This window comes from Gossypium arboreum, chromosome 1 (genome assembly GCF_025698485.1).
Source record: "Gossypium arboreum isolate Shixiya-1 chromosome 1, ASM2569848v2, whole genome shotgun sequence".
Lineage (NCBI taxonomy): Eukaryota > Viridiplantae > Streptophyta > Magnoliopsida > Malvales > Malvaceae > Gossypium > Gossypium arboreum.
Genome location: NC_069070.1, coordinates 78,087,569 through 78,159,657, shown reverse-complemented (window position 1 = coordinate 78,159,657; position 72,089 = coordinate 78,087,569). Strand labels below are relative to the sequence as shown.

The following is a 72,089-nucleotide window of genomic DNA, read 5'->3' as shown; positions in this document are numbered from 1 at the left end:
AAAGCACGTGGGTGTGTGCATTGTCTCCACACAGGCATGTGAGGCTTAACCTAAAAAATTTTTCTAAAATTTTCTTAGGTTCTCGGGTTAGTCCTGGACCATTCTCAATGTATGTTTTGGGTTTCGTAGGCCCATAATAGAGACACTAAGATGTTATTTGATTGGTTTTAATTTGGAACGAAATTTTATAACCCGTATTTTCTGAAAATGTCCAAGTATGTGTCTAGTAACACCTCGTACCTAGTCCCAGTCTCGGGTACAGGTAAGGGGTGTTACACTACCATAAAGTGCCTCAAACAAAGCTATATGAATACTCTTTGGGTAACTATTGTTGTACTCGAATTCAACCAACAGCAAATGATGATCCCAATTGCCACCAAAATCGATAGCACAACTCTGAAGTATATCCTCGAGAATCTGTATCACTTTCTCAAACTAACCATCTGACTATGGATGATATGCTGTACTGAAATGAAGCTTCGAAACCAAATCCTCATGCAACGTCTTTTAGAATCTCTTTGTAAACCATGGATCTCGATCCAATATGATAGAAATAGGAACTCCATGCAATCTGACAATCTCACTGATGTAAAACTCAGCCAACTGTTACAAACTGAAGGTCATATGCACAGGTAAGAAATGCGCACACTTCGTAAACCAATCCACTATTGCCCAAACTGAACCTTTCCGAGATGGAGTCAACAGCAAACCCGAAACAAAATCCATTGTGACCTACTCCCATTTCCACTCTAGAATCTTGATCAGTTGAAGTAACGCAGATAGACATTGATGCTCAGCTTTAACCCTCTAGAAGACTAAACATCTAGCAACAAGATCAAATATGTCCTTCTTCAACCTTGGCCACCAATACAAAACCCGAAGATCGTGATACATCTTGTTCCCACCAGGATGCATAGCACATGGGTTGCTATGAGCCTCGATAAGAATCAAGTGTCTTAGATCCACGTCTATTGGAACACATATCCAACCTTGGAAACAAAGAACACCATCAGAATTGAGATAAAAATCTCCAAAAACACCTAACTCAATCTGATGGATACAACACGCCAAACTCTCATCCAACGATTGTCTCTCTTGAATCTACTACGCAAGGGTCAGCTTCACCTGAAGCTTAGTCAACAAACCATCATCCTCGAAAATTGACAACTTCGCAAACATTGCCCTTAAGTCAACTAAATACTTGTGACTCAAGGAATCAACAACAACATTCGCCTTTCTCGGATGAAAGTCATAGTCCTTTAGTAACTCAATCCAATGCCTTTGTCTCAAGTTCAACTCCTTTCAGGTAAGGAGATACTTAAGACTCTAGTGATCGGTGTAAATCACATAGCTCTCACCATATAGGTACTGAAGCCAAATCTTGAGTGCAAAAACTGCAGTAGCCAACTCCAAATCATAGGTCGAATAATTACACTCAAGTGATCTCAACTGTCTTAACACATAAGCAACTCTCTTTCTCTCCTACATCAACACATAACCCAATCCTATGTAAGAAGCATCACTAAAAACAACATACTGCTTACCAGATTCTGGTTGTGTCAATTAAGTGCTTCAGCCAAAACCCAATATAAGTGCTTCAGCCAAAACCGACTTCAGCTTCTCAAAACTCTTTTACCTCTTATCAGTCCACTTAAAGGTAGAGTTCTTTTGAAGAAACTTCATCAACAGAGTAGCAATACTCGAAAAACCCTTGATGAAATGATAATAGTAACCAGTTAAGCCCAAGAAACTCCTGACCTCAGACACAATCCTCGACGACTTTCAGTCTAAAATCGCCTCAATCTTCTTCGGATCAACCCAAATACCCTCGAGTGAAACGACATGACAAAGAAAAACCACCTCTCGAAGCTCGAACTTACACTTGCTCAACTTAGCATACAACTATTTCTCCCGCAAAACTTGAAGAACCATTCTCAAATGCTCGTTGTGCTCATCCTCCAATCGAGAATACACTAATATGTCATCTATGAAAACCACAACGTACCAATCTAGATAGGAATGAATACACGGTTCATCATGTCTATAAATGCAACAGGTGCATTCATTAACCCAAATGGCATGACAAGAAACTCGAAATGCCCATAACGAGTCCTAAAAGTTGTCTTCATAACATCCGCATCCTTTACCTTCAACTGATAGTACCCAAACCTTAAATCAATCTTTGAGAAAATTAAAGCTCCCCAAAACTGGTCAAATAGATTATCGATCCTTAGAAGTAGATACTTAGTCTTCATAGTCAACTTATTCAGCTGGCGATAATCAATGCACAGCCTTAAAGTCTCATCCTTCTTCTTCATAAATAGAATCGGCGCTCCCCACGGTGACACACTTGGTCGAATGAAACCCCAGTCTAACAACTCTTGCAATTGAAGCTTCAACTCTTTCAATTCCTTAGGTGTCATGTTGTAGGGCGCAATTGACATCGGAGCTATACTAGGATAGAGCTTAATATCAAACTCAACTTCTCTATCCGAAGGTAAACTAGACAACTTCTCAGCAAAAATATTCAAAAAATCACAAACAGCTCGAATCTCATCCAACCTTAACTCATTATTATCAGCATTTAGGACATAGGCTGGATAAGCTCTGCAACCTTTCTAGACCAACTTCTTGGCTCTACGCGAAGTAATCACATTAGAAAGTAACTTGAACTTCTCTCCAACAACAACAACTTTGGAACCATCCATGCATCACAAAGTCACCAACTTTACCTCACAATCAACCTTCGCCCGATACTCGGTCAATCAATCCATCCCAAGGATAACATCAAACCCCTAGAAAAATAATTCTAAAAGATCTATAGGAAACACTTATCCTTGAACCATCAAAGGACAACGATGGTAAATCTGATCCACCACTACACTATCACCAAGAAGGCTCTTAACTGTAACACTCAAACTGGATGTCTTTACAGGAATCCCTAACTCTCTAACTACATCACTCAGAATAAACAATCTCGTAGCACCCTTATCAACTAAAGCTAGAAGAGGAAAAGACTGTAGTATGAAAGTACCTACAATGACATCCATGGCCTCTTTATACGGGGCTCTCTAATTGTGTAAATTATGGCTGGACCTCTATTACCATCCCAAGCAACTCCACGTTGACCAACTCTTCTACCACCATCACCTCTGCCATGGTCCTTCCCTTGAGTCAGAGCAGGTGCAATAGCAAGAGTAGATTGGTCTCGAACCACAACTAGTCTTATTGGGCAATCATTAACATGGTGCTCCATCAATCTGAAAACAAGACAAGTGCCAGTCATCCTCCAACACTCACCATGATGACGATGAACACAATGTTCACATAACGGCCTTGTAACAACCCCCTGATCATCTGTACTAGCCTCAACTCTTGCGGCCTGCCTATCCTGACCTCAGCCTACAGCACCACTTCATCCTGACCTGTTAAAACGACCTCTCTTGCCCTTTTGGCCAAATCCGCTAATAGATTTAGACGTCCTCTTAACAGCACCACCAGTAACAGCTTTGGGTTCCTGCTCCAAAGTCTACTCTAAAGCACAGGCCTTCTCAACCAACTCATCAAAGACCTTGGTAAACTATGCTACCAGATACAACTTAATCTTACGGTTCAGTACAAACCTGAACCTCTTACAATGAATCGCCTCATAAGCCACCAAGTCAGGTGCATACTAGCTCAAACATACAAACTCAGCTTTGTACTCGTCCACAAACAAAATACCCTGGACTAAATCCATGAACTTGCGTCTCCTTGCCTCCAGACACTGCTCTTCCATAAACTTCCTTCAGAAAGACTCCAGGAAAAAGTCTCAAGTCACTCTTTCGAGTGCAGTACCACGCTCAACAGTCATCCACCAATGAGAAGCCTCATCTACAAGCAACGATACGATACATCCGAGCTTATCCTTGTCAGAATAGCCCATCTAACAGGGGATACAAAAACAACTTCTTCTAACCAATACTCAGCACGAATAGGGTCTCCACTCCTAACTCCTCGAAATTCCTTACCATCTAGAGCTCGCAAATGATCTAATGGTAATCCCTGACGAATAGGAGTAGCATTGACACCAGCAATAAGCTGCAATTCCTCAACCATCTCTAACATAAAATAATCAACTCAACCAATTTGAGCATCATCACACGGCTGGGACGGCACATCATTATCTAGACTACCATGCTCACGTCTCAGAGGCATGATGAAAATCGTATACTAAAGAAAAAGTAGATAAAACGTACCAGGAGTGAGTAGCAGTAAGTGATCCAAAACTTAACTAGGTATAATTTCCTATAGGGCATTGTGTTCCCAAATCCTACCCCATAGATCAGTTTATACCCCATAAAACATTCAATTTCAAACAATATTTACAAATAAGCTAGACTTCAATATTACATAATCCAAGATCTCTAATGTTTAGCAAACCTAGGCTAACCTAAAGTTAAACCTGACTCTGATACCACTAAATGTGACTCCCCAAACTCGACCAGGATAGATCAGCCTAAATTTGAATTGTTACATTAGCCACTAATGCGACTTTCCAGCTAAAAATCACTTGATGTACACCTGAACCTTATAACTTCTCATTTTTGACTAATTAACTATCATTTATTAATGCGGAAGTAATTCGTGAACCATTTTTTAAAACTTTTTTCTAAGAATTTAAACTAAGGGTATTTTGGTCATTTACCACCTAAGGTTAAACTACCCCGATTTTATTTCTAAATAGTTACCAACCTTATTTTAGTCAAATTGTGCAAGCCTTAAAAATTTCAGCTTAATTCAAATTCATTTACCATGTCTAATTCAAGTTTTATTACTAGGAACTAAATCGTAACTTTTACAAACTTTTAGTACATTTTCCAAATATTAACAGTTACAAGTCTAATCCTAAAATATTACAAAGTTTCCTTATCATTAAAGGCTTTGATAAATTTAGTCAAGTTTTAGGAATAAATTATAAATTAAACAAATTAGAATACTAGATTACAAAAACCAAAAATCAAACCCCCAAAAACCCACACGGCCGTGTCCCCAGCTTGTGTGTTGTTTAAAAACCCAATTTTACATATTTTACTTACCCATTAAACTTAAAATAGCTACAATTAATTACCATAAGCATCCACACATCTCCAATTTAATTTATTTACAACAAATATGCAACAATTAGTCAAAATTTAACACCTAATTACACGCTTATCTGTTAGGATCGACCCGATTAAGCAACGAATAAGAAAAATAGTGGAATAAATTAAGAAATTGAACACATAAATTTAACGTGGAAAAACCCCTCCAAAGAGGATAAAAAACCACGGACAAAGATAATTTTACTATAATGGAAAAAGAATGAAGAGTACAAAAGATGGAGATAAAGACTAAACCCCAAAAACCCGAAAATAAAGAACCCTCAAAACGTAAACACAAAATTCTCTAAATGTGTTATGAGTTCTAATCTCTAATGGGTGTATTTTTCTAAGGTTGTAAAAGAGCATATTTATAGGCAAAATTCATAGGTCAAATAATAATAAAATAATCTAAGCTAATCAGTGTTTGATTGAAACAAGTAAATAGAGTTTAATTGAAAGATTATTTTTCAAATTTGATCGAAAATATGAGTCATATTTAACAAATCTCCACCTTGACTCATATTTCCACAATGCCATCTTTGGCAAAGCTCGCCACGAGCCTATTTTGAACTATGCAAGGAATTAACTAAGTTGAATTTGTGCTTAGAAACTGGAAGGCTTCTAGCCTTCGACTTGTACACTGTCAAATCAAAACTAACAGGGGTCTGATTTTCACGAACACAGTGCCCTAACTTTTCAAAACCTACATCCAAAAGAGAACCTCTCTTCAACGAAATGGTCATACCTTTTTCCCTCCTATGACCAAGTTGTCTCTGCTCCAAATGAGTTGACTTTAACTCCGTAACAGATGAGGGACGTCCAATTTCACCGATCACTGTAGAACCTTCCAGAATATAAAGACTTCCGGTTCTTTTACTTTTTCACAAAACGAGAGCTCCACGAGATACTTTAATGCCACTCGAATTGATGTTAATTCTGCATCCTTTCAAGTCTAAAATACTCAAGGAGATGAGATTCTTTTGTAAATCAAGTACATACCTGACATCTGAGAGTGTCATAATCGTCCCATTGTGCATTTTAATTTTAACGGTCCCATTATGCATCTTAATTTTAATGGTACCAATACTAATTACCTTACTAGATGAATCGTTTCCCATGCGCACAACTCCACCTTCAACCGAACTATATGTGGAGAACCATTCTCTATTGGGACACATGTAGAAAGAACATCCTAAATTTAGGATCCACTCAGACACGAGCTTGGAGTTATCACCTGTTGACACTAGCAAGAAATCATCACCATTTTCATCGGCCAAATTAGGACCAGCTACATCTTCCTCGTTACTTTCAGCAGCTCTTTTATTTCGCAGTTTATAACAATCTGCTTTGATGTGACCTAAATTTTTACAATAATGACACATTTTGTCTCGGTTCTTTTATGCTACCAAAACGGAAGCTTGCCTATCTGTCTTGCTATCCAAATAAAGCTCATTGTCGATTTGTCTCTACTCAACAAATGACTCTTTATATCTTCAAACGAGAGTTTGTCTCTGCCATAAATCAGGGTCTCCCTGAAAGACTTGTATGAAGGAGGTAAAGAGCATAATAATAGCATAGCTTGATCTTCATCATCAATATGAACCTCAACGTTCTTTAAATCATTTAAAAGAGTAATGAATTGAATGATGTGATCTCTAAGAAGCTCACATTCGTTCATGCGAAACGTAAATAGACGTTGTTTCAACACTAAATGGTTAGCCAGAGACTTAGTCGCGTAAAGAGTTTCTAAACCTTTTCCACAAAGTAGATGAGGTCTTCTCCATCAATACCTCCTGCAATACCGTATTCGCGAGGCACAACTGGATTGCAGACAAAGCTTTTTCATCAAGTTCTTCCCATTCTGTTTTATTTAGATTTCAAGCTTTTTCCTAGTAACAACCTTTTTCAAACCGGATTGAACTAGAATTGCCATCATCCGAAGTTGCCATAGATTGAAATTTGTCTCACCATCGAACTTCTCATTTTCAAACCTTGTTGTTGCCATCTTTGAATGAGCTGATCTATGAAAATTGAACTAGCTCTGATATCACTTGTTAGGATCGACCCGATTAAGCAACGAACAAGAAAAATAGTGGAATAAATTAAGAAATTGAACACATAAATTTAACATGGAAAAACCCCTCCAAAGAGGATAAAAAATCACAGGCAAAGATAATTTTACTATAATGGCAAAAGAACGAAGAGTACAAAAGATGGAGATAAAGACTAAACCTTAAAAACCCGAAAATAAAGAACCCTCAAAACGTAAACACAAAATTCTCTAAATGTGTTATGAGTTCTAATCTCTAATGGGTGTATTTTTCTAAGGTTGTAAAAGAGCATATTTATAGGCTAAATTAATAGGTCAAATAATAATAAAATGATCTAAACTAATCAGTGTTTGATTGAAACAAGTAAACAGAGTTTAACTGAAAAATTATTTTTCAAATTTGACCGAAAATAGGAGTCATATTTAACATTATCAAACGCCAAATAATTCACACAAGTTACATACCCTAGTCGCAAGCAATCCATTCCATGGTAAGCTTCTATTAATTATTGTTAGTATAAAATACATGCTTCATACACCGTGTTATCAACCACCGTATGAACACTCATTAACATACCATAAATAAAATATCAATTAGACATAAAATTATGTATTAAAGCAATTATAAAATCACCAAAATTAAAGTCCAAAATTTAATGTCCAATGTCCATTACAAGTAAAATAACACTAGTCCCAAAAGCATCACAATGTCCCTAATAGTCTCTAAAGTAAATTTCTTAAGCCACTACTGAGCCTTATTCTTAGATCGCCCTTGTACTCGCTTCTCGACTCCTTACGCCCAGAAATTCTCTCCACGAAATGTGAGGGTGTGAGCTTAAAAAGCTCAGCGAATGGTAGTAAAAATATCAAGTAATTTGCACCCAATCATGCATAAATCAAAGCAATTAAGCATTAAATTTTCAGTCACAACATGTTAATGTTTCACTGTAACATCATATGCTATTTCAAGAATTAATAATCAATTTTTCATGGCATGTAAAATCATCTTTTAACACACAAACATTCAATTATAATGGCACAATCAATCAATTATATTGGCATAATACATTCATGGCATAATCTATTTTTTCACAAATCCTATGGCATGTCGACTATATCCAATGGATTCACCATGCAATGTTACCAATATAATCATACATACAAGGCATAAAATTATGATGTTTAATCACTTAATTTAGGATGTTAAAATGCATGTAAAAGCATGTTGCTAAGTAATTTTAACATCAATAAAATTAAGCATAGCAAATATAATATTCCTAATATTCATATACCAATTAGAACACATTACCAAATGCTCAATAAATCAGAAATTCATGCTTCAATTATCAGTTTATTCCATACAATTTAATCATGCTAAAAGCATAATACACAACTTACCAAACCAATTGCCATTTTGCTCTTTTATAAAATAAAACCTATTTTTGCAAATTCAACCATCCAATATGCAATTAAGTTATTAATAACACCAATTAAACCTTTAATTTAACACATAATCAGACCAATTTACCAAATTTCCTTTAATATCACTCACCTCCACACTTAGCTTTTTAAGGAAAAATGTGTTTAAACAAGCAGGTTTGAGCTTCAATTCTAATTTGCACATTCCTCCTCTTGATGTGGAGCTTTAACAGAGACAAAATATGCATTACAAACTAATAATAGCAATAAGAAACATGAAATTTGATAAAGTATACGAATCTAAATCATTGCTCTAAACTACCTTACCGATGTTGCACATCAAAGCCAAAATATAGAATTCCTCAATTAAACTCCCTTTTTAGCACCTCAAACCACTTCTAGTTTTCATTCCTAGTCCAATAACATGTATTCTAAGTGTTAATTTCATCATTTAATCCGTTTCATAATTTTCTGAAAAAATCATCCATGTGCTTGATCAAATTCGAATTTCTCAAAATTGATCCATAAAACGTGTTTGATCTTTTAGTTTAAGATTAAAAACCTCTTATTAGACCTATTTTTATCTTAGAAATCTGTTAATATTTGGATTCCAACTCAAAATTAAAGATCCACCATTGTTCATCCTAATGTTCAAGAAAGAAGAAATTAAAGTTGAAAATCCATTATAATCACTTTAATTAACAAAAAATGATTGAAATCAACTTAAAAACAATTTTAGAGATGAGGATTACCTTCAACTGAACTCAAATCATTGATTTGGAAGTTTGAAAAAAAATGCTTAAAGAAATTCGGATGACTTTTTGCCCAACTTTGAAAATTATTTTGAGAGATTTTAGAGAGAATTTCGGGATAGAAAATGTTTAGATCTATTCTCTAATATTTGGTTTATGAAAACAAGCAAAAAGAAAAAAGATAGAAAAAGCTCTCAATTCAGGTGAAAAACGAGTGAAAAGTAAGGTAGTTGCAGAGTTTTTAAAACTGAAATCCCCCACCTGATTTTTAAAATTTAGGGAATTTGCCATCATGTCACTCCCCCTTTTCCCTTGTTTTACAATTTGCTACTTTTCCTCCAAAATTTCAAAAATATGGTTTATTTGCTATAAAAGCTCTTAAACATTTCCCTTGTTTTTCAAATTAGTCTCATTTAATTAATATTTTAAGTCACCAAATTAAACCCTATTTTAAATTATTTTAAATTCCAATTTAACCTAAAATATTTTTTCCCCAATAATTATTTAAAACCATAAATTAAATTTTCTAAAAATATTTTTATTTTTGGAATATTATATACTGATTTTTAGATGAAATTAAGCTAACTAATTAATAATATAAACCACTAATTAATCCAATTAATTCCCAATTTTCACTCGAAACCTGGTAAACTTACCCGAAACTACTAGACCTATTTTGGGGCCTTACACGATGCCTTTCTGAGTCCTATTTTTCTATGCTACCTAAGAGGGTAAGAAAGGGGGAGTGAGCTTACAATGGCTTAGTGTGAGACTAAATTCTAATTTATTACATATAATTGACTACAATAACGTATATAAAAGTTTAGTAGAAATTAAAGCATTCATCATGAAAGACATAATAAATCAATGAATAACAATTTTATATAATGCAATTAATGTTTTAAAGTTGCCATTCGTCCATCCTATCTGCCCTCGAGTGTTGCTCGACACTCCAAAAACAAACTACAATAGTTGTGCATCCCGATTTAATTTCCAGGGATGATGGTCATTCTCTTGTTGCCTGTGACAGTGACTTTTACTACTATAACATACCATCCCAATTGCCTTGTTTTGATGGCTTTTTAAACTATCATCCCGATTTGGCTCGATTTTGATGGTGTTTTCATATACCATCTTGTCTTTTTCAGTTCAGATGACATTGCTACCTACTTTGTGAAGTACTAACTTTTGGTGTGCACTTAATTTGCCACTTTCCTACGGAACTCCTTCATCTTCCATACCCGATTTCATGTATTTATGCACATAAACTTAGCATGTTGTATGCCTTTTATCATCATTCTATGCTATCTTCAATATTTCTTACAGACATTATAAGGCATGTATTTAAGCATTATCGCATAATTACATATGATTGGTGCAAGTAAACAAATAAAACACAATGTCACATGCACAGGATTTTATGTGAATTATCAATTTAATTATTTAACACATTTACAGGTTCACATGATCATATAGGCTCGCATGTACCTAAGGTTTGCATGGCATATAGGCTCACATGCACCTAGGGATTGTATATAGGCTTGCAAGTTTCTAGGGTTCTCACATAGGCTCGCATGTTCCTAGGGTTCGCATATCATAATTATACAAGTTGGCTCACACAAACAAGGGGTTCACATGTCATAACAACTAGGGTTCGCATTTATGTTCTAAGGGCTCGAGCATTCAATTTTATATGATTCTACATATGGGGTTGCTTAATAGGGGCTCACATGTACATGCTTGCATGTAAAAAGGGGTTCACATACATGGGATGTAACATCCCAAATTAGGGCCTAGTCAAAATAGTGGTTTTGAGATCACAAATCCGAGATAGAAATAAATATCTTATGGATGTTACGAGGTCATGATATATATGCATGCCTGCGTGAAAATATCGATGAGAAATTTTACCAATAAGGTGTCCAATTGAGTTATTAAGACTAAATTGCAATAAGTGAAAAATATGTGTTCTAGTTAATTTAAGGGCTTAATTGTGATGAGATTTGAAATTTGAAGTCCTTATTTGGAAATTAGACCATTATATGTCATTATGAACAAAAATGGACATAGGAGGGATAAAATATCAAAGTTATAATGGATGGGCATTTTGGTCTATTGGTTAATAAAAGAATTAAAAGGGAAAAATAGTCAAAATTTGTGTCCATCTTCATCCTCCTTGGCCGAATTTCACAAGAAGCCATAGCTAGGGTTTCTTTCATCTTTCAAGCTCAAAGTAAGTGCATCCTAGCCCCGTTTTTAATGTTCTTTATATTTTTGAAATCCTCGTAGCTAGATTTAGCTATTCTACCCCTAATTTGAGCTAGGGTTCATGTTCAAAACATACCCATGAATGAAATGCTTGTTCTTTGATGTCTAATGGAAGAATATGGAGGTTTGAGGCGTGATAAACAACTTTTACTAGGTGGTTTTTGGTGAAATTGATAAAAAGGACCTAATTATAAAAGTTGTAGAAACTATGTGTAAATGTGTGAATAAATGAAAAATGTAGGTTGGTATAAGAGGGAAAATGATTTGGCTAGGCTTGAATAATGAGAAAATTAGTACTTTTCATTTTACAAGCCTAGGGGCAATTTTGAAGTTTTTTAAAATTTTAGGGGCAAAATTGTAATTTTTCCATTAGTGGTTTTTGGACTGAAATGAATAATGCGTGTATTAAATAAGTTAAATATTCTATTATAGATCAAGAGGGACAAAGGATAGACCTTGACCAAGGAAAAGGCAAGGTTGAGGACTAAATCGCAAATTTGCCATATTTTGCTCCGAAGTAAGTTGTGTGTAAGTAATTCAACAACTTCAATATTACTTATTTAATATTTGACATTATATGATGCATGTATGTATGCCTTAATGAAATTGACTTGTGATGATCCAATGGAAGTTTAGTGATAGCCCCGTGTCTCAAAAGCCCAGGTGACCTAAAGGAATACTTAGGACTTGGATGTCATAACACCATGCTAAATGTGCCTATGTAAGACCATGTCTGGGACATGGCATCAGTGATGATATGTGTGCTAGTGTAAGACCATGTCTGGGACATGGCATCGGCAATGATATATGTGCCAGTGTAAGACCATGTCTGGGACATGGCATTGGCGATGATATAAGTGCCAATGTAAGATCATTTCTGGGACATGGCATTGGGGATGATATGTGAGCCGGTGTAAGAATATGTCTGGGACATGGCATCGGCGATGATATGTATGCCGGTGTAAGACCATGTTTGGGACATGGCATCGGTGATGATATGTGTGCCAGTGTAAGACCATGTCTAGAAGATGGCATCGGCGATGAGATGTAGATTCATGTAAGACCATGTCGGAGACATGGAATTGGTACTTTATTTGGTGTATGACAATCCCGAGTGTTCTTTAGTATTTCGGTGGTTCAATGGGCTATTCAAGATGTTGGGTTAAGAAGTGTAGTGATATGAGTAAGAATGTACGGTACGAGTATGTACATGAACCTCATGAGTATTGAACTCGATTCATGATGGGAATTTTAACATGAGTAGAAAGGAGTAAGATAAGCTTGATGTTTAATGATATTTAATGTCAATTTTGACTACGTTCATGTATGTAGTATGATATTGTGGTGATAATTGATAATATGTTTAATCCATGAATATCTTAACATATGTTGTTTATTATTTACATGCAACTTACTAATCCTTGTGCTTACCCTTCTCTCCTTTCCCTTTTCTTTTAGCATTGTCAAGCTAGCTCGGAGATCGTGGACGTTGGAGCTTGAGTCACACTATCAACAAATCTTTTGGGGTATAATTAGTTTATTACATTCAAGTATGGCATGTATAGGGGACTTAGTATTTTGTTATATGTCACATATTTGTTAGCCAAAGTGATGTCTCCTTTTAGTATATTATTTCATTGTGTATATGGCCATGAAATTTGGCTTATATTGTAACACCCCCACGCCCGAGACCGTCGCCGGAGTCGAGTATGAGGTGTTACTAAGCTTAGTTTAACATTTTTAGAACTTTGGATTATTTGTTTCTACATTCACAGCTTTTAAGCTACTTGCGTCACATTCACAAGAAAAATCATATCTCAAGTTACGAAACTCAAAATTAAGATCCGTAAATTTTCCATAAATTTAGACTCATATATCTATCTACTAATTTTTTTATAGAATTTTTGGTTGGGCCAATTAGTACAGTTTATTAGTTAAAGTTACCCCTGTTTCAGGACTTGACTGGTCTGACCTCTGTTTACTACGAACCACATTTCTCTCTGTAAAAAATACATATGACTATGAGGTTTATTTATCCTGAAACTAGACTCAATAAGGATTCTGAGAATATAAAATACACTACCTAATTATATCTTTACAATTTATGATGAATTTCTAAAGTTGTAACAGGGGATTCAGAAACTGCTATGACCCTGTTTCACTAAAATTCAAATATCTTGTAACATATAATTCCTTTACCTGTTTCATTTGTTTCATGTGAAACTAGACATAATAAGCTTCAATTTGATATGTAGTCCATCACCAAGTTCAATTTCTATGATTTTTAGTAAATTTTTAAACTCGCATCAGTGTTGCTGCAGTATTCTGTTTATGGCAAATTTCATCCCTTTTATGAGTTTTTATGCACTAAGTATCTTAATAATTTTCCTTAACATCAAATATAATCTAAACTAACTATTTTCATAATTTATCATTATCAAGCATTTCCTCAACCATTCCATCACCATACCATAAGATCATTTACACAAAAAAGGTATATTGCTATACATGCCATACTTAAATTTACAAGCCATTACCAAAAGTCTTCCGGATAGTGTGACTGAGCCTTCGACCTATCCCGACTCCTGATGTAACACCCCGTACCCGAGCCCGTTACCGGAATCGAACACAAGGTGCACACAGACTTAACTTAATTGTTTCACAGTCGATAAAAAAAATTTTCCAGACTAGCTGGTTACTGCATCACTGTCGCCTTAAAAATCATATCTTGAGTTTTAAAGCTCGAAAATCAGTTTCGTAAATTTTCCCTGAAACTAGACTCATAAGTCCATCAACATATTTTTTTCTAGAATTTTTGGTTGGGCCAATTAGTACATTTTATTAGTTAAAGTCTCCCCTAATCCAGGGTTCGACTACACTGACCTTCACGCATTAGGAATTGGATATCTCCCTGTACAGGGCTTCAATACTGATGACGTTTGTTTCTATAGAAACTAGACTCAGAGAGGAATCTATACATATATAGCATGACTCCTAATTATCTCTGGTTAATTTAAAATAAATTTCCAAAGTCGGAACAGGGGATCCAGAAACCGTTCTGGCCCTGTTTCACGAGAACTTTAATATCTCTTAACATATAACTCATATGACCGTTTCGTTTCTTCCATATGAAAGTAGATTCATCAAGGTTCATTTACATAATTTATTCACTATTTAATACCATTCCTACTATTTTTAGTGATTTTTCACATCTACATCACTGCTGCTGTCAGCATCTGCCTTTAAGGTAGGCTTTACCTATTTCATGATTTCCATGATTCAATTGGCCCCTTTTTCATACCTAGCACAAAGTGTGATCATGATTAACCATTCCAATGGCTAATCGTTTCAAAACAATTCCATACCTCATAATGATCATCATACAAATGATTATAGTACTATGCTAAAAACGTATATAAGCCATTTTCGCATGGCTATCCAAGTTTACACAAAACCGAAAGGTACATGACCTACAACAAAAGGGTAGTCCTATACATGCCATTTCAAAGTTCAACCAAAATTGTACCAAAATGGGGGCTTTGATAGTGTGGATGACTTGACTTGATGATCCCAAATCCGATAGCTAACGAGCAAAATCTATAAAACAGAGCCAAAGCAGCGGGTAAGCATTTTAATGCTTAGTAAGTCTCAAATAATGAAATCAGCTTTGACTAAAGTATTACATTTACATAACTAAATGAATCACTTTATTAATACACATTCTCATAATCATACTTACTTCACATTACCGACCCTTATGTTTATACACAAAAGAACCACTTAGCCAAAGGCCGGTAGCTCGTTTATCAACTGAGCGAATACTTACTTGTAAGGGCTCAACTAATTCAAGCACATACGAACATACCTCATTGCTGGAATTTTCACAAGTGTATAAACTGAAATTTTTACAGCAAGATTGCTCATTTCCAAGTCACGTACCTTCGGGATTCAACCGGATATAACCACAAGCACAATTGCCTTCGGGTCTTAACCCGGATTTGGTAACTTGCACAATTGCCTTCGGGTCTTAACCCGGTTTGGTAACTTGCACAATTGCCTTGGTCTTAGCCCGGATATAACAACTTCATACGAATGCCTTGGTCTTAGCCGGATATAATCACTAGCATAAATGCCTTCGGACTTAGCCCGGTATCATTCAAATGCTCATGTACACATATATCAATAATCACGACACATCCATATTTCATTTTCGTTACTAAGGCTCAAACACAAAATATTTATCAAACCTTTACAATTTCGGCTCAATAGCCACACACAAGGAGCATGATTTCAATATAATTCAAGTAGGGTCATTACTCAAGACTTACCTTGGATGTTGTCGAGCAATTTAAACGACTATTCGATCACTTTTCCTTTCCCTTATCCAACTGTGGTCCTCTAAGCTCTTGAGCTAATTCACACAAATTTAACTTATTAAAATCTCATTATGATAGCTTATGGCGAATATGACAAGGAGCTTAAATGGTCATATGGCCATCCTTTAGCTCAAATACACAATGGTCATGCACAATTTTAATCACAACAAACAATTCAATACGATTCATTCAAACATCAAAGTGAAGCTCAAGGTACTTAGCCCTTATATACATTAGACATTAGAGTCACATGTGTACGAAATCACGAATCGAATTCAACACATTAGTTAGTACTCTCCTTAACCGAATTTTCCAAGCCAAGAATAGGCATCAATATGCTTGCCTCTAACCGAATGCATGCACACCAGCCCCCCTTCGTGTGGGTCAATATGCATGTCCATGTTGAGGCCAATTATACACTTAATACCACACAAAACAGCATACATTTTACTAACTAACGATTACATATTGTAGCTCAATACACATCTCTCATGTACTTCATAACCAAACATCATCACAAGCAAATATATACCTTGAAATAGTATATATGTCATGCCAATACATCATGTGCAAACATATATACATATAGGTGCAAGGGCCAATCATAAGGATGACTATGACTACCTCATATATTTTCATTATGGCGAATGCTCCTTCTACCCCATTTACCTTCACAAAGCATGAACTTCATCATCCAACTTACAAGCTTACAATGTCATGAAGTTTAACCTCATGGTATCTATCAAACTCTCACTCAAAAGTGCTAAAAAGAATATTCAATAATCATCAATCCACCATCACATGCACCATTACAAAGCTTCATTTTAGCATGCAAATGATATCAACACAACCTCACCTTAGCCAATATCATCTCCATGACATAGTAAGGATTTGAACCATGGCTAGTTAGAACTCAAGCTAACTACTAAAATATACATGAATCTCATGGCAAAACATCAAACTTACCTTAATCTAGGTACAAGTATGGCCAAACCTCCTCCTAAACCTCTTCCAAACCAACATGAAACAAGAATTCCTTCCTTCTTCCTTAGAATTTTCAGCCCAAAGGAAATGAAAATGATGAACAAAAATTCTTCTTTCTTCTCCACAACTCACGGCAATGGGCATGCATGAGACCATTTTTTCTCTTTTTTTTCATTCTTTATTACCCATACTCATTAATCTATTTTTTTTCACCCATGATGCACCAACAAAACATGTCTATGACATGTTTTGCCCATCCTCCTTGTCATGGCGGCCATTAGCTAATAAAAGGGAAATTGACATGCAAACCCCTCATTTTTGCATGCATGATCAACTAGTCATCACACATTTCCCCTCATACTTTTAAAGTTTACTACTAGGTCCTTTCTAGTGAAATTCACATTTATAACTCTAAATTAAAGGATCAAAATGTCACACATGAGTTAACACATATTATAGGCATCAAAATAAATATCAAATTATTTTTATGCCTCGGTTTTGTGGTCCCAAACCACATTCGACTAGGGTCGTTTTAAGGTCACACACCAAATGGCTTGTCCAAAACTACAATGAGTAAGAAGGAGGAGTAAGCATAAATGCTTAGTAAGTTCATATGCAAATAATAAGTAACTTAACAAACAAATCATACCAATCAACATTAGCATGTATCACTAAAACACATATCACATTTTAATCATTTTCATCATCTTATTACCTTATCGTGGTTGTATCAATACTCAACCCGAGGGTTAAATACATACCGTCCAAAATATCCATTTCACATCACTTACCAATACGTCTCTTTACATCTCGAATATTCCTCCATTTGAGTAGAACTTTACCCGTTGAACACATCGGAATATAATTCGGATATACGGATAAATTGCACATAAGTGCCACATATTCAATCAAGCAATCATGTAAGCCGCCCATAAGCGAACTCGGACTCAACTCAACGAGCTCGGGCGTTCGCATCCATAAGTGAACTCGGACTCAACTCAACGAGCTCGGATGCCTAGTTACATCTCACGAACTCGGACTCAACTCAACGAGTTCGGACATTCGCATCCATAAGTGAACTCGGACTCAACTCAACGAGTTCGGATGCTCAACCATCCTAGTGACACGTCACTTGTATCCTAATCTATTCCTAAGGTTCAAACGGGCTTTTTCCTTGAACACTTATCCTTGCCGTCTTCCGTAGAATGCCAAATCAATACTCAGTAACAATTATATTTAACAAGTAGTTCACATAATTTACATATTATTTGAAATTAACCATAAAGCATACATTTCATAATAAAATTCAGCATAACATATAATTAACATCAATAACTTAAAATAACCATTTTGCTACATTATTTACACATGAACTTACCTTGGTACCAAAATACAAAGATTTTGCAATTTAGTCCACAATCTTTTCTTTTCCTCGATTGAGGTCGATTCCACATCTTTCTTGATCTAAAATAACACATTTAGCTTATTTAATACTCACATTATCAAATTAATCCTTAACTCAAATTTTGGCAAAATTACAATTTTACCCTAAACTTTTGCATATTTACATTTTTGCCTCTAGGCTCTGGATTAAACTTTATTCCTTATTCTTATGTTTTACAACATGCTGATCACTTTTCTCTTCTATGGCAACATCAAATTCTCACTCTAACATGTACTTGTGACTATTAGGTATTTTTACCGATTAAGCCCTTTTACTCGTTTTTGCTTAAAATCGAGTAGTACAAGTTGTCTAACATAATTTAAAACTTCATATTCTATCATAAAACATCAAAATACACAAATTTCACCTATGGGTATTTTTCCAAATATAAACCCTAGGTTAAATTATTGCTAACATAAGCTTTATCGAGTTAGGGATCTCAAAAACGTAAAGAATATTAAAAGCGGGCTTGGAATCACTTACTATGGAGCTTGGAAGCTTGAAACAAACCCTAGCTATGGAGAACCCTTGAAATTTCGGCCTAATGAAGAAGATGGACAAAATTGGCTTTTAATTTTGTTTTAATTCATTTTAATAACTAAATGACCAAAATACCCTTACTACTAAACTTTCCAAAATTCCTTCCATGTCCTAATTTTGTCCATGAACTTAAAATTGGTCAAATTGCTATTTAAGACCTCCTCATTAATATTCCAAAACAATTTCATACTAAAACTTCTAGAATGCAAGTTTTGCAACTTATTCGATTTAGTCCCTACTTTCAATTTAAGCACTTTAGGCATAGAATTTCATCACAAAATTTTCACACAATCATGGAATCATATCATAAACCTCAAAATAATTATAAAATAATTATTTCTATCTCGGATTTATGGTCACGAAACCACTATTCGATTAGGCCCTAATTCGGGATATTACAACTCTCCCCTTTAAGGATTTTCGTCCTCGAAAATCTTCTTGTAAACAGATGTGGGTATTGATTTCTCATAGTTTCTTCGGATTCCCATGTAGCTTCTTCTACTCCATGCCTTTGCCACAACACCTTCACAAGTGCAACATTTTTATTCCTTAGTTGTTTGACCTCTCGAGCTAAAATCTTAATCGGTTCTTCTTCGTAGGTCATATCTGGTTGTAGTTCAATTTCTGTCGGTGAAACTACATGTGAAGGATCCGAACGATACAGACGTAACATAGATACGTGGAACACATCATGAATCTTCTCTAATTCAGGTGGTAATGCTAGCCGATATGCTACCGGTCCAACTTTTTCAATTACTTCATACGGCCCAACAAAACGCGAACTTAATTTGCCTTTCCGTTTAAATCTAAGGACTTTCTTCCATGGAGTCACCTTTAAAAATACTTTATCACCAACTTGAAATTCAATGTCCTTTCGCTTTAGGTCTGCATAAGATTTCTGTCTATCTGAAGCAGCTTTCAAACAATCTCGAATTATCTTCACTTTTTCTTCAGTTTCTTTTATTAGATCAACTCCATAAATCTAATTTTCCTTGAGTTCAGTCCAATACAATGGCGTTCGACACTTACGACCATATAATGCTTCATAAGGTGCCATTTTCAAGCTCGTCTGATAACTATTATTGTAAGCAAATTCCACCAACGGTAAGTATCTTTCCCAACTTCCTTGAAATTCCAATACACAACATCTAAGCATATCTTCAAGAATCTGAATTATATACACAACATCTAAGCATATCTTCAAGAATCTGAATTATTCTTTCTGATTGTCCATCAGTTTGTGGATGAAAAGCAGTACTGAAATTTAACTTCGTACCTAACGCGTCTTGCAACTTTTTCCAAAACTGCAAGGTAAACCTTGGATCTCTATCTGAAATAATCGATAATAGTATTCCGTGTAATCTAACAATTTCTCTAATATACAATTCTGCCAACTTGTTAAGAGAATAATCCGTGCGCATCGGGATAAAATGAGCCGACTTAGTTAATCATCAACTATTACCCGGATGGCATCTTTCTTTCCCGGAGTCAATGGCAATCTGAAACAAAATCCATAGTAATCCGATCCCATTTCCATTCAGGGAACCATTATAGGTGAAGTAATCCCAAGGCACTTGGTGTTCAACTTTCACCGTTGACAAATTAAGCATTTGGACACAAACTCGATATATCTCTTTTCATTCCATTCCACCAATACATTTTCTTCAAGTCATTATACATTTTCGTACTACCCGGATGAATCGAAATAACCACTATGTGCTTCCTGAGGATCTTTTGAATCAATTCCTCATTTTTCGATTTTCAAATCCGATCTTTAAACATTAAGCACCCATCGAACCAATTCAAATCGATCCCGTGTCGCCTTCACAATTTTTCTTTTAGCTAGCAAATCTTGATCATTTTTCCGAGTTTCGAAATCTCTTGTAAAACATCGGTCTTGCTCTTAACTCGCTAGAATCGAACCGTCATCGACATTTTCAACGAGTGTTCATAACTCTCAAAGCAAACAACAACTTTCTACTTAAAGCATCGGCAACCACATTCGCTTTTCCCGGATGATAAGCAATAACAAGCTCATAATCTTTCAATAACTCCAACCATCTTCGCTGTCTCAAATTCAAGTCTTTTTGTGACATCAAGTATTTAAGACTTTTGTGATTGGTATATACTCGGCACTTTTCACCATACAAATAATGTCTCCAAATCTTTAAAGCAAACACCACTGCAGCCAATTCCAAATCGTGAGCAGGATAATTCCTCTCATGAGGTTTTAACTGACTCGAAGCATAAGCCACCACTTTTCCTTCTTGCATGAGTACACACCCCAAACCATTTAGAGAAGCATCACTATACACCACAAATTCTTTACCTAATTCGGGTTGTACCAACACTGGTGCTTCAGTTAATAACTTTTCAATTCTTCAAAACTCGTTGACATTCTTCCATCCATTCAAATTTAACATCCTTTCGAGTAGTCTAGTCATAGGAGCAGCAATTATAGAAAATCCATTTACAAACCGCCGATAATACCCACTAGCCCCAAGAAACTTCTAACTTCGTTATGTTTTTCGGTGGTTTCCAATCAACAATGGCTGAAATTTTACTAGGATCAACCCGTATACCATCACCAAACAATATGACCCAAAAATCCAACTTCCGAGCCAAAATTCACTTTTACTAAACTTAGCATACAACCGCTTATCTCTCAAAGCTTCCAAAACTATCCTCAAATGCTCAAGATGCTCTGTCTCATCTTTTGAATAAATTAAAATATCATCTATAAACACCACAACAAATTTGTCCAAGTATGGCGAAATATGCGATTCATTAAATCCATAAACACAAGAGGAGCATTTGTCAATTCGAATGGCATAACTAAAATTCATAATGACCATACCTTGTTCTAAAAGCGCTTTTAGGCACATCCGACTCCTTTACCCGCAGCTTGGTAATACCCGGATCTCAAGTCAATCTTTGAAAACCATGTCGCTCCTTTTAGCCGATCAAACAAATCATCAATTCTTGGCAATGGATACTTGTTTTGATTGTCACCTTGTTTAACCGCCGATAATCAACACACAACCTCATAGAACCATCCTTCTTTTCACAAATAACACGGAGCACCCCAAGGTGAAAAACTTCGGTCTCACAAAACCTTTATCACCAACTCTTGCAACTGCGACTTTAATTCCTTCAACTCTGCTGGTGCCATTCTATACGGAGCAATCGAAATCGGAGCTGTTCCCGGTATCAAATCAATACCAAATTCTACTTCCCTGACTGGAGGCAAACCCGACAATTCTTCTGGAAATACGCCTACAAATTCACACACAACCGGCACTGATTCAACTTTCTTTTCAACTTCTTTTGTATTAATTACATACGCCAAATAAGCTTCATAACCCTTTCTCAGATATCTTTGAGCCGACATTGAAGAAATCACACTAGGCAATGCCTCTGATTTATCTGATTCAACCCGCAGAGTTTTACCATTTTCACACTTTAATTCTATAACCTTTTCTTTGCAATTTATTTTAGCATCATGCAATGTCAACCAATCCATACCCAAAATAACATCAAACTCATCAAACGGCAACAACATCAAGTCGGTAGGAAAGTAATGATCCCGAATCATTAAAGGACATTTCTTACATACTTTATCAACAATCACACATTTGCCTAACGGATTCGACACTCTAATCATAAATTTCGTGTTCTCAACGTATATTCATACTAGACACCAATTTCATGCACACATATGAATGAGTAGAACTGGATCAATCAAAGCAATAACATTAACATTATAGAGAGAAATGTACTGGTAATCACATCGTGAGGAAGCATCTTCACGCGCTTTAATAGCATAAGTTCTAGCCGAGCCCTTCCTTCGAGTCTAACCTGCATCCTCGCTACATTCTTCTTGCTTGTTTCACTTCCACTTTTCTGGACACCTTCCCTCGAGTCCGCACCACTAGCTTTTACATTTTGAAATTTTTCTTTCTCGCTCTCTCTCAAGCGGTCTCTAATAAAATGATCCGGAGAACCACATCGAAAACATTCATTTGCTCTGACGCACAAAATGATTTCTACCACACACGGCACTTTCGGGTTTAACAAATCTCGAGTTCCCTACACCGGTAGTAGAAGTATTCGAGATTTAGGACCCACATTTTGCTTCTTATAATTCCCATATGATTGTCCAAATGAAGCTTGGGAACGAGGATTCAAATTCCTTGACTTTCTAGGTTCTTTGTGAAAATGAACTACTCATCGGTCTTTTCTTCCAATTTCTAGTCTCAACCTCTACCTTTTCTTTTCTTTAAGTAGTTCTTCAGCCTTGCAAGCTCGATCAACCAGTACTACCATTTCTTTTAGTTCAAGGATCCCGACAAATACTTTAATGTCTTTGTTGAGCCCGTCTTCAAATCGTCGGTACATATTGCCTTCTGTAGGAACATATTCCCTAGCATACTTACTCAATAGAACAAACTCTCTTTCATATTCTGAGACTGTCATATTACCTTGCTTCAGCTCAAGAAACTCTTTACATTTCTGATCAATAAACCTTTCACTAATATATTTCTTTCGAAACTCTTCTTGAAAGAATTCCCAAGTTACCCTCTCTTTCGGTACCACCGAAATCAAAGTCTTCCACCAATTATAGGCTGAATCTCTCAACAAAGATGTAGCACATTTCAAACATTCTTCAGGTGTACAAGATAATTCATCAAATACCAGGATAGAATTTTCAAGCCAGAACTCTGCTTTCTCTGCATCATCATCAATATTTGCTCTAAATTCTTCAGCCCCTTGTTTACGAATTCTGTCAACGGGGGTTCTGTGAAATTTTATCATATCCATACCTTGAGGAATTGGAGGCATAGGTTGAGGAATTGGGGGAGGTGGGGGAGGTCGTACATTTGGGCTCGTACGAACGAACTCAGTGTACCATGCACTCATCATTTGGAGAAAGGCTTCCCGATCCCTTTCTCCTCCTCCCTAACCAACAGTAGGAGGTGGGTTTTCAGTAGGCGCTGCCCCTTCAGCCGGAGCTGGCGCATTACTCTCTACTTCATCTACCACAGCTGGATCGGGATCCATTTACTATATAAAAATTCATTTAAAAAAGTCAGAAGTCGTCACACTATCACAATTCATACATATGGCATGTATAGCAAAATCCGTACATACAACACGTAGTCCGAGAACTGACTAAACCTGCTCTGATACCACTAAATGTAACGCCCCCACCCCCGAGACCATCGCCGGAGTCGAGTATGAGGTGTTACTAAGCTTAGTTTAACATTTTTAGAACTTTGGATTATTTGTTTCTACATTCACAGCTTTTAAGCTACTTGCATCACAGTCACAAGAAAAATCATATCTCAAGTTACGAAAATCAAAATTAAGATCCGTAAATTTTTCCTGAATCTAGACTCATATACCTATCTACTAATTTTTTTCTAGAATTTTTGGTTGGGCCAATTAGTACAGTTTATTAGTTAAAGTTACCCCTGTTTCAGGACTTGACTGGTCTGACCTCTGTTTACTTCAAACCACATTTCTCTCTGTAAAAATTACATATGACTATGAGGTTTATTTCTCATGAAACTAGACTCAATAAGGATTCTGAAAATATAAAATAAACTACCTAATTATATCTTTACAATTTATGGTGAATTTCTAAATTTGGAACAGGGGATTCAGAAACTGCTATGACCCTGTTTCACTAAAATTCAAATATCTTGTAACATATAATTCCTTTACCTGTTTCATTTGTTTCATGTGAAACTAGACATAATAATCTTCAATTTGATATGTAGTCCATCACCAAGTTCAATTTCTATGATTTTTAGTAAATTTTTAAACTCGCGTCAGTGTTGCTGCAGTATTCTATTTATGGCAAATTTCATCCTTTTTATGAGTTTTTATGCACTAAGTATCTTAATAATTTTCCTTAACATCAAATATAATCTAAACTAACTATTTTCATAATTTATCATTATCAAGCATTTCCTCAACCATTCCATCACCATACCATAAGATCATTTACACAAAAAAGGTATATTGCTATACATGCCATACTTAAATTTACAAGCCATTACCAAAAGTCTTTGGATAGTGTGGTGAGCCTTGACCTATCCCGACTCTGAGCTAGCTTGTCCAAAACTACAATGAGTAAGAAGGAGGGAGTAAGCATAAATGCTTAGTAAGTTCATATGCAAATAATAAGTAACTTAACAAACAGTCATACCAATCAACATTAGCATGTATCACTAAAACACATATCACATTTTTAATCATTTTTCATCATCTTATTACCTTATCGTGGTTGTATCAATACTCAACCCGAGGGTTAAATACATACCTGTCCAAAATATCCATTTCACATCACTTACCAATACGTCTCTTTACATCTCGAATATTCCTCTATTTGAGTAGAACTTTACCCGTTGAACACATCGGAATATAATTCGGATATACGGATAAATTGCACATAAGTGCCACATATTCAATCAAGCAATCATGTAACCCGCCCATAAGCGAACTCGGACTCAACTCAACGAGCTCGGGCGTTCGCATCCATAAGTGAACTCGGACTCAACTCAACGAGCTCGGATGCCTAGTTACATCTCACGAACTCGGACTCAACTCAACGAGTTCGGACATTCGCATCCATAAGTGAACTCTGACTCAACTCAACGAGTTCGGATGCTCAACCATCCTAGTGACATGTCACTTGTATCCTAATCTATTCCTAAGGTTCAAACGGGCTTTTTCCTTGAACACTTATCCTTGCCGTCTTCCGTAGAATGCCGAAATTAATACTCGGTAACAATTATATTTAACAAGTAGTTCACATAATTTACATATTATTTGAAATTAACCACAAAGCATACATTTCATAATAAAATTCAGCATAACATATAATTAACATCAATAACTTAAAAATAACCATTATGCTACATTATTTACACGTGAACTTACCTTGGTACCAAAATACAAAGATTTTGCAATTTAGTCCACAATCTTTTCTTTTCCTCGATTGAGGTCGATTCCACATCTTTCTTGATCTAAAATAACACATTTAGCTTATTTAATACTCACATTATCAAATTAATCCTTAACTCAAATTTTGGCAAAATTACAATTTTACCCCTAAACTTTTGCATATTTACATTTTTGCCTCTAGGCTCAGGATTAAACTTTATTCCTTATTCTTATGTTTTACAACATGCTGATCACTTTTCTCTTCTATGGCAACATCAAATTCTCACTCTAACATGTACTTGTGACTATTAGGTATTTTTACCGATTAAGCCATTTTACTCGTTTTTGCTTAAAATCGAGTAATACAAGTTGTCTAACATAATTTAAAACTTCATATTCTATCATAAAACATCAAAATACACAAATTTCACCTATGGGTATTTTTCCAAATATAAACCCTAGGTTAAATTATTGCTAACATAAGCTTTATCGAGTTACCGGGATCTCAAAAACGTAAAGAACATTAAAAACGGGGCTTGGAATCACTTACTATGGAGCTTGGAAGCTTGAAAAAAACCCTAGCTATGTAGAACCCTTGAAATTTCGGCCTAATGAAGAAGATGGACAAAAATTGGCTTTTAATTTTGTTTTTAATTCATTTTAATAACTAAATGACCAAAATACCCTTACTACTAAACTTTCCAAAAATTCCTTCCATGTCCTAATTTTGTCCATGAACTTAAAATTGGTCAAATTGCTATTTATACTAAAAACTTCTAGAATGCAAGTTTTGCAACTTATTCGATTTAGTCCCTACTTTCAATTTAAGCACTTTAGGCATAGAATTTCATCACGAAATTTTCACACAATCATGCAATCATATCATAAACCTCAAAATAATTATAAAATAATTATTTCTATCTCGGATTTATGGTCACGAAACCACTATTCCGATTAGGCCCTAATTCGGGATATTACATATATTGATTATTGGGTTGAAATCCCTAAATATTGTTATGTGCATGAGATGTGTTATTACTTTTGTGGTGTGTGCCAAATGTTTGATAAAATGTGGAATTTATGCTTTATGGATAAATTATGTCAATTGGTATGGTCACTATATTAATAAAGGTAAAGAAATGTCTAGAATGAACTTAACAAGTCAAGGAGTCCCAAATTAGGTAAACTTCATATGAATTTATCATATATGAGTTAAAGCTATGGATGTCTAAGTAACCCTTTTATGCCATGTCAACCACAATTAGCATGTGAGTTTGTGTTGGGGTTGTTAAGGGTGACAAGAGGGCTTGGAATATAGCCTCAAAGTTGTCCACGCAGGTACTGTGTGACACACGATCAGCCCCATGGGCGTGTAGTCTGGTCGTGTGTCCCCTGTACCCTAGTTTTACAGGACAGTATGCATCGTAGTAAACAAACGGGCAGAGACACAACCGTGTGTCACAGCCGTGTGGAGAACACGGTGTTAAGACATGGGCGTGTGCCCAAGCCGTTTGAAGTATGCACCTTAAATGCAAAAATTAAATTCGCCATACAGCCTAGCACACAGGTGTGTAACTTGGCCGTGTGATATTAAATTTATGATGAAGTCATAAATAGAGAGTTACATGGCCTGGGGACATGGGCGTGTCCTTATGTTCATACGGGCGTGTGACCCTGTTTTAAGAAACTTTTTCTAAAGTTCACGATTTAGTCTCGAACTGCCCTGATGTATGTTTTGGGCCTCGTAGGCCCAGACGATATGCATGTTCTTAAATAAATTTTAAATTTGATCAAAATTTTATGGCTCGATTTTACATAGTAGTGTATGCTCAAGTCCGATAATGCCTCATATCCTGTCTCGGCATTGGACACAGATAAGGGGTGTTACATTTTTTGGTATCAGAGCTACGACTTAGTCAGTTCTAAGACTACGTAATGAGTGTGGAAGTCTAGCTATACATGCCATACGTGTATTATGATAGTGTGACAACTCCTGACCATTGAAATTGTGTTTTATATAATATATGGATCCTGAACGAGCAGTTGCTAACGATGTAAAAGGTAACACGCCTTCTCCCGCCGAAAGAGTAATACCAGCTGATAGTAAACCTGGGATGATTAGTAGAGGAGAAAGAGGCAGAGAAGCCTTTCTCCACATGATGAATAATTGGTATACCTAGTTTTTTTGGGCAAACCCGGGTGTTCAACCTCCCCCACCCCCTCCTATTCCTCAGCCAACCCTTGTAGCTCCCCAAGTTGTTGAGATGGTGAGAAGGGAAAGGCCTCCGATTGACTGAATTAGAAAGTAAGAAGTTGAAGAGTTCTGAGCTAACATTGATGATGATCTGGAAAGAGCAAAGTTTTGGCTCGAGAACACCATCCGAGTGTTTGATGAGTTATCATGCATACTGGAGGAGTGCATGAAGTGCGTGGTATCGTTTCTAAGAGATTCCGCTTACTGGTGGTGGAATACCCTCGTGTCGATTGTGCTGAGGGAAAAAGTGACTTGGGAGTTTTTCCAGGAGGAATTTCACAAGAAGTATATCAGTCAAAGGTTTATGGATAAAAAAAGGAAGGAGTTCCTCGAGTTGAAACAGGGTAAAATGACAATTACCAAGTATGAGCGTGAGTTTGTGAGGCTTAGCAAATATGCTCGGGAATGTGTATCTACCGAAGCCATCATGTGTAAAATATTTAAGGACGGGTTGAACGAAGACATCCAATTGTTGGTTGGCATCCTCGAGTTGAAAGAGTTTGTAGTCTTGGTCAAAAAAGCATGCAAGGTCGAAGAATTGGCCAAAGAAAAGTGGAAAGCTGATTTGGTGTCTCGAGACTTGAAGAAGCGGCAACTGAGCAAATCCTTTCAATCTTCATCTAAGAAGTCGAGAGAGTTTACTACTTGATCTAATGCCTCTGCTGGGTATTCAAGCAATAATAGGAGTAAACAGTACACGACTTCGAAAGCTCAGACTACCTCATTTTCCAGTGTTGGGAATGGTCGACCCAGTAGATCAGGATGTCCCTAATGTGGGAGACGCCACTTTAGTTAGCGTCAAGGGAATGATAGAACTTGTTTTAAGTGTGGTTCCTCTGCTCACTTTGTTAGCGACTGCCCCAAGAGGACGGAAAGAAGAAATCTCCAATGAACAAGGTCAGATAGTACTGCTAATAAGGGAAAACCTCAGAGGAATCCGAGTAGTGGGACGAGTAGTAAAGGTGCACCTAGAGAGTCTATTGTGAGACCCGAGGGCAGGACACCTGCGAGGACCTATGCCATTCGCGCTCATGAAGAGGTCTCGTCTCCTGATGTAATTACGGGTACATTTTCTATTTATAAAACTCCTGTTGTTGCTTTGATTGATCCGGGGTCTACCCATTTGTATATTTGTATGAAGTTGGTGTTTGGTATGAACTTGTTTGTCAAACCCGTTAGGCAAGTATGCGTTAGTTGATAAAGTGTATAAAAATTGCCCTTTAATGATTAGATGTCACTATTTCTTGGCTAATCTTATACTATTACCATTCGATGAATTTGATGTAATTCTTGGTATGGATTGGTTGACCACTCATGATATGATCGTGAATTGTGGAAGAAAGTTTATCGAACTGAAATGTGATAATGGTAATTTTCTTTGGGTTGAACCAGATGAATTAAATGGCATACCTGCAGTGATTTCTTCTATGTCTGCTCAGAGATGTCTAAGAAAGGGGTACGAAGCTTACCTCACCTTTATGCTAAACACTAAAGAGTCTGAGTTAAAGATTGAGTCGGTACCAGTAATATGTGAATATCTAGATGTGTTCCCGAAAGAATTGTCGGGGTTACCTCCTATTAGGGAAGTAGAGTTTGGCATTGATTTGACTCCTGGTACTACGCCTATTTTGATTGCTCCATATAGGATGGCTCTAACGGAATTGAAAGAGTTCAAAATTCAATTACAAGAGTTGACCGACTAGGGTTTTGCGCAGTCGAGCTTTTCACCTTGGGGTGCTCCCGTACTTTTTGTAAAAAAAGAATGATGGTTCGATGAAGCTATGTATAGATTATCGACAGCTCAACAAGGTGATAATAAAGAATAAATATCCTTTTCCAAGGATTGATGATCTATTTGATCAATTGAAGGGAGCCACGGTATTTTCAAAGATAGACCTAAGGTCCGGTTACTATCAATTGCAGGTTAAAAAATCAGATGTGCCTAAGACTGCCTTTAGAACGAGGTATGGCCACTATGAATTCTTCTTTATGCCATTTGGGTTAACAAATGCTCCTGCCATGTTTATGGATTTAATGAATAGGATATTTCGGCCTTATTTGGATAAATTTTTTATGGTGTTCATTGATGATATTTTGATTTATTCAAGAGATGAGGCAGAGTATGCCGGGCACTTGAAAACTATTTTGTAGACTCTTAGAGACAAACAATTGTATGCCAAGTTCAGTAAAAGTGAATTTTGGCTTTGTGAAGTCAGGTTTTTAGGACATATTATTTCGGGAGATGGTATTAGAGTTGACTCGAGTAAGATTTCAGCCATTGTTGACTGGAAACCATCGAAGAATGTGACAGAGGTTAGAAGATTTTTAGGCTTGGCCGACTATTACAGACTGTTTATTAAAGGATTTTTGATGATTGCCTCTCCAATGACGAGGTTGTTACAAAAGAATGTTAAGTTCGAATGGACAGAGAAGTGCCAATAGAGTTTTGAGAAACTGAAAGTGTTGTTGACTAAAGCTCCAGTGTTAGTTCAACCTAAGCCGATAAAGGAGTTTGTGATCTTCAGTAATGCATCCTTGAATGGTTTGGGATGTGTGCTTATATAGGAAGACAGAGTGATAGCCTATACATCTAGACAACTGAAACCACATTAGAAAAATTATCTGACACATGATTTAGAGCTAGCCACCATTGTGTTTGCATTAAAAATTTTGAGACACCAATTGTATGATGAGACTTGCCGAATATTCACCGACCACAAGAGTTTGAAATATCTGAAAACCCAAAAGGATTTAAATCTTAGGCAACGGAGATGGTTAGCGTTGATAAAAGATTATGAGTTAATAATTGACTATCATCCGGGAAAGGCGAATGTCATTGCCGATGCCCTAAGTAGAAAATCCTTGTTTGCTTTGAGAGCCATGGATGCTTGGTTAGCCTTATCAAATGATGGTGCTATCATAGCGGAGTTGAGAGCTAGGCCGATGTTCCTTCAAGAAATTTTTGAAGCTCAGAGCAATGACAATGAATTGCAAGCCAAGAGAACTCAGTGTGAGTCGGGTTTTGAATCTAATTTTTGAGTTGATTTCGATGGTTGCTTAATGTTTCAAGATAGAATTTATGTTCCTAAAGACACCAAGTTGATTCATAAGATTTTGAATGAGGCATATAACGGTCGTCTGTTAGTACACACAGGTAGTACTAAAATGTACAACGACTTGAAGAAAATATATTGGTGGGACGATATGAAGAGAGATATTTTCGAGTTTGTTGCGAGATGCTTAATTTGTCAACAAGTAAAAGCTGTGCACCAAGTGCCTTCAGGATTACTACATCCTATCATGGTTCCCGAGTGGAAATGGGACCAAATTACCATGGGTTTTGTATCGGGCTTACATTTGACACCGAATAAGAAATATGCAGTGTGGGTCATTATTGATCAATTGACGAACTCGGCTCATTTCATCCTGGAACGTGCCTATCACTCGCTTGAGACCATGATATATATGCATGCCTGTGTGAAAATATCGATGATATATATGCATGCCTGTGTGAAAATATCGATGAGAAATTTTACCGATAAGTCGTCCAATTGAGTTATTAGGACTAAATTGCAATAAGTGAAAAACATGTGTTCTAGTTTATTTAAGGGCTTAATTGTGATGAGATTTGAAAGTTGAAGTCCTTATTTGGAAATTAGACCATTATATGTCATTATGGACAAAAATGGACATAGAAGGGATAAAATATCAAAGTTATAATGGAAGGGCAGTTTGGTCTATTGGTTAATAAAATAATTAAAAGGGAAAAAGAGTCAAAATTTGTGTCCATCTTCATCCTCCTTGGCCGAATTTCACAAGAATCCATAGCTAGGGTTTCTTTCATCTTTCAAGCTCAAAATAAGTGCATCATAGCCCCGTTTTTAATGTTCTTTATATTTTTGAAATCCTCGTAGCTCGATTTAGCTATTTCTACCCTTAATTTGAGCTAGGGTTCATGTTCAAAAACATACCATGAATGACATGCTTGTGCTTTGATATCTAATAGAAGAATATGGAGGTTTGAGGCGTGATAAACAACTTTTACTAGGTGGTTTTTTGTGAAATTGATAAGAAGAACCTAATTGTAAAAGTTGTAGAAACTATGTGTAAATGTGTGAATAAATGAAAAATGTGGGTTGGTATAAGAGGGAAAATGATTCGGCTAGGCTTGAATAATGAGAAAAACAGGTACTTTTCATTTTACGAGCTTAAGGGAAATTTTATAATTTTGTAAAATCTTAGGGGCAAAATTATAATTTTGCTATATTATGATTTTTGGACTGAAATGAATAATGCGTGTATTAAATAAGCTAAATGTGCTATTATAAATCAAGAAGGACGAGGGATAGACCTTGACCGAGGAAAAGGCAAGGTCGAGGACTAAATCGCAAATTTGCCATATTTTGCATCGAGGTAAGTTGTGTGTAAGTAATTCAAAAACTCCAATATTATGTATTTAATATTTGACATTATATGATGCATGTATGTATGCCTTAATGAAATTGACTTGTGATGATCCAATGGAAATTTAGGGATAGCATCGTGTCTCAGAAGCCCGGGTGACCCAAAGGAATACTTAGGACTTGGATGTCATGACACCGTGCTAAATGTGCTTGTGTAAGACCATATTTGGGACATGGAATCGGCGATGATATGTGTGCTAGTGTAAGACCATGTCTGGGACATGGCATTGACGATGATATATGTGCCAGTGTAAAACCATGTCTGAGACATGACATTGGCGATGATATGTGTGCCAGTGTAAGACCATGTCTGGGACATGGCATCGACAATGATATGTGTGCCAGTGTAAGATCATGTTTGGGACATGGCATCGATGATGATATGTGTGCCCGTGTAAGACCATGTCTGGGACATGGCATTGGTACTTTATTTGGTGTATGACAATCTCGAGTGTCCTTTAGTATTTCGGTGGTTCAACGGGCCATTCAAGATGTTGGGTTAAGAAATAGAGTGATATGACAAGGAATTTACGGTACAGGTATGTACGTGAACCTCATGAGTATTGGACTCGATTCATGATGGGAAATTTAACATGAGTAGAAAGGAGTAAGATAAGCTTGATGTTTAATGATATTTAATGTCAATTTTGACTACGTTCATGTGTGTAGTATGATATTGTGGTGATAATTGATAATATGTTTAATCCATGAATATTTTAACTTATGTTGTTTATTATTTACATGCAACTTAAGCCTTGTGCTTACCCTTCTCTCCTTTCCCTTTTCTTTTAGCATCGTCAAGCTAGCTCGAAGATCGTGGACGTCGGAGCTTGAGTCACACTATCAACAAATCTTTTAGGGTATAATTAGTTTACTACATTCAAGTATGGCATGTATAGGGGACTTAGTATTTTGTTATATGTGACATATTTTTAGCTAAAGTGATGTCTCCTTTTGGTATATTATTTCATTTTGTATATGGCCATGAAATATGGCTCATATTGATTATTGGGTTGAAATCCCTAAATATTGTTACGTGCATGAGATGTGTTATTACTTTTGTGGTGTGTGCCAAATGGTTGATAAAATGTGGAATTTATGCTTTATGGATAAATGATGTCAATTGGTATGGTCGCTATATTAATAATAGTAAAGAAATGTATTGAATGAACTTAACAAGTCATGGAGTCCCAAATTAGGTAAACTTGATATGAATTTACCATGCATGGGTTAAAGCTATGGATGTCTAAGTAACACTTTTATGCCATGTCAACCACCATTAGCATGTGAGTGTGAGTTGGGGTTGTTAAGGGTGACAAGAGGGCTTGGAATATAGCCTCAAAGTTGTCCACACGGGTAGACACTCGGGCATGTGTCTAGGCCGTGTGTGACACACAGCCAGCCCCATGGCCGTGTAGTTCGGCCGTGTGTCCCCTATACCCTATTTTTACAAGTCAGTATGCACGGTAGTAAACACATGGGTGGAGACATGGCCGTATGTCTCAGCCGTGTGGAGGACACGGCTTTAAGACATGGGCATGTGCCTAGGTCGTGTGAAGTTTGCACCTTAAATACAAAAATTAAATTTGCCACACGGTCTAGCACACGGGCGTGTGACTTGGCCGTGTGATATTAAATTTATCCTGACGTCATAAATAAAGAGTTACATGGCCTGAGGACACGGGCGTGTCAAGGGCTCACGGGCGTGTCTTTATGTCCACACGGGCGTGTGACCCTGTTTTAAGAAAAGTTTTCTAAAGTTCACGGTTTAGTCCCGAATCGCCCTCGATGTATGTTTTGGGCCTCGTAGGCCCATATATGGGACGATATGCATGTTCTTGAATAAATTTTAAATTTGAACGAAATTTTATGGCCAGGTTTTACATAGTAATGTATGCTCAAGTCCGGTAATGACTCGTATCCTATCCCGAGATTGGACATGGGTAAGGGGTGTTACATGGGGTTCGTATGCAAATGGGGGTCCGCCTACAAAGGGTTCGTACATGGAAAGGGGGTTATTATACATGGGGTTCACACGCAAAGGATGGGTCGCATGTAATAGTAGGGTTCGCATGTATGAACCTAAAGTTCGCATGAATATTCATATATGTTTATGCACATGTGTTTCGCAGCATGGGGTACACACATAGCAACCTAGGGTTCACAAGTATAATCTAGTTTTCATTTGGTTCTCATACAAGGCTCGCATGAATATATTCAGGGTTCGTAGAGGTAATCCTATATGGTAATGCATGGGGGTTTGCAGTAGGGGGTACGCACACAGCCACACATACGATTGCATTCACAGCTCGCATATACTGGGGGTTCTTCCTGGGTTTGCCTAACGTTAGTTCTCTACTTCCTAATATTTTCAATTATATACTAATATTTAGGTTTAGATCTGACACCTATTTTGAAGACTTAAAAACATTAGTTTTTGGAAAGGAGATTGAAGATCTACTTGAGGGATTATTTTGAAGATTTTGTTGATTTGGAAAAGAAAGTGTTTATGGATGTTTTCTTGAAAGCTTGTTAAATGAGATTCTAGGGTTTGTTTTGAAATTGGCTATTTATAATACTTTTTTTTTCTAATTAGTATAGGCTTTAATAATTCATGTAGGACTCGGAAAATTTTTTAACCAAGGACTAGATTAAAAAAATAATTTTGGGTCGGGCTATTTTAAAATTCATCACTTTTGGTGGGGTAAAAACAAAGAGAAACAAACCTTGGTTGAATTCTTATTAAGGGGTTCAAACTTAAGACCTGTATGAAGGCTAAAGTCTTACCACTGAATTAGTAAGCTCATTCTAAATGGTTTGCTATCATAAAATATTTTCAAGGCATACTAATTCCCTTACATTATTTTTAAAGAAAATAAATAACAATCTAAATTTAACCCTATATCTTTTAGACCCATTTTGGGGAGTGATATTTTAAATATATATATATTTTAATTTTAAAAACATAATTTAATATGTTATTTGAGGAGAATCCTAAAAGGAAATATTGTAAAATTTAAGTTAAATATAAAACTATACTATAGTGATACTTGTCACAAATCTAATACAAAATTAAACCTAATTATTACCTTATTTGTGTGAAAACGGTATTATATATATGAGGAAAGAAATATAATCAGAATACACTTCAAAAATCAAATTTAACATTTCTCATCATTTTTGCTCAACCTACGAAAAGGACCTCAACTATTGCTTCATATGACTGCGATTTGGTATTGGTTGTCACAAATCAACTTCTTGTGATCATATAACCTTGCCTTCCACCTGTATTTTCGTTTAAGGAAATCAACCAATTGATTGCTAAACAAGCAAGCCTTAATCCCAAGTTAAAAAAGACTCGAGGATTTATGTAACAGAACAAGGTCCCCCCAAGCCCAAACCCCTCTCATTGTCTTTCATTCAAGCCGGTTTTTATTTTATGTAAAAAATGAGGAACAAAACTGGAAACGAACAGTCAGAGCTTTTGTTATGGTCACAAGCCTTGGCTCATTTTATTGACTTACTACAGTGGCATATTAGTTTACAAGCTGCAATGGCAGCACCATAATGGATCCAAACATGATCTTCGCTTAGTACTATTATATATGAAAGCATGGTTTGACCTTTACAGATTTTTATATGTGATTCATGCTCTGTTTTTTGCGGGAGGTGAAGGGTTGGTGAGAGTGCTCTTCACCATTTTAAGCTTGCGAAGGGCGTCTCTCATGGTGATCCGTCCATCAGGAGAAACCGAGGTACAAGAGAGTCCCACTCCAATGATTGTTGTTAAACAATCATGGTGTGTCTCTGGGTTTATCGGTTGGCTATCATACTGCAAATTCTGCAGCAACAATAGCAGTTCAGGATCCAGAATTTGCTGCACTTCGGAAGGGAAAGCCGATTGTGTCCATTTAATTAGATTAAGTTCTCCCACAAAGCTCTCGTGGGTTGGACTCTTTCCTGTAAATAACTCAAGCAACATTACTCCATAGCTGTAAACATCCCCTGCTGTTGATGGCTTCTTTCCAAATCCATACTCTGTACCACAACCCATTCATTAGTTGAATTGAATAGAGAGAAAAAAAAATTTAGGCCATTTGTGGCACTAACCTGGAGGTATGTAACCTATAGAACCCTTGAGGACATTCGTGGAGCTAATGGAAGGTTGACTGTTTGATTTCTCCATCAGCAACCTTGCCAACCCAAAATCTCCGACCTTGGCAGTCATGTCTTGGTCCAAAAGAATGTTGCTGGGCTTTAAATCACAGTGCACCACTGGAACTTCACAGTCATGGTGCAAATAATCTAATGCAGAAGCTACATCAATGGCCACATTCAATCTTTCCATGACATTTAACCCATCCCCATCTGCATTCCTTTTGTTTCCTTTAAGCCAGTCTTGGACGCTTCCATTGGCGAGGAACTCATACACCAGGGCCAGGAATTCCACGTTCTTTATGTCCACACTGGAGCATGAAGTGATTAGCTTGACGAGATTGCGGTGCCTTACGTTTCTCAGAGCTTCGCATTCGGCTCGGAAGCTCTTCCAGGATCCGATTCTCGCTACATCAAGGACCTTGATTGCGACGTGAACGCCATTAAGGTACCCCTTATAAACTGAGCCAAAGCTCCCTTTTCCAATCAAGTTTCCAGGGTTGAAATTCTCTGTTGCTCTGCGAATCTCATGGTAAGAGATCATCTGATGTTGCTCCTTCAGTTGTTCAGAAGTTCCTGTGGCTTTTGGTTTGCCCCTTTTTATGTGGAACAAGGAAGCCATGATGAAACATAGAGCAAAAGTCGTAATTACAACTATACTAACATAAATCTTGACTAATCTTCCATGGCGACCACGAGTGTTTTTACAAGCCAATGGCAAGCAAAGCTTTCTGTTGCCTTCCAAATGGACGCTTGAAAGATTCTTGAAAATCCCACCGCTAGGTAAACTTCCTTCCAAGTCATTGAAAGAGAGGTTCAATGATTCAAGGACTTGTAGTTTCTGAAGATCCGTGGGAATGGAGCCTGAAAGTTGGTTTGATGAGAGATCTAACGTTTCCAAGCCTTTCAGTTCCCCAATCGTTCCTGGAATTGGGCCTGATAGCATATTTTCAGCCATGAACAATTTCTCCAAGCTCTTGCAACCTTCAATGGAGCTGGGAATATTACCAGAGAGATGGTTCATAGACAGGTCAATTGCAACAACAGTTTCCAGAAGCCCTATTTCTTCTGGTAAAGGTCCATTGAGAGAATTCCTGGAAAAGTTCAACACAGTACTCAAACTAGGGATATTGAGAATTTCTTTGGGGATGCTTCCATTGAGCCTGTTGTTGGATAAATCCATGGAAAGCAGTTTCTGAAAGTTCTGAAAACTAGAAGGTATTTGACCCACCAGTTGATTTCCAGATAAATCGATTTGGTTTAGCTTTCGTAGATCACCAAGACCGGTTGGAATCCGACTAGAAATCTGATTTCCAGCCAAACCCAGCATTTGCAGTTCCACCAATTTACCCATCTCGGGTGGGATTTCGCCAGAGATGGAATTGTAACTCAAATTAAGCAAAGTCAAGCCACTAAGTTGGGCAATGGACGGCGGTATGTTGCCAGAAATACGATTGCCTCCCATGTACAATTTCGAGAGCACTTCGGAAAGGTTGCCGACGGATTCTGGAATTTCACCCTCTAAAAGATTACCGTCTAAAGCAAGAAACTTTAGACGAGAACTGTTTGTCAAAGAAGTGATGATGAATTCAAGACTATCGTCACCTGTGGTAACAATCTTATTAAACCCAATGTTATACATTTCTAGAAACGGCAGATTTCCCAAACCCGGTGGCACTGTCCCTTGAAGAAGATTGTGTGCCATGCGAATGATTTTTATATTGGTGAGATTGTGCAAAGAGCCTGGGATTCCACCAGTGAATTCATTGAAGCAAAAGTTGAAAACCAAAAGATTAGGGAGTGTAACCCCAACATCATAGGGAAGCCTGCCCCGAAGATGGTTGGAAGCTAAGGCCAAAACAACTAGGGAAGACATGTTGTAGATGGTAGAAGGAACAGTCCCTGTTAGATGATTAATGGTGAGGTCAAGTTCCTTCAAATTTCGAAGATGGCTCAACTCAGTGGGAATTGCTCCAGTAAGATTATTGGTGCCCAAATTCAAGGTCTGGAGTGACGAAATGTTTGCTATAGAAGCTGGAATAGTACCTGTGAAAAGGTTTCGTCCCAAGTTCAAAACTTGAAGCTGGACAAGCTGGTCAAGATCTTCGGGAACAGCTCCAGTAATCTTATTCGTCATCAAATCAAGAGATCTGAGCTCAGTTAATTTGCTTATATTCGATGGAATCACACCATATAAGCTGTTTTGGCTCATATTTAAATCTCTTAAGCGAAAAAGATTCCACATTTGATCAGGCAGTTCACCCGAAAGCTGATTATCTTGAAGTTGAAGGGAACGAAGGAACGAAAGATTCCCAACATGAGGGCTTATGAAGCCTTCAAGATGAAACCCAGAGAGGTTGAGTTCAACCACTCTGGTGTTGTGTTTGTTGCAGACAACTCCAGTCCAGTTACATGGAGATGAGTTTGGGTCCCATTGTGAAAGAGGATTGGGAAACCCCGAAGTTTTTATTTGTGACTTGAATGAAAGCAAGGCTTCCTTGTCTGTAACAAGGCTTGTGTTTGATTCAATGGAAAGAAATAAGCATTTGACATATAAAATGAAAAGCAGAAATGCAAGTTGCTGGGAAGAAGACGAAGGCATATTTTTGCCAAAGCAATTTGTGTGTACAAGTATGGAAAGGAGATGAAGTTCAAAAACATTGATGCATGGTATTTATAGAATTTCCAATGGTAAACGAGACCATTATTAACCAATTCTTAGTACTTTTTTTATGGGTTATTTCGGGATTAGATATAATTTTAACACATTTTATATTTGTTCAAATTCGGTCCAGTTATAAATATAGCTTTAAAAGATTGTTTAAATCTGTTTATATTTATAAATTGTTAATATAAATTAAATTTAGATCTGTCCTATTTTTTAAATAAATTTTAAAATAAATCTATGTTATTTTTAATTTAATATTTAATAATTTTATAATCATCTTAATATATTTTAATATTTACATTATAAAATTTAACTTTTATGTGCTATAAATTACGTAATATATATAAAATAACATAATATAAAAATTTAAAATTTAAAATTTAAAAAGGATTGGTCCAAGCTCAAACTTTGAATGTTGAAGTCCGAACTCATTTCATATTTTAAACAGACTTAATTTTTTTTTCAAATCTATTTTCAGATCTAATATTTTTATCTAAACCCTCTTAAATTTCAAATCAACTTTTAACTCATCAACATGTCTAATTATTATCAATTTCAAAATTTTTTTTTGCATAAATAAATATAAATAATTTAAAATATTTATTTTTTAATATGTAAAAATTATTTTTAATTGATAGCAAGGGTGAGATAAAAATGGAGTAAGAATTTGAGTGGCAATCAGGCAGCAATAATAATGAAAACGATGTAGCTAGCGAAAGAATATGGAAAAAAACTCTAACTTGATAGGCAAGGAAAGAAAAAAAAAAGTGTAAAAGGAAATACTGGTGGTTAAAGATTACTATTTCTATTATACTTCTAATTATCATAATTATTATATTAATGCTACATATGGATTAATTATATGTATTAATTAAAATAATATTTAATTATTTTATAATTTTTATAATGGTATTTTAAATAAATATTAATTTAATTTTTTAAATAATTAAAATTTTTATAAAATAATATATAAACCACTCAAATTTTATTCCAAATATAATTATTTGTATAATATTTTAAATACATTTTATATAGATTTTAAATTTATATTAGTTTTAAAAACTATATAATTGAAAAAATTATAAATATAAATAGTTTTAAATAATTTAAAACATCAAGTTAATAGTTTTAAATTTCTATTATTTTTATTTAAAATTGTAGTATATTTTAACATATTTTACTAACGTTTTAAATATTTAAGTAAAATTTCTAATAATTTCAAAAAAGTTTAAAAGTTGTTTTAAATATGTTTGTTAAAAACTTTTATTTTAAAAATTCTATTACAAATTTAATGTATGAAAATTTTTAAAATAATTTAATTTTAAATTTTAAATATATTAATTAAAAATATTTTCAAAATATTTACAATGTTAAAATAACTTTTTAAACGGTTTTAACTTTTAAATTTATTAAAGTATTTATGAAAATATGTAAAATAAAAGAAAACTAAATCCGAAGATGGAACCATTGGGCAATGCAACATTTACAAACATACAATAATGACCCAGCCAAAATGAGCTATCATAATCTAGAAGCATATGAAGGCAACAACCCGAACCTGAACTGGTAATAGCTCCTAAAAAAATTCTAAAAGAATCCTTCTATCTTCGATCTCATTTTCTCTCTCCAGCCTCTCCATCCATCTTCAGCCTCCTACACCAGAAGTGTCTTAGTCAAGTGGTCTCACCCACCTTCGATCTCTTTCCACCGTCGCCATTGCATAACCAGGCATTTCATTTTGCAAGTAAAGTTCTTCTTCGTTCTTCATCCCTTTTGTCGCTAAAGAATGAGCTACTTCATTCATTGTTCTTGGGACATGTTTAAACAGACAATTTTGAAAACACTATTTAGTTGTTGTACGTCCTTGATGTAGGCATTGATTTCCAATCTATCCACCTCACTTCTTTAAATCTTCTTAACCACTAATAATGCATCTCCCTCAATCTCCACCATTGAAAAGCTTAGATCCAGACACATTTGAATTGCCTAAACACATGCAAGAGCTTCTGTCGCAAACGCCATAGGTATGTTGTCCATTATCACTGTTTTAGAACCCAATACCCGCTTATTTAAATCCCTTATAATAGTTCCTGAGCAAGATCTATTTCCTTGTTTGTTGAACGCAACATCAAAATTGATCTTGACATACGACCATTCTTGCGTCCTCCACCTTTTGGCCTTTGACCCCCTGACAGGTATCTTTTTGCTCAACATATCTAGTTCTCAAAGGTAACTCATGATAAAATCTGCTATGGCTGACCCTATTTTTCACTATTCTTCATGCACCAATTTATTTCTTTCTATTCATATTGCCAATAAAGCATAAGTAAAAATTCGACACCGATTGCAACCAAGCAAAATTTAGTTTTTGCCATATCTCCTTTATCACAGGGCAAGCACGGAATACATACTCTCTGGTCTCTACTTTCCTGGCATATATAGGGCATATTGTTGATCCTACTAGTGTCATGGGTTGGGCATGGGAGCCCGCAACCATGACACATCTGTATGAACTATCAAGAAGGAAGGAGGTTATTTGGCCCAATCGGACCGGGCCATTGCTTGAAGAGATTGAAGGCCCATCTACAAGTTAGACAAATATGGAAACATGATCTTACAAGATATTATTTTATAAGATTACATATCTTAGATAAGATATGTAATCTTAGAAGATATGATTTTATATTTGGTGGTAGGTGCCTTTTCATCTTAGCCATTGATGTACTTAATTTTGTACCGTTAGATTTGGAGAGGCTCAACTATAAATAAGAGACCTCTTCCCTCATTGTAAATCACTTGAGTTTTGAGCAATAAGAATTCTTGAGAGCATTCACTCAAATCTCTCCCTTGTGTTCTTATTTTCTTTGGCTTGTTCTTGTCTCGTTCTTCTTTCATCTTGTTTGGCTTTAAGGTGCTTTCGCTTAAGTTGTGTTTTGGGAAGAATTCTGTTGAATCCTTCTTTTGTAGAAGTTAGGGTGACTTAGGCGTTTTTGGAGTAAGAAACTGCCTAAGGCCGCACGGATTGTGAGGCAAGAATCCTAAGTCCGTGACAGTTGGTATCAGAGCCAGTTCGAAAGCACTTTTGAGATATGTCGAAAGAAGTTGTTGATCAGAATGAGCCAATGGAGACCCGTGGGAGGGCTAGAAAGGCTAGTCGATCAAGGGATATGTTGTCGAGCTTGGAAATTCGAGTGGTTAATCTCGAGGAGTCCGTTGGTGACATGAAGGAGACACTCGAAGTGGTCCTAACCCGTATGGAGGAACTGAGGGAAGATAGCAAGGAGTTTGTGTTGGACTCCCTCAGATCCACTTCGGACAAATTGACAGGGAGGGACGAAGCTCTTGAGGCCCTGCTGACTGCCATGAAGGAAGAGATTGTTGAGCTTAAGGGGGAGCTCAGAATCTGTAAGGCTGCCCTGAGAAGTGGGATGTTGGCTTCGGGACCGAAGCAACGTCATGTGGATGTTCCAAAACCCGAGAAGTTCAAAGGGATTAGGTCCGCAAGAGAAGTGGACAACTTCCTGTGGGAATTGGAGCAATATTTTCGAGCAATTGGCATTGAGGATGATGCCACCAAGGTAAACACCGCTTCAATTTACTTTTCTGATGTTGCTCTCTTGTGGTGGAGACATAGGTCCACGGATGAGAAACGTGGAGGAACGACCATTGGAACTTGGGAGGAGTTCCAAAGAGAGTTGAAGAAGCAGTTTTATCCACAACATGCCAAAGGAGGCTCGTGCTAAGTTGCGTAAACTACGCAACAAGGCACTGTTCGAGATTATGTTCGAGAATTCAGTGAGTTGATGCTTCAGATCTCAGACTTGAATGAGAAAGAAGCATTCTATTGGTTCGAGGATGGTTTAAAAATGTGGGCCAAGCAAGAGTTGCGTCGCCTAGATATCACCGAATTGACCGAAGCTATGGCCAAGGCAGAAAATTTCTATGATGTTGGGGGTAGAAAGTTTGATAATAATGATTCTTTCAAACCCAAGTCGAGACCCAAAGGGAATGGTGGGGGAGACAAGGATCAAGGGGAAAAGAATGACGAAGGCCCAAAGTCTAGTCAAGGTAAAACTTGGGATAGAAAAGGACCAATGAAGTGCTTTCTTTGTCAAGGCCCACATAGAATAAGTGTCTGTCCAAAGAGAGCCGCTTTTAAGGCCATGGAGGCACGCGAGGAAGTCGAAGATGACACCAAAAGCCTTAATTCGATATTAGGAGGTGTCGAAGAGAAGTTAAGCAATGGGTTGATGTTTGTGGACATCATCGTAGCTGGCAGAAGATTGAATGCACTTGTTGATACTGGTGCATCTGATTTATTCATGTCCAAAGAAACGGCAAAGGAACTTGGCCTTAGAATTGAGGAAGATTCGGGACGAATCAAAACGGTGAATTCAGAAAGCATTCCCATAACAGGAGTGGCAAAAGGGGTAGAACTCAAACTTGGCGAGTGGGCGGGCAAAGCGACCATTAAGGTAATCCCACTTGATGATTATGATTTTGTAGTTGGATTAAGTTTACTTGACAGGCTTAATGCGGATATTCACCCTTCCGAGAATTACATGACAATCTCCGATGCAAACCAACGATATATGGTGAGAATGAAAAGGAAAGGAAGCATGGAGGGAAAAACCTTGTCGGCAATTCAATTTGCCAAAGGAGTCCGTCGAAATGAAGTCTCCTACCTAGCTACCTTGAGAGACAATATAGATGAAAAATTCAAGGTGGAAATTCCAAAGGAAGTGGAACGGTTGCTAAAGTCATTTCAAGATGTAATGCCCATAGAGTTGCCCGAAGATTGCCACCTAAGAGGGAGGTGGACCACAAGATCGAGCTGTTGCCCAATGCTGAACCACCAGCAAGGGCACCATATCGAATGGCTCCACCGGAACTAGAAGAATTGCGAAAGCAGTTGATAGAGCTTTTAGATGCCGGGTTCATTAGACCCTCTAAAGCCCCGTTCGGCGCACCTGTGTTATTTCAAAAGAAGCATGATGGATCTTTGAGAATGTGCATCGACTACAGGGCCTTAAACAAAATCACTATAAAAAACAGGTATCCCATTCCTCTCATTGCAGATTTGTTCGATCAACTTGGTAGCGCGAGATGGTTTACTAAGTTGGATTTGCGATTGGGGTACCACCAAGTGAGAATAGCCGAAGGGGATGAACCCAAGACAGCCTGTGTAACTAGGTATGGGTCCTTTGAGTTCTTGGTGATGCCATTCGGGTTAACAAATGCTCCGGCCACATTTTGTACCCTAATGAATAAGGTATTACAACCTTTCTTGGATCGTTTTGTGGTTGTTTATCTTGACGATATTGTGGTATATAGTAAGACACTCGAAGAGCATGTGGGACACTTGGGGGAGGTGTTCCAAACTTTACGAGAAAATGAGCTATATGTCAAAAAGGAGAAATGCTCCTTTGCCCAACGAGAAGTGCCATTTCTAGGCCATATTGTGGGAGGGGCACGATTCGAATGGATGAAAGTAAAATTCGAGCAATTGCCGATTGGGAGCCACCAACCAAGGTGACGGAGTTGCGGTCTTTCCTTGGATTGGCAAATTACTACCGTCGCTTCATTGAAGGCTATTCCAAGATCACTGCACCCTTGACGGACTTGTTGAAAAAGGGCAAAGTGTGGGATTGGGACCTTCGGTGTGAAAAAGCCTTCAACTAAGTGAAACAAGCGATGACGAGTGAGCCTGTACTCGCATTGCCAAATTTTTCAAAGGCGTATGAGGTACGCACATATGCTTCAGAGTATGCGATTGGAGGGGTGTTAATGCAAGATGGACATCCGATTGCTTTCGAGAGTCGAAAGCTTAACGAGACGGAACAGAGATACACGGTCCAAGAAAAAGAGATGACGGCAGTGGTGCATTGTTTGCGCACATGGAGACACTATTTGCTGGGTTCCAGGTTTGTGGTATTCATTGATAATGTTGCAAATAGCTATTTCTTAACCCAGAAAAAGTTGTCCCCCAAACAGGCTCGTTGGCAGGTTTTTCTAGCAGAGTTTGATTTTAGCATGGAATACAAGCCGGGGAGTGCCAACATTGTGGCTGATGCACTTAGACGAAAAATGGAATTCGCAACGATGAGCCAACCCGAGAGTCCCTTATTAGAGCGCATTCAAGAAGGACTGTCCCATGATCCCACGGCCAAAAATCTAATGGAGCTTGCTAGAGATGGAAAGACGAGGCGATTTTGGCTCGAGGGAAAATTGCTATACACTCATGGGCAACGTCTATATGTGCCTCAACATGGGAATTTACGAAGGGAAGTCATGAAGGAATGTCATGATTCAAGATGGGCTGGCCATCCAGGAATACACTGCACCTTGGCTCTATTGGAGGATCGATTTTATTGGCCTCACATGGGTGATGATGTGGAGACCTATGTGAAAACTTGTTTAATATGCCAACAAGATAAGGTTGAGTTGAAAGCCCCTGCTGGTTTGTTACAACCATTGCCCATTCCGGAGCGCCCATGGGAGAGCTTGTCCATGGATTTTATCACAGGCTTGCCTAAATCTGATGGATTTGTGAGTATTTTTGTTGTGGTGGATAGGTTTTCAAAATATGCAACTTTCATCCCCGCAACCAAGAAGTGTCCTGCTGAGGAGGCAGCTCGCTTATTCCTTAAACATGTGGTGAAGTATTGGGGAGTACCACAGTCTATCATCAGTGATCGAGATGGGCGATTCACGGGTCGATTTTGGACAGAGTTGTTCAAGTTAATGGGCTCAGACCTAAACTTTTCCACTAGCATGCATCCACAAACTGATGGGCAAACCGAACGAGTGAATGCATTGTTGGAGACGTATCTTTGACACTATGTAAGTGCAACACAAAAGGATTGGCCAAAGTTGTTGGATGTGGCCCAGTTTTCATACAATTTACAACGAAGTGGGGCAATGAACCAGAGTCCGTTTGAGATAGTGACAGGGCAACAGCCGCTTACACCCAATGCAGTTGCAACTCGTTATGCAGGACCGAATCCAGCAGCTTATCGATTTGCAAGGGATTGGCAAGAGCAAAACGATCTAGCGAGAGCTTGTCTACATAAGGCAAGTAAGCGCAACAAGAAATGGGCGGACCAAAATCGAAGGGACGTGCAATTTCAGGTTGGTGACCCAGTTCTTGCCAAACTACACCTGATTCTGCGACATGATGGGTTACACAAAGGACTCGTTCGGCGGTATGAGGGGCCATTTCGAATTGTGAAGAAGGTAGGCAAGGTGGCCTACAAGCTTGAGTTGCCTGAAAAGCTTAAAGTTCATCCAGTATTCCATGTAAGTATGCTTAAGCCATTCCATGAAGATGGAGGAGACCCAAATCGAAGCAAGTCCGAACGAGCACCAATGGGGTAAAAGTCGCCTATGATCGAGAGGTCGAGAACATTGAAGCGGATCGTGGTCGACGTAGTACTACCGCCGCCGCGCGCCAATACTTAGTCCGATGGAAGGATTCCTGATAGTGAAATGAGTTGGGAACTCTTTGAAGCCTTGTGGCAATTCCAACACAAGATAGATCGATACCATGCGGAAGACGCGACGAGGCGCCGCTAGATTTGGTGGGGAGAATGTCATGGGTTGCGCATGGGAGCCCGCAACCATGACACATCTGTGTGAACTATCAAGAAGGAAGGAGGTTATTTGGCCCAATCGGACCGGGCCATTGCTTGAAGAGATTGAAGGCCCATCTACAAGTTAGACAAATATGGAAACATGATCTTACAAGATATTATTTTATAAGATTACATATCTTAGATAAGATATGTAATCTTAGAAGATATGATTTTATATTTGGTGGTAGGTGCCTTTTCATCTTAGCCATTGATGTACTTAATTTTGTACTGTTAGATTTGGAGAGGCTCAACTATAAATAAGAGACCTCTTCCTCATTGTAAATCACTTGAGTTTTGAGCAATAAGAATTCTTGAGAGCATTCACTAAAATCTCTCTCTTGTGTTCTTATTTTCTTTGGCTTGTTCTTGTCTCGTTCTTCTTTCATCTTGTTTGGCTTTAAGGTGCTTTCGCTTAAGTTGTGTTTTGGGAAGAATTCTGTTGAATCCTTCTTTTGTAGAAGTTAGGCTGACTTAAGCGTTTTTGGAGTAAGAAACTGCCTAAGGCCGCACGGATTGTGAGGCAAGAATCCTAAGTCCGTGACACTAGTCTCTTGTAATGTAAATTGTTAAGAGTAGGTAGGAAATTCATAGAAGTTCTCCAGGTAGTAATCTTCAGTTTAGGGGGTAGATTCAGCCCCCAAAGTTTCTTGTAAACATCCATGTATACATTCTAGTTGTAATAAGGAGTAGGATCCATAATACCTTGTAATAGGAGCTTGTATCCACTCCGCACAAAGTATTCCCCCGATGCCTTGCTTCGCTACAAAAGATAGTCATCACGCGGAAACCATGCAAGTGGAATGCAAAAAAAAAAAAAAATTACATCGTTTTCATAAAAGGTATTGTTTTATTACTTCTGCTTTCCATTGTTTGGTATTAGAATCAATCAAATTCACCACCACATTGATGTTTGAATTATTAATACCATTCTATATTTTGTAATCCACAGCTCCTAGCACCCACGCAACCTCCATCACTGGGATTCGAGTCCCTGTCCCTACCTGTCAGTACAGTCCAGCTTTGAGAAGTCCCTTGGCAGCCCACATATAGGATGATATATTTCCTAATCCTACACTTAAAAAATTAGTATCTGGATAGTATTTAGCTTTCAGTGTACGAGCTAGCAAAAAATTCAAATAATTAATTATTCGACATCCTTAATTAGCAAGTAACGCTAAATTAAATTTTGTTATGTATCTAAAGCCCAGACCCCCATTCTCTTTTAATTTGCATAATTGACTCCACTCACACTAATGAATCCCACGCTTGCCATGACCTTTTTGCCACCAAAAAATTCCCCATTATGCATTCCATTCCCATACAAAGTGATTTGGGTAGTAGAAAACAAGCCATCAAGTATATTGGAATTTCTTCTAAGATAGCTTTTATAAAAATATATTTCCCCCTTGCGACAAATGTTTTGTACTCCAATTGTTGATTTTAGTTTTGATGCAATCCTTTAGCGATTGAAAAGCGAATCTCTAACTTAGACTTACTATGTTGGGCAAACCGAGATATTGCTCAAGGTTCGTTGAGCTTTGGACATTAAAGATCTATGATATTAACCCCCTTACTCAGTTAGAAGTATTTGAACTATAAAAAGCAATTAATTTATCATAATTTACACACTGTCCAAAGCAAGCTTCATACTCCATTAGGATATTTTTAAGAATATGAGCCCTCTATTTGTAGCCTCCCCAAATAAGATACAATCATTAACAACCATTAAATGAGAAATTTAGGGTCCCCTTCGACATACCCTAGTCCCCTCCAACAAGCCTTCTTGCCTTGCCAATCTCATAAGAGATGGGAGACTCTCACTGTATACCAAAAATAGATAAAGTATCTATAGATCTCCTTGTTGTAAACCTCTAGTAGGTCTAAATACCTCTTTACTTCAGCATTAACAATAATTGAGTACGAGACAATACTTATGCAATGCATAATGAACTCCATCAATGAATTTGCAAATCCCATCTGTAACATCATACTCCTTAAGAATGACCATTCTATATGATCGTAAGCTTTACTCATGTCTAGTTTTAATGCCAAAAAAATTTTCCTCTCTATTCATTTTTTCTTGAACTTGTGTAGAATTTTGTAGGCAAGAAGAACGTTGTCCGTGATCAATCAACATTGCACAAATACACTTTGAGCTTCATCAATACAACATTCTAAAACTCTTTGAAGAAAACTAGCAACTATCTTTGAAATCATCTTATATAGAACCATACAAAGGCTTATAGGTCTAAAATTTGTTAACTTGAAAGGATGGGCTACTTTCGATATTAACACGATATTAGTAATGTTAAGGGATTCTAGTGACTTACCTTCATTTAGAATTTCTAGGTAGAAAGAGCTAACATCTCGATCAATGATGTGCCAGAATTCCTAAAAGAAAAGTGCTGGATAACCATATGCCCTTAAAGCCAAATAAATTTCATCATCCGTATACTTGGTTGTCAACATCTGATTCATACTATCTGTCATATGTTCACACCAGCTAGAATATGATCCATATCACTAATACCTTTTGTAAATAAAAGGTTCTTAAAAGAATTCTGAGCAATCCCTTCCATATCATGTTCATCTGAGGTCACATTCTCATATTCATTTTGCAAGCCACGAATTTGATTCATGCACCTACATTGGGAAGCAAAATTATGGAAGAAAGTCATTTTTTTATCTCATATTTGCAACTAATTTCACCTGCCCTTTACTCCCAATAGACTTTTTTCCTTCTCAATCTCCAGATTAAGGTGCATTTTGACATCTATTGACTCTACAAGTGTCTCATCATCCCTATCGAAATTGGCCAAATCTTTCAAACTTCTTGTGAGATTTTGCGTAGCCCAACTCACTTGGCTTTAACGTGCATTGCCCATTCCTACAAACGAATTCTAAGGGACGTTAGCTTCTCCATAACACTTCCCAAACTTGACTCACATATTCGCCTAACTTCCTCATCATAAGAATCCTCCAAGACCCACTAAGACTCAAACATAATTTTTTTTCCATTTATCTTCCTAATCAATTTGAATAAGGAAAAGACAATTATCTAAAAAAGAATATGATAGATGTCGAATAGAAACACCAGGAAACATAGTCATCTACAATTATCTAAAAAAGAATGTGGTAGATGTCGAATAGAAACACCAGGAAACATAGTCATCTAATCAACATTTTCCACTCCTCTATCTAGTCTTTCTCTAATAAGTCTTTCTCTAATATTCATTTTCAATAAATTTCCCATTTCTCATGTAAATCATGATCCCGAATACCCATTGTCTACTAGTTGCCAATCTTTTAACACCTTACGAAATGTAACAGCCCTAAATTGACCCTAGTCGGAAAGTGGGTTTGGGACCACTAAACCGAGTCATAAAAATAATTAACTGTCATAGTTGATGCTCATTATATGTACATATGCATGTGTGAAAATTTCATGTTTGAATTTTGTTAATTATAAGTGAATTTTGTCAAATAGGACTTATGTGAGAAAATTTAGAAATGTGCTAGGCAAATGTAGGGTGGCCTATAAGTGCATGTTGTGAAAAGGTGGGTTTGCATGTCAATTTACCCAAATTTAAGCATGATGGCCGGCCATGCTATGGGTGGAAACATGTTGCAAACATGTTTAGTTAGTGGGTATGTAGAAAAAATAAAATAAGAAATATGGGTAATAAAGAAAAAAAGAGAATGGTGTGGGTGTACCCCCATTGCCGTGAGTTGAGGGAGGAAGAAAGAAAAATGTTCATCATTTTCTTTCACTTCTTGTGGCATGAAAATGAGAGAGTTTGAATGCTTAATAAGGAGGGAAGAAGGAGTGCTCATGTTTTCTTTCTTTTGCAATTGTCGTAACTAGAGGAAGAAGAGGAAGCAAGATTCGCCAAGGTGGTCCTTTAGATCAAGGTATGTTCAATGATATTTTTTTGAAGTTTACACAACCTTTGGGTGATGGGTCTAAATACTATCTATCCCAAGGTTGGATTTGGGGTTGTTGGAGAGTTGGAAGTTGACAAGAAGCTTAAAATTTTAGTTGATACCTTGATGCTATTAACATGTTAGTTGTATGGATGAACTAAGTTGCTTGTTATGTTAGCATGAAAGGGAAGATGTTAAGTCCTTTTGTTGGAGGTGCCAAGTTGGGACTAAGAAGGGAGGAGTATTCGCCAACATAGTTGAAAGGGATGTTGCCGATTTTTAGAATTTGATTATGGGAGTGGCTATAATGGGCATAGAGATGTTGAACTTAAGAAATGTAGCAACATGCAAATTTATATGATATCACAAATGGAGGTGAAGCTATGCTAGATTGGGAAAAAGGTTGATCAAGTGTGCATGAGAAAAATTTAGGTGTTTAGATGATGTTGTAGATAACACTATACATGTATATATATATTCGCCATCAAAGTGAGTATGTAGGTGATGTTGAGTCAAATTTTTGGTGCACAATCGGTATGTATATATATATATATAAGTATGCCCATTCATGATGTTACCTTTAATCATGTATATAATCGACTAAATGGGTAATTAGTAAGAGGGTTGCCGAATATGCAAATATACATATGCATGGGTAATTGAATTATAAATGTACAGCAAGATGATTAAACTAGTTTATTTATCTATTAAGCCCGAGAAGTTAAAGAAGGAGAAACAAGCAAGGGCAAAGCCAAGGACATCGAGTAGCCGGCCGGAACCGTTATACTCAACGCAAGGTAAGTCCTTAAGCACTTGTTGTGAGAACTCCTGATAGATATTTTCTGAGTGATTCTCCTACTTGTTAATATGACCATATGTACAATTTGAATTTAGCAAACCGCTTTACCATGATGAATTGACATAGGGCACAATGTGTGCAAAATTAAGTGGCACTATGTGTGCCGATTGGGAGGTTGAAGCATGAGGGAATCTCAAATGCACTATGTGTGCGATTTACTATGGCACTATGTGTGCGATTTACTATAGCACTATGTGTGCGATTTACTATGGCACTATGTGTGCGAACATAATAAGCACTATGTGTGCAACGCTTGGTTGTTGGTATAAATTGTGATGAATGAGGTAAGTGATTGAGCTATTAACTAAATATCGAATTTGAGGTTGTGCGGTGTATGCATAGATTTATCTAGTGCATCGTTGTTCCAAACTTGAAGAAATGGGTCTACATTGATTGGGCTGACTTGGCATTGAATTAATTGAAGGACTTGGCATGAGATCGAACCAAGAGTTTAAGAAACTGTAGCATAGTTGTTATGATTTGAAAGAAACAAAAAAATGATTATTAATGTTGGATGGTAGAGTAGTGCTTATGACTTACTGAGTTATGTACTCATTTGGTGTGCTTGTTTGTTGCTTACCTAGGTTCTTGATCCATTTTGGTGTGCTCGAGACCGTCGTCAAAGTCATCACACCGGCTAGCAACTTTTGGTACTTTCTTCTTAGTGGGTCTAGGAGAGCATTTTGGCATTTATAGGCTAATATGTTTTGTTGAAAATTTGGTATGTAAACTTTTAGCCATGCGAAAATGGCTTGTATGCACCTTGGCATGGTATCATGATCATTTTGTATGTTGTTCATTAAGAGATGTGGTAATGTTTGGAATCGATTAGCCCTTGGAATGGTTAATCGTGATTATCTTTTGTGCCATGTATGTTAAAAGGGCTAGTTGAATCAAGGAAATTATGAAGTAGGTAAAATCTACCTTAATGATAGAGGTTGACAGCTGCAGTGAGGTGGATGTGAAAAATCACTAAAAATAGTAGGACTGGAATTAAATAGTGAATAAATTAGGTAAATGAACCTTGATGAATCTATATTCATATGGAAGAAACGAAACGGTCATATAAGTTGTATGTTAAGAGATTTGTGGGTTTTCGTGAAACAGGGCCAGAACGGTTTCTGGATTTCCTATTCCGACTTTGAAAATTCATTATAAATTAACCCGAGACATTTAGAAATCATGCCATAAATTTATAGATTCCCTTTTGAGTCTAGTTTCTATAGAAACAAACGGCATCAGTATTGAAGCCCTGCACAGGGAGTTATTCGAGTTGTAACGCACGAAGGTCAGCGTAGTCAACCCCTGTAACATGGGATACTTTAACTAATAAACTGTACTAATTGGCTTGACCAAAAATTCTAGAAAAAAATATGTAGATGTACATATGAGTCTAGTTTTAGGGAAAAATTACGAAACTAATTTTCGAGTTGTATAACTCAAGTTATTATTTTTGAAGTGACTAGTACACAGATTGGCAGCTTGTCTAGGAAATTATCAATAAGTGGTTTGAAGTTTGTTAACACCTCGTGTCCGACTCCGGCGACGGTCTTGGGTTAGAGGTGTTACAATTTTATTGGTATCAGAGCTATGGTTTAGTCAGTTCTAGGACTACCATAGCACGTATGAGTCTAGCTATACATGCCTTAATGTTAATGTTTAAATGTGTGATGACTTCTGACGGTTAAAATTTTTTGTTTTGATTAGTAAATGGATCCCGATGTAGAGAGAACCTTGGCGGATGACGTTGAAAGTGTAGCGGCTGCTCCTGTACAAGGGACGCCGCCTGTTGAACCTCAGTCTTCTGCGAATAATCAAGGTGAGGGGCTAAACAAGCCTTCTTTACCATGATGAATGAGTGGGTCGCCTAATATGCCCGAACCAATCCTACTGTCCAACAATTCCGAATTTGAATAATCCACCCCAAGAGCCCGTAATGCCATCGCCATCGACCACGTGAGGCCGAGTAAGCCACCAGAGACTTGATTAGGAAGCGCAGGCTGAAGAGTTCAGGCCATAGTTATTGATGATGCCGAAAGGGCCGAAGTTCGCTTGATAACACCATTCGGTGTTTGATGAACTGTCATGCACACCGATGAATGTCTAAAGTGTGCTATATCCTTGTTGCGAGACTCACTTACTATTGGTGGAGGACTTTGATTTCCATAGTCCCAAACGAACGAGTTACTTGGGATATCTTTCAAATAGAATTTCAAAGAAATATATTAGTCGGTTCATCGATCAAAAGCGTAAGGAATTCTTGGAGCTCAAGCAAGGCCGTATGACAAGATCTCGAATCTAACATGAGTTCGTAAGACTCGATCGGTATGCCCGGAGTGTGTGGCTGATGAGGTTGCTATGTGCAAGAGGTTTGAAGAAGGATTGAATGAAGATTTAAAGCTACTAGTGGGTATTTTGGAGATAAAGAATTGTAACACTAGTTGAACGAGCTCGCAAGGCGGAGGAACTTGGAAAAGAGAAGAAGAAGGCTGAATTTGAAGCTAGAGACTATCGCAAAGATAGACGGGTAAAGCTCCGCTCTCGGTACTGTAAAGAAGTTCGTGGAGGACACCAATAAATCGAGGACGATCAAGGGAATTTCCATAAGAGCACGACCATTGACGGACTCTCGAGCTACTTGGTAGCTAGTGTGGGCAATAACTGCCAAGAGAAACTGAATGCCCCCAATGTGGGAGAAGACACATAGGTGAATGTTGGGGTAAGTCTACCAATAGGGCTTGTTACGGATGCGGTTCAAGGACCACTTCATTAGAGATTGCACGAGCTTGATGAGAAGAATAGGATGCAAGGTGCAAGACCTAGTGGAATGACACTAGAGGTAGACCACCAAGAATTTCAGGAGGTAGGGGTGGTAGTCGAGAGGGGCCACCGATACTACTGTTCGATTTGAGACCAGACTCTGCTAGGGCATATGCCATCCGTGCACAAGAGGAAGTATCCTCCCCTGATGTTATCACTGGTACTTTCACTCTCTTTGATACTAGTGTGATTGCGTTGATTGACCCTGGCTCTACTCATTCATATGTATGTGAAACCTTAGCATCCAGTAAGACTCTACCTGTTGAGTCTACTGAGTTCGTAATTTGAGTGTCAAACCCTTTGGGTCAATACGTGCTTGTCGACAAAGTGTGCAAGAAATGTCCCCTAGTAATCCGAGGGTCCTGCTTTCCGGCGGACCTGATGCTTTTTCCGTTTGATGAATTTGATGTTATACTCGGTTTAGATTGGTTGATCGTGCATGATGCGGTTGTGAATTGCAAAAGCAAGACTATTGATTTGAGGTGTGCAAATAACGAGATGATTCGAATTGAGTCTACGGACTTGAAGGGGTTGCCAACTGTAATATCATCAATGTTGGCCCAGAAATATGTAAGAAAAGGGTGCGAAGCATACCTTGCGTATGTACTTGATGATAAGGAGTTAGAAATAAAACCCGAATCTGTACCGGTGGTTTGTGAATACCGGATGTTTTTCCCAAGAATTACCGGTTTACCACCTGCTCGGAAGTAGAGTTTGGAATTGAGCTTGTACTGGACTACGCCAATTTCGATAGCTCCGTGATCGTATGGCACCAACCTAGTTGAAGGAGTTGAAAGCTCGGTTGCAAGAGTTGACGGATAGAGGTTTCGCCGACCAAGTTTTTCACCTTGGGTGCACCAGTGTTGTTTGTGAAAAGAAGGACGGAACCATGAGGTTGTGCATCGACTATCGTCAGCTTAATAAAGTGACAATAAAGAACAAATATCCGTTACCGCGTATCGATGATTTGTTCGATCAACTGAAGGGAGCCTCAGTGTTCTCAAAAATAGATTTGAGATCGGGCTATTACCAGTTCCGAATCCGAGATTCGGACATACCCAAAACTGCCTTCAAAACGAGATATGGTCACTACGAGTTCTTAGTGATGCCGTTTGGGCTCACTAATGCCCCGGCAGTATTTATGGATTTGATGAATCGGATCTTCAGACCATATTTGGATCGGTTCGTAGTTGTGTTCATTGACGACATCCTGGTCTATTCAAGAGATGAGACCGAACATGCGAAGCACCTGAGATTAGTGTTGCAAATATTACGGGATAAGCAGTTATATGCTAAGTTCAGCAAGTGTGAGTTCGGTTAAGAGAGGTTAGCTTCTTGGGTCATGTGGTATCCGATCGGTATTCGAGTCGACCCGAGCAAAATTTCAGCCATACTTAACGGAAGCCTCAGAAACATTACGAGGTTCGAGCTTTTGGGACTTGCTTACATTACTCGACGGTTTGTAAAAGGATTCTCGATGATAGCCACACCCATGATGAAACTACTTGTAAAGATGTCAAGTTTGAATGGACGGAAAAGTGTCGAAAAGTTTCGATCGCTTGAAAACTCAATTGACTAAGCTCCAAAGACTAGTACAACCGAATCTAGCAAAGAGTTTGTCATCTATAGTGATGCCTCCCTACTTGGGTTAGGTTGCATATTGATGCAAGAAGGTCGAGTTGTGGCCTATGCGTCGAGACAATTAAAGCAACATGAGAAAATTATCCGACCCATGATCTCGAATTGGTCGCCATCGATTCGCTTTAAAGATATGGTGACTTTACTTATTTGGTGAGAAGTGCCATGTGTATTCTGATCACAAAAGTCTCAAATATTTGATGACTCAAAGAGACTTAAATCTGCGACAAAGACGTTGGCTCGAGCTGTTAAAAGATTATGAGCTTGTCATTGATTATCACCCGGGAAAGGCTACTGTGGTTGCGGACGCCTTAAGCCGAAAATCACTATTTGCTTTACGAGCTATGAATGTACACTTGTCTATCCTACCCGACAATGTGTTAATAGAAGAATTAAAGGCCAAACCATTATTGACTCATCAAATTCGTGAAACTCAGAAAGTTGACGATGAGTTGGTTGCAAAACGGGTGAGTGTGTTCAACAAGGAATCGGAGTTTCAAATTGATGATGACGATTGTTTGAGGTTCGAAATCGCTTGTGTGTTCCAAGAAATTCGAACTCATTTCGATGATTCTGAACGAAGCTCATTGTAGCCGAATGTCAATTCACCCGGGAGTACGAAGATGTACAACGATTTGAAATGTCGGTTTGGTGGCATGGTATGAAACGAGACATCTCCGACTTTGTTTCGAGATGTTTAATATGTCAACAAGTGAAAGCGTAACATCAAGTGCCTTCAGGGTTACTTCAACCGATCATGATACCCGAGTGGAAATGAGATCGAGTCACAATGGACTTTGTGTCCGGACTGCCATTGTCAGCGAGCAAGAAGGATGCGATTTGGGTTGTTGTTGATACACTGACTAAGTCGACTCACTTTATCCCCGTGCGTACAGATTTTTCATTGGATAAACTAGCTGAATTGTACGTTTCTCAGATTGTGAGATTACATGGGGTACCTATTTCTATCGTGTCGGATAGAGATCCGAGGTTCACCTCACGATTTTGGAAGAAATTGCAAGAAGCTTTGGGTACCAAGTTGCATTTCAGCACCGCCTTTCACCTCCAAACTGATGGTCAATCCGAGCGGATAATTCAGATACTTGAGGATATGTTGAGATGTTGCATCCTCGAGTTTAGTGGTTCATGGGAACGGTATTTACCTTTGATTGAATTCGCTTACAACAATAGTTTTCAATCAAGTATTAAGATGGCACCTTACGAGGATTTGTACGGTCGTAAATGTCGTACACCATTGTTTTGGACCGAGCTCGGTGAAAGTAAAATTTTCGGAGTTGATTTGATTAAAGATGCTGAACAAAAAGTAAAGGTAATCCGTGAAAGTCTGAAGGCGCCACGGATCGTCGAAAATCGTGCGGATCTCAAACAAAAGACATTGAGTATCGTGGGAGACAAAGTGTTTCTTAAAGTTTCACCTTGGAAAAAGATACTCGATTTGGCCGCAAGGGCAAATTGAGTCCGAGGTTCATCGGGCCATATGAGATATCCGAACGAGTCGGTCCGGTTATGTGTCGCTTGATTTTGCCCCGAACTTGAAAGGATTCACAACGCCTTCCATGTTTCGATGCTTCGACGTTATAGATCCGATCATCACACGTAATTAGTCCATCGAGGTCGAAATTCAAACCAATATGAGTTATGAAGAAGAACCGATTCGTATCCTAGCTCGTGAAGTGAAGGAGTTGCGAAACAAAAGGGTTCCGTTAGTAAAAGTGTTATGGCTCAAACACGGATGGAAGAAGCTACTTGGGAACCCGAGAACTCTATGAAAGAGCGTTACCCAAACCTATTTATCGTAAGATTTTCGGGACGAAAATTCCTTATGTGGGGAGAGTTGTAACACCCTAAATTGACCCTAGTCGGAAAGTGGGTTCGGGACCACTAAACCGAAGTCATAAAAATAATTAACTCATCATAGTTGATGCTCATTATATGTACATATGCTTGTGTGAAAATTTCATGTTTGAATTTTGTTAATTATAAGTGAATTTTGTCAAATAGGACTTATGCGAGAAAATTTAGAAATGTGCTAGGCAAATGTAGGGTGGCCTATAAGTGCATGTTGTGAAAAGGTGAGTTTGCATGTCAATTTACCCAAATTTAAGCATGATGGCGGCCATGCTATGGGTGGAAACATGTTGCAAACATGTTTAGTTAGTGGGTATGTAGAAAAAATAAAATAAGAAATATGGGTAATAAAGAAAAGAAAAAAGAGAATGGTGTGGGTGTACCCCCATTGCCGTGAGTTGAGGGAGGAAGAAAGAAAAATGTTCATCATTTTCTTTCACTTCTTGTGGCATGAAAATGAGAGAGTTTGAATGCTTAATAAGGAGGGAAGAAGGAGTGCTCATGTTTTATTTCTTTTGCAATTGTCGTAACTAGAGGAAGAAGAGGAAGCAAGATTCGGCTAAGGTGGTCCTTTAGATCAAGGTATGTTCAATGATATTTTTTTTTTGGAAGTTTACACAACCTTTGGGTGATGGGTCTAAATACTATCTATCCCAAGGTTGGATTTGGGGTTGTTGGAGAGTTGGAAGTTGACAAGAAGCTTAAAAATTTTAGTTGATACCTTGATGCTATTAACATGTTAGTTGTATGGATGAACTAAGTTGCTTGTTATGTTAGCATGAAAGGGAAGATGTTAAGTCCTTTTTGTTGGAGGTGCCGAAGTTGGGACTAAGAAGGGAGGAGTATTCGCTAACATAGTTGAAAGGGGATGTTGCCGATTTTAGAATTTGATTATGGGAGTGGCTATAATGGGCATAGAGATGTTGAACTTAAGAAATGTAGCAACATGCAAATTTATATGATATCACAAATGGAGGTGAAGCTATGCTAGATTGGGAAAAAGGTTGATCAAGTGTGCATGAGAAAAATTTAGGTGTTTAGATGATGTTGTAGATAACACTATACATGTATATATATATTCGCCATCAAAGTGAGTATGTAGGTGATGTTGAGTCAAATTTTGGTGCACAATCGGGTATGTATATATATATATAAGTATGCCCATTCATGATGTTACCTTTAATCATGTATATAATCGACTAAATGGGTAATTAGTAAGAGGGGTTGCCGAATATGCAAATATACATATGCATGTGTAATTGAATTATAAATATACAGCAAGATGATTAAACTAGTTTATTTATCTATTAAGCCCGAGAAGTTAAAGAAGGAGAAACAAGCAAGGGCAAAGCCAAGGACATCGAGTAGCCGGTCGGAACCGTTATACTCAACGCAAGGTAAGTCCTTAAGCACTTGTTGTGAGAACTCCTCGGATAGATATTTTTCGGAGTGATTCTCCTACTTGTTAATATGACCATATGTACAATTTGAATTTAGCAAATTTCTTTACCATGATGAATTGACATAGGGAAATTGACATAGGGCACAATGTGTGCAAAAATTAAGTGGCACTATGTGTGCCGATTGGGAGGTTTAAGCATGAGGGAATCTCAAATGCACTATGTGTGCGATTTACTATGGCACTATGTGTGCGATTTACTATAGCACTATGTGTGCGATTTACTATGGCACTATGTGTGCGAACATAATAAGCACTATGTGTGCAACGTTTGGTTGTTGGTATAAATTGTGAAGAATGAGGTAAGTGATTGAGCTATTAACTAAATATCGAATTTGAGGTTGTGCGGTGTATGCATAGATTTATCTAGTGCATCGTTGTTCCAAACTTGAGGAAATGGGTCTACATTGATTGGGCTGACTTGGCATTGAATTAATTAAAGGACTTGGCATGAGATCGAACCAAGAGTTTAAGAAACTGTAGCATAGTTGTTATGATTTGAAAGAAACAAAAAAATGATTATTAATGTTGGATGGTAGAGTAGTGCTTATGACTTACTGAGTTATGTACTCATTTGGTGTGCTTGTTTGTTGCTTACCTAGGTTCTTGATCCATTTTGGTGTGCTCGAGACCGTCGTCAAAGTCATCACACCGGCTAGTAACTTTTGGTACTTTCTTCTTAGTGGGTCTAGGAGAGCATTTTGGCATTTATAGGCTAATATGTTTTGTTGAAAATTTGGTATGTAAACTTTTAGCCATGCGAAAATGGCTTGTATGCACCTTGGCATGGTATCATGATCATTTTGTATGTTGTTCATTAAGAGATGTGGTAATGTTTGGAATCGATTAGCCCTTGGAATGGTTAATCGTGATTATCTTTTGTGCCATGTATGTTAAAAGGGCTAGTTGAATCAAGGAAATTATGAAGTAGGTAAAATCTACCTTAATGACAGAGGTTGACAGCTGCAGTGAGGTGGATGTGAAAAATCACTAAAAATAGTAGGAATAGAATTAAATAGTGAATAAATTAGGTAAATGAACCTTGTTGAATCTATATTCATATGAAAGAAACGAAACGGTCATATGAGTTGTATGTTAAGAGATTTGTGGGTTTTCGTGAAACAGGGCCAGAACGGTTTCTGGATTCTCTGTTCCGACTTTGAAAATTCATTATAAATTAACTCGAGACATTTAGAAATCATTCCATATATTTATAGATTCCCTTTTGAGTCTAGTTTCTATAGAAACAAACGGCATTAGTATTGAAGCCCTGCACAGGGAGTTATTCGAGTTGCAACGCACGAAGGTCAGCGTAGTCGACCCCTGTAACATGGGAGAATTTAACTAATAAACTGTACTAATTGGCTTGACCAAAAATTCTAGAAAAAAATATGTAGATGTAAATATGAGTCTAGTTTCAGGGAAAAATTACAAAACTGATTTTCGAGTTGTAGAACTCAAGTTATGATTTTTGAAGCGACTAGTACACAGATTGGCAGCTTGTCTGGGAAATTATCAATAAGTGGTTTGAAGTTTGTTAACACCTCGTGTCCGACTCCGGCGACGGTCTCGGGTTAGAGGTGTTACACGAAATCCCTCCATATGCCTTTCCTCACTCGACACTCCTCCTACCTTTTCATAAGAGTACAAAATCTCATTTAAATCACCACATACTTTCTATGGCAAATCTTGGTTTCTTTCTAATAGTCTCAGTAGGTTCCAAGTTTACTCTTTATTATGAACATTTGGAGCCCCATAAAAGCCCATCAACCTCCACTTCGAACTTTCCACATTTTTATGAATCTCCACGTCAATATGATTATTTGAATAGTTTCAAACTTGAACCATATAATTTCCATTCCATTCTAGACTTAGTCCATCCCGTGTCCCATCATCTAGAACGTTGATGCCATTTTGAAAACCAGATCTCTTGTGAACTCTTTCTATTTGAATTCCATTCAATTTTGTCTTTATAAAGAAAACAAGTTGGGGATAATAAATCTTCAACGTGTGCTGAAGTCTTCAAATAGCCCGTGAGTTTTTCAATCCATGGACATTCCAACATAGGATTTTCATTGAATCCAATCGGCTTACCTATTGGCAGCCATTGATAAATGTTGAATATGAGATGTAGATTGCTCATTATTTGTCTCTAACAAATCCGTAGAGTCAGAAACATTAAAGTCCAAAATATTATACTGAGACCTTTTCATTCCATCCCCATTCTCAATCGGGCTCTCCAGATCTTTCTCTAGATCTGCCCGACCCAATCCTTTAGAAAATCTAACATTATTCAATTCTTCTCGATTTGGAAATCCTTCCAAATTAAATCCCAAGATAGGATTGATACTCATCCATGATTGTCTCTTAATCCTATTCCTAGAATTCATCCCTAAACCTTTTCTGCCTAGATTTGCATCCCAAAAAACCACACCACCTTCCTTTTGAAGCCAAATACTGTTCACGGTGGTAGCTTTTCTCAACCGCGCCTTCAGAGACATATCCCATCCAAATTCCATCGTATTCAAACCTTGGCTAAGTTTGACGAGGAAAAAATTATCACTTTGGTCTAAGCAGCCGCATAAAAAACCAAACAGAGTTAACCTTTCATGTCGAAATTTGCATAAGTAGACTTTAATGAAGAGATCATGATTTTTTTCCTTTGCTTTAATGGACTTCTAATATCTAATTGGACTCGTATACGTAGATAATTCTTCAATCCCCTATTTAGTTGTTTCATATTATACTCCAAGAATTCATCAATGAAATTGTTGAATTGTTTTGAAACATTCTCCAAAAAATATCTTGGAGGAAGATCATACACTTGAATCCATAATGTTGAAAAAATCAACGAAACTTACATTAGATATTCATCCTCCACTAATTGATAAATAACCATTAAATTGTTATTAGAAGTCCATGGAGTCCCATTTATCACTCTCTCAATATCTATCTTGTTGAGTAATTTTCTGTGTATACCATTGAAGGAAACATTCTAGTATTTATACATGTTATCACTAGTCATTATTTGATTCCACTGTTCATGACTTGACCCATAGGATTGACATTCTGAGCAAACCTTAAACATGTTGGGCACGTGTACAGTTCCAACTTGCATGCTAGATCTTACAGTCCCCTACATATGAACTCCTTGGGTATATGTGAGTTGGTTTCCCTCGAATACCGTGAACTCCCTTGCCTATCCTCTCACTGTACACCTCGTGCATATTCATCTAGTGGGGCCTGGCAGAGTCGCGGGTATACTACCTAGATCTTATCTGGGATTCAAGTTAGTAACTATTGTTGTATAACAATCTGGTCCCCTTAGTGGGCCTAAGGTAGATTATAAAGTGGCACTCATTAGTACCATCACTTCGCGTTTATTACAGCTTGTAGAATACACAGTGTCTGTTCTGATCTGATGTTAGCTTTGCCACATGAACAGGTGGATTGTTCTTATGTGTATCTGATCGTTGGTGTCCCTCGTCTATTTGAACCGTTAAGATGTGGGGGGAAGAGACTCCTTTAAAAGGGGTTTTTTTGAAACCCTAAAACTCATGCTCTTAACATCTTTGTAACCAGAATCAGTTAAAGTTTTCTTCAAGGTAAATCTCGGTAACTCCCCATTTTAGGTTTTAAATTTCCTCTATTTTTTTTTTCATTTTTCTACTTTGGAGATATGTCGAGAATGAGAGAAGCTCATGGCTAAATAATTGTGAATCGATGTGCCAACCTTCGGCTAAACTGGGGGAAGTTTAATAGGGTGAAAAGTAGGCTCACAGATGGGTTCGATTTCCCTATGGAGTGGTTCGCATCTAAAGGGGATATGTGCTTGTTCAAGTGGACTATTAAGACAGATGGCGGTTGTAACACCCCTAACCTGTATCCATCACCGGAATAGGTTAAGAGGCATTACCGAACTTGTAACTCAATTCAGAACAATCATTTATCCGATAACATCTTATCTCAGTCAATATCATTCATTCACATTCAATATGTACTTAAATCAAGCATACAAAGTTTTAATCATATATTCGGGACTAAATCGATAACATATTAAAACTTTGGAAACTTAGAAAAATTTCAACATTTCAAATGTCACACGCCTGTATGAACAGGCCGTGTGCCTCACACGGTTACCAGACATGCCCGTGTCATAGACCATGTAAAACAAGGCATACATACTGACTTACACCACACGGCCGAGGACATGTCCGTGTGTGGAAATATTAAGGAGGTTACTGACTTGGGTCACACGGCCGACCACATGCCCATGTGCCAGCCCATGTGTCTAGGCCGTGTCAAACCTGTAGGGTATACTGACTTTAATTCGAAAGGATACCACAGGGGACACACGAACGTGCAGTGTGACCATGTGTAGCGCACGGTTGAGACACACGCCCGTGTCTCTGCTCATATGTACAAAAATAGGCCATTTGTAAAGCCATTTTGCCACCCTAAAAACACAAGCATTCACAAGCATAAATGACCACATTTTACAACCCAATAAGCAACCAAAATAACCATTTTAATACACATTATTTAGCATATCAAAACTAACAGTTACATACCTAATATTTATTTAACATCATGCATAATCTATTCATTTAACAAATATATATCAATACCTCACTTGCATATTTTCATTCAAACATTACCTTACCAAAACATACCATAATTGAACACATAATTTAGCCAAAACAAAGTACCAAAATTAGCCAAATCTCATGGTATAATTTATACACAAAACATACCAAGGCCATGATATCAAGTAACATAACTAACATCTTTTAAACTAGCCTATACATGCCATATATTCACAAGTTCAAAATACCAAATGGAAATTGGATAGTGTGAAGTACAACTCCGACTTGTCCAAAACGAGCGAGCTAACGAGCCTCTATAAAACGTAGAAAAAGAAACAGAGTCAGTTTTATAGCTTAGTAAGCTCGTATAATTCAAAAATAAACTTACCATTTATACATAATCAAAGCAATACTTAAAGTGCAATCAATTCAATTTATAAACACCTAATCACAAGTATTCATCACATTTAGTCATTGTAGAAATATATGAAACCATCCATTAATACAATACTTTACATCATTCCAAATTCAAATATCACATAAAACATTAGCAACATTTATAAACCGTAACTCATCTGTATAACATTATTTGTATGTAACATCCCAAAATAGGGCCTAGTCGAAATAGTAGTTTTGGGACCACAAATTTGACATCAAAATATTTATTTTATGATTATTATAAGGCCTAGAATATGAATATATTCATGTGTTAAAGTTTCATGAAGAAATTCTAAGTATAAGATGTCCAATTGGAAATTAGGGACTAAATTGAATAAATTGTAAAACTTGGATTCTAGAAGAAATTTGTATGAAATTGCTTTAGATTATTAATTATAAGGTCTTGGAGAGAAATTTTCCCAAATTCTAAGTTTTTGGACAAAAATGAGCACGCATGGAAAATTTTGAAAGGTTATGAAGGAAGGGCATCTTGGTCATTTGGTAATAAATGAAATAAAAAGGGAAAAAGGAAGCAAAATTCATTCATCTTCTTCTCCATAGCTGTCAAAATTTGCATGCTCTCCATAGCTAGGGTTTCAAGCTTTCCAAACTCAATAGTAAGTGCTCCCAAGCCCCGTTTTTAATGTTCTTTGTATTTTTGAAATCCCGGTAGCTTGCTCTCTTCATTTCTACCCATATTTCATGTTAGGGTTCATGTTTAAAAATTTACCCATGCATGATTTGCTTGTATTTTGATGAATTATGGAGGAATATGAAATATGAATGTGTATTAAACATATTTTCCTAGTTGGTTTTTCTGAGAAACCCTTATAGGGACTATTTTACAAAAGATGTAAATGCGTGGTAGAAATGAGAAAAATATGGAAAATGTGGGCTACCATAAGAAGAAAAAGTGTTCGGCTAGGCTTGGATAAGGTAAAAAGTGCATTTGTTTCATTATACGAGCTTAGGGATTAAATCGAAAAAATATGAAAGGTTAGGGGCAAAACGGTCATTTGGACTGGGGGTAGATATTAAACTTGAAATGTATAATGTGGAATATTAATGAGGTAATTTTTATGTTATAGACCTCGAGGAACAAATTCCAGAGGTCGACTGAGGTAAATGCAAGGTTTTGGATAACCTAAACACAACTCCGAAAAGAATACCAAGTAAGTTCGGATAACTTAAAGTAAACCCCTAATATGCATAATTGAATGATTTATGAATGCATGATGATTGCACTTATTATTAGCATGAAATATCATAGAAATGCATATTTGATGGTAACATGTGAAAAATGTCTCGGATGAGGTTGACAAAGGGAATTCGATGGATAAACCTTCATTGATATGTGTAAAGAGATCCTACATGTGTTGCAGTAAGGATTTAGCCCGGATGGGTAATTCGTGATCTCGAGTATGGAAAGGATCTAGCCCGAACGGGTGTTCCTTGAATGATCGAGCCTCCCGAAGAATATATGTGCAATGAGGATTTAGCCCGGACGGGTAATCCTATTAGGGTCTAAATTTAGCCTGGACTGGTAATTCAGATCCGAGCTCATTAAGGGTGTTTGTCGTTAGAAGGGATTTAGCCTGGAATAGTAATCCTGCCATGAGATGTGAGGTTCGCGGGAGTGCATATATGTGAAATGATCATTCGTAAGAATTGACAGATAATGGGTATTCCATCGAGATTTCCTAGAAACTCAACGGGATTAATATGATGTATGTCAATAAGATGATGAATGATGAGCTTATCTACATAAATTACATGATGTTTTGTTATTTGACTAACTAATTGATTGAGTGCATGTGATAGGAAATCATTTCATAATTGATGATTTCTTGATTTTAGTATGGATGTATGCTACTTTCTCAGTAAGTTTACTTTTCGGTTATTCGAGCTTACTAAGCATGAAAATGCTTACCCCTCTTATTTTCCCTGTCTCGCAGAGCTCGAGGACTCATAAAGATTGGAAGATGATTAGAGAGTCAAAACACTATCAATTAGACAAGCTTTGGTATAAAGACTTAGTTTATTTTGTTCAATGGCATGTATAGTATTTTTTGAGTATTTTGTTATATGTGTCATTTGATTTTCCAAATGAAGGCGTGTAAAAATGTGTTAATCTCTTTGTATATGGCCATGAAAATTGGCTTAATTGAAGTAGACTGACCTAAAAAATTATGCATGGATTTAATTACAAGTGATGGTTGTTACCAATTGGCAATGAGTCACATGAACGAGCCAATTTTGGATGAATTAAAGGGATGTGGGAACCCATAACACTAAATGGAAAATAAAATTTCATGTGAGAAACCAATGATATGAGGTTTACATACAACTAGCTTTATTAAGATTATTTACAAGTGTAAAATCATGTTTTCTCTCAAACTTGGTAACCACTAAGCCCAAGTAGTAGAAAGGGGCAGCTAAAGGCTTGGAAAATAGCTCTATTAGAGTCTACATGGTTGGACACGCAGGCGTGTGTCTAGGCCGTGTGTGACACACGGTTCTCTCCCATAGGTGTGTGCTATGGTCGTGTGTCCCCTACACTTAAAATTTTAGCTCAAAGTTGTATACAGCTAGGCCACACGGGCGTGTGCCATGGCCGTGTTCAGATGACAGTGTTGTCCACGGGTAGGCAGCACGGGTGTGTGTCCTGGCCGTTTTAATAAGTCAGTGTTGCCCATGGTTGAAGGGCTTGGGCGTGCCCCAAGCTACACAGGCGCGTGAGTCCGCACTGCCCATCTACACGGGCATGTGACCCTTTATGTTAAGGAAAATTTTCTGAGGAGACTAAGATTCATCGAACGTGCTCAAATTTGTCCCGCATTGCCTTTAGGTATGTTATAGGTCTCGAAGGCCTATATAAAGGACGAGATATTCATGATTGAAAAGTTTTAATTTCAAGTGAAATTTTGTGACCCGAGTTAGTATACTGAAAGTGTAAAGTTCCGATAATACCTCGAGCCCTGTCCCGGAGTTGGATATGGGTGAGGGGTGTTCATTTATTGGTATCAGAGCTATAGTTTAGTCGGTTCTAGGACTACCGTAGAGGATGTTAATGTTCGCTATACATGCCATTATTCGAATGTTGATAGTGTGATGTCTCCTAATTGTTTAAACTATTTTGAATATAGTGAATATCTTCCAATCAAGCACAAGATGAGTCTGAGAGAGCCAAGAGCCATGCTCCAGCTTTCGTACAACGAGCTGTATCTAGTAGTAGTAGAAGGCTAATGTCAGAAGGCCCAGAAGAGGCCCGAGTTGCCTTCTTTGATATGATGGATGAATGGTTTGAGGATTATCTAAGAAATCGCCCCAATATACCAAGACCTCCCCCGCCCCCTAACCAACCTGATAAGGATGTGCCACGAGGTATGGCACCAGTGAGAATCGGTAAAGGCCCTGTAGATAAGGTTAGAAAGTATGGGGTTGAGGAATTCAGAGCAAAAGTTGATGATGGCACTGAAAGAGCTGAGTTCTGGCTCGAGAATACTACATGGGTGCTAGATGATTTGTCATGCACATCCGAGGAATGTTTGAAGTGTGTTGTGTCTCTTTTGAAGGACAATGGATACAATTTGTGGAAGACCGTATCCTTGGTAGTATTGAAAGAAAATATTACTTGGGAATTCTTCTTAGCAGAGTTTAGGAAGAAATATATTAGCCAATGGTTTTTGGACTTGAAGCGAAAGGAGTTTCTGGAACTCAAACAAGGGAACAAGACTGTAGCGGAATACGAGAGAGAGTTCGTACGACTAAGTCAGTACGCAACTGAATGGGTCCAAACAAAATCAAAAATGTGTAAGTTCTTCAAGGATGGTCTGAATGAGGACATCAAGTTGTTGATTGGAATATTAGAAATACGAGAGTTTGCCGCATTGGCCGATCGAGCCAAGAAGGCCGAGGAACTTAATAATGAAAGAAAACAAGCTAAGAGAGAGGCTCGAGTTACAAGCAAGAGGTCTAGCGGTAAAACGCTCGTTTTCCACGAAGAAGGCCAAGAGCCTGCATGAACACTCCACTTCGTCAGTGGGATATTCAGGTAGATCGAGAAAATCTAAATGATGAGGTCAAAAGTCTTCCTCCCTGATGGTGACTAGTGTGGGGAGTGTAGATGATCAAAAATCAAAGTGTAAGAGCTGCAACAAATTTCACTTCGGAGAGTGCCGAATGAAGAGCGGCGCGTGTTTCAGATGTGGTTCTCTTGATCACTTTCTCAGAGACTGCCTGGAACGAGCTGAAAAAGATGAGGAAATAGCTCCGAAGTCGGGTGCTCCCATTCTACAAGGTAGACCTCCGAGATACCATGGGAGTGCTAGTGGCAGACGAGTCGTGACTAAAGACACTACAAAATCAGAGGTTCGAGCCCAGGCAAGAACGTATGCTATACGTGCTCGAGAGGAAGTCGTTGCTCTTGATGTTATTACTGGTAATTTCTTTCTTTTTAATATAAGTTTTGTTGCTTTAATTGACCTGGGGTCGAAGCATTCATATATTTGCATGAGATTGGCGTTTAGTATGAACATACCTATTGAACATACAGAAGATATTATTAGAGTGTCGAACCCACTAGGTAGATCAGTCCTAGTTGATAAAGTCTGTAAGAATTGCCCCTTAACGATTCAAGGTCGTTGTTTCTCAGCTAACCTTATGTTATTACCATTTGATGAATTTGATGTAATATTGGGTATGGATTGGTTAGCCCTTCATGATGTAACAATGAATTGTGGTAGTAAGTATATTAAGTTAAAATACCCGGATGGTATGATTGTACTGGTCGAATCAAGAGAATTGGGTTCATTGCCGATTGTAATCACGACAATGGTTGCCCAGAGATATATGAGGAAAGGATATGAAGCTTACCTTGCATTTGTGTTGAACACTAAGGAAACTGAATTGAAGATTGAATCTGTGCCAATAGTATGTGAGTATTCAGATGTGTTTCCGGAGGAATTACCTGGATTGCCTCCTGAAAGGGAGATAGAGTTTGGTATTGAATTGGTGCCAAGGACGACTCCCATTTCTATTGCCCAGAAGAGAATGACACCTACCAAGCTGAAGGAGTTAAAAGTATAGTTGCAAGAGCTGATGGATAAAGGATTTGCTAGGCCAAGTTTTTCACCTTGGGGTGCCCCCGTGTTGTTCGTAAAGAAGAAAGATGGTTCGATGAGGTTATGTATCGATTATCGAAAACTGAACAAGGTGACTATCAATAATAAGTATCCTTTGCCAAGGATCGATGATTTGTTTGACCAGTTGAGAGGAGCCACTGTATTCTCCAATATAGACTTGAGATTTGTCTATTATCAGCTACGAGTTAAAGACTCAGATGTACCCAAGACAGCTTTCAGAACGAGGTATGGTCATTATGAATTTCTTGCCATACCATTTGGCTGACGAATGCACCAGCTGTGTTTATGGATCTAATGAATAAGATCTTTCGGCCATATTTGGATAAGTTTGTCGTTGTGTTTATTAACGACATTTTGATTTACTCTAAAGATGAGATAGAGCATGCGAAGCACCTGGGAATTGTGTTGCAGACCTTGCGGGAAAAGCAACAGTATGCTAAGTTTAGCAAGAGTGAGTTTTGGCTTAGGAAGTTGGATTTTTGGGTCATATAGTTTCGAGTGAAGGCATCCAAGTTGATCCAAGTAAGATTTCTACAATTGTTGAATGGAAATTACCCAAAAATGTAACCGAGGTTAGAAGCTTTTTGGGCTTAGCCGATTACTATCGAAGGTTTGTTAAAGGATTTTCCATGATAGTGACTCCGATGATGAAGCTGCTATAAAAAGACGTTAAGTTTGAATGGACGGAGAAGTGTCAGCAAAGTTTTGAAAAGTTAAAGACATTGCTGACCGAAGCTCCTGGTAAAAAAATTGAAGAATTATCCAACCCATGACCTAGAGCTTGCCGCTATTGTTTTTGCCTTAAAAATTTGGAGGCATTATTTGTGTCGCGAAACTTGTCGTATATTCACGGACCACAAGAGTTTACTTGATGACTCAGAAAGAATTAAATTTGAGACAAAGGAGATGGTTAGAATTAATGGTTAGAATTAATTAAGGATTATGATCTGATTATCGACTATCACCCAGGAAAGGCGAATGTAGTCACCGATGCATTGAGTAGAAAATCCATGTATGCTTTGAAAGCCATGGATACTTGTTTGACATTGCTTGATGATGGTTCAGTTTTGGCTGAGCTGGAGGCTAGACCGACATTTCTGCAGGAAATTCATGATGCTCAGCTTAATGATGATGACTTGGAAGCAAAAAAGGGCTCAATGTGAGTCTGGTGTTGAGTCAGATTTCTGAAGTAGTCCTGATGGATGTTTAATGTTTAGAGATAGGGTTTGTGTACCTAAAGACAATGAACTTATTCGAAAGATTTTGCAAGAAACACATAACAGTTGTTTGTCTGTTCACCCGGGAAGTACCAAGATGTACAACGATTTAAAGAAGATGTATAGGTGGAACGGCATGAAAAAAGATGTTTCTGAATTTGTATCGAAATGCTTGGTATGTCAGCAAGTTAAAGCTAAACATCAAGTGCCTTCAGGTTTGTTACAGCCTGTAATGGTCCCCGAATGGAAGTGGGACAGAGTTACCATGGACTTTTTGACGGGATTACCTTTGACTCTGGAAAAGAAAGATGCCATATGGGTTATAGTGGAGAAATTGAAAAAGTCGGCTCATTTTATCCCGGTAAGGATGGATTATTCTCTTGATAGATTTGCTGATTTGTACATTTCTGAGATAGTAAGATTGCACGAAGTACCACTGTCGATTATTTCGGATAGAGACCCGAGGTTCACTTCCAGATTCTGGAAGAAGTTACAAGAAGCCTTGGGTACAAAGTTGAGCTTTAACACAGCTTTTCACCCTCAGACCGATGGTCAGTCTGAGTGGATGATTCAGATTCTCGAGGACATGTTGCGGTGTTGCATCCTCGAATTTCAAGGTAGTTGGGAAAAATATTTGCCATTCGTAGAATTTGCCTACAGTAATAGTTTCCAAACAAGTTTGAAGATGGCGCCTTATGAGGCCTTGTATGGTAGGAAGTGCCGAACTCCATTGTACTGGACAACTCAAGGAAAATCAAATTCATGGAGTTGATCTGATCAAAGAAACTGAAGAAAAAGTTAAAGCGATATGGGATTGTTTAAAAGATGCATCAGATAGGCAAAAGTCTTATGCTGATCTAAAAAGAAAGGAAATTGAGTTTCAAGTTGGAGATAGAGTATTCTTGAAAATATCTCCATGGAAAAAAGTATTGAGATTTGGTTGGAAAGGCAAACTGAGTCCACGATTTATCGGACCATACGAGATTACCGAAAGAGATGGACCATTAACTTATCGTTTGGCATTTCCACCCGAACTGGAAAAGATTCATGATGT

General features: G+C 37.5%; 1 protein-coding gene across 1 annotated transcript; it reads right to left on the bottom strand.

The window, feature by feature from the left end:
- Window positions 1-36,106: 36,106 nt before the first annotated feature.
- LOC108481418 (probable LRR receptor-like serine/threonine-protein kinase At3g47570) lies at window positions 36,107-39,419 on the bottom strand. Its single transcript, XM_017784559.2, has 2 exons — window positions 36,735-39,419; window positions 36,107-36,662 (listed from the first exon to the last, which is right to left on the bottom strand). The coding sequence occupies exons 1-2, from the start codon at window positions 39,379-39,381 to the stop codon at window positions 36,271-36,273; spliced, it is 3,039 nt and encodes a 1,012-aa protein (XP_017640048.1). The 5' UTR covers window positions 39,382-39,419; the 3' UTR covers window positions 36,107-36,270.
- Between the last annotated feature and the right edge of the window lie 32,670 nt (window positions 39,420-72,089).

What these genes read in the sequence shown, in the direction of transcription:
- LOC108481418 (XM_017784559.2), bottom strand. Translation starts at nt 39,381, where the DNA reads ATGCCTTCGTCTTCTTCCCAGCAACTTGCATTTCTGCTTTTCATTTTA. An exon ending in TATAGGTTACATACCTCCAG is followed by an intron (nt 36,663 to 36,734) that starts GTTAGTGCCACA and finishes GTTGTGGTACAG; the next exon opens with AGTATGGATTTGGAAAGAAG.